At 48.5% G+C, this 70,096-nt stretch overlaps 3 protein-coding genes and 1 long non-coding RNA gene across 8 annotated transcripts; 2 read left to right on the forward strand and 2 right to left on the reverse strand.

Moving 5' to 3' along the window:
* The first annotated feature begins 5,492 nt into the window (after positions 1-5,492).
* Positions 5,493-11,406, forward strand: bcl6b (BCL6B transcription repressor). Of its 2 annotated transcripts, none has more exons than XM_048997863.1 (11): positions 5,493-5,686; positions 6,842-6,900; positions 7,108-7,330; positions 7,842-8,072; positions 8,182-8,361; positions 8,463-8,664; positions 8,845-9,053; positions 9,183-9,379; positions 9,534-9,664; positions 9,752-9,889; positions 10,000-11,406. In XM_048997863.1, the coding sequence occupies exons 1-11, from the start codon at positions 5,493-5,495 to the stop codon at positions 10,138-10,140; spliced, it is 1,905 nt and encodes a 634-aa protein (XP_048853820.1). In that variant the 3' UTR covers positions 10,141-11,406. The 2 variants fall into 2 exon arrangements, with proteins under 2 accessions (XP_048853820.1, XP_048853821.1); XM_048997864.1 differs by having other exon boundaries at positions 5,561-5,686; positions 6,768-6,900.
* Positions 11,407-15,502: 4,096 nt separating this feature from the next.
* On the forward strand, positions 15,503-36,813 carry si:ch211-284e13.4 (insulin receptor substrate 1-B). Its single transcript, XM_048997854.1, has 3 exons — positions 15,503-16,316; positions 25,042-28,290; positions 35,017-36,813. Exons 1-3 carry the CDS (start codon positions 15,968-15,970, stop codon positions 35,022-35,024), a joined length of 3,606 nt encoding a protein of 1,201 aa, XP_048853811.1. The 5' UTR covers positions 15,503-15,967; the 3' UTR covers positions 35,025-36,813.
* Positions 36,814-42,527: 5,714 nt separating this feature from the next.
* Positions 42,528-58,681, reverse strand: LOC125721878 (uncharacterized). 3 transcript variants are annotated; one of them, XM_048998024.1, is made up of 7 exons: positions 58,340-58,681; positions 55,846-55,944; positions 55,630-55,707; positions 55,104-55,228; positions 54,809-54,892; positions 53,485-53,576; positions 51,747-51,976 (listed from the first exon to the last, which is right to left on the reverse strand). In XM_048998024.1, exons 1-6 carry the CDS (start codon positions 58,449-58,451, stop codon positions 53,490-53,492), a joined length of 585 nt encoding a protein of 194 aa, XP_048853981.1. In that variant the 5' UTR covers positions 58,452-58,681; the 3' UTR covers positions 51,747-51,976; positions 53,485-53,489. The 3 variants fall into 3 exon arrangements, with proteins under 3 accessions (XP_048853980.1, XP_048853979.1, XP_048853981.1); XM_048998023.1 differs by lacking the exons at positions 51,747-51,976; positions 53,485-53,576; positions 54,809-54,892; ... (1 more) ...; positions 55,630-55,707; positions 55,846-55,944 and adding exons at positions 42,528-42,730; positions 43,126-43,218; positions 44,047-44,171; positions 44,690-44,767; positions 44,906-45,004 and having other exon boundaries at positions 58,340-58,656; XM_048998022.1 differs by lacking the exons at positions 51,747-51,976; positions 53,485-53,576; positions 54,809-54,892; ... (2 more) ...; positions 55,846-55,944; positions 58,340-58,681 and adding exons at positions 42,528-42,730; positions 43,126-43,218; positions 44,047-44,171; ... (1 more) ...; positions 44,906-45,004; positions 46,370-47,125.
* A 6,059-nt stretch (positions 58,682-64,740) lies between these two features.
* LOC125721786 (uncharacterized) lies at positions 64,741-69,880 on the reverse strand. Of its 2 annotated transcripts, none has more exons than XR_007385970.1 (3): positions 69,624-69,880; positions 68,280-68,869; positions 64,741-65,224 (listed from the first exon to the last, which is right to left on the reverse strand). It is a non-coding gene; the product is annotated as an uncharacterized LOC125721786 (long non-coding RNA). The 2 variants fall into 2 exon arrangements; XR_007385971.1 differs by lacking the exon at positions 64,741-65,224 and adding an exon at positions 66,294-66,454.
* Positions 69,881-70,096: the final 216 nt, after the last annotated feature.

Below are 70,096 nucleotides of genomic sequence, written 5' to 3' on the forward strand. Positions count from 1 at the left end.
ATTCAGTATGTATGAGTTTGTGGACAGTATAGCAACATATATGACGGCACGCCATTCCCAGCATGCACTGGGATGTCGCGTCCTTGTCCTGAAGGGCATCTACAGTGAGGTGTTGCCCCAAGGAGGTTTCAGTGGTGGCGTTAAAGCAACGCTGACGTAGCTGAATAATGCCGAGCGTCTCCGTCTTCCCGGGCTTGGCATCCGGTTTTGGACAGCTCCGCATTTTCCTGCATCGCTTCCTCTCGTCGTCTTCTGCTGTCTATCAGTCCTCCTGCCGGGGTGAGATGAGACCCCAGCCTCATCCCTTCCCAGACCTGTCACCTCTGCTGGTTTGACAGCCCCCCCCCTCCCTCCCCGGACTGGACACTCATTCCATTTCTTTTTCTCCTGTGGGACACCTGGGGTGGAAGTGCGCCCCCCCCCCCCCCAACATCGGGGGTGGGGGGCTGTCTCTTGTCTCTCACACAAACACCGCAGCCCGGACACCGTCTCTAAGGAAGTGCTCTCCCTACTTCTCACTTTTGTTTTTTGTTTCTCCCTCCTACCCTTTCCTCCGTTTTCTGAGAGCTCCCTCCCTCTCTCTCTCTCTCTCTCTCTCTCTCTCTCTCTCTCCACACGGGATGCACCAGCATCCCTGCCGCTCCTTATATGTACAAAACGCGCTGTTTCCTTGTGTGTTTGTGCCGGCTGTGAGGGGTGGATCAGAGTACCTGCTTGTTTTGATGTGTCTGTAAAGGTCCAACTTGCACGACATCCCTTCCAGGCCTCCTCCTCACGGCGATAAACATCAAGCGTACGCACGTGGCGGCTTTGACCCCCGCGCCGAAAATAGGGCGCGCTTCTAAAGAGGGCGAAGCCGTCGGAAGAGCCACGCTGGGCTCGCACCCGCGGTCGCGTGTGTGTACGCATCACGCGGCGAGACTCCCTCCGGCGTCAGCTGCCGCTTTTCCGTCCCTCTTTAGAGATTAAAGGGCGAGTCGCCATTATGGCCGTTCAATTCGCGCCGATCCTCAATGGTCCCAGTAAGACGTACTGGCCTGTAAATGGACTGAGGCCGGAACGTCGGCCAGGAAGCTGGCTGTGCCCCCCCCCCCCCCACGACCCCCCTAGCTGTTTACGCGCCCGATCTGGGGATTTCCACAAATCAGGAAGCGTGCCGCTCCAGCTGTGAGAGCCGCCTGCCGACAACAGGAAGCCTTTAAGGGTTAAGTCACCTACAAATAAGGTCAAAAGTGCTATGCGCTGCCCCCCCTCCACCGGTGCCCCCCCCCTCCTAAACATGTTTAAATCATTACGCGAGCAGCCTCATTTGACACGGCGGCCTCAGTGCTGTATTCACTGAGGCTCAATGGCTTCCGCTCATTGGACGGCTTGCCCGGAGCGGGGTGGGGGGGGGGGGGGATTGATTGGGGGGGGGGGGTTGCCTGCCAGCCAGAGGAAGTGTCCCCCCCACCCTCCCCCTCGTTCCGTCATGTGTACAATGCCTGGAAGTCTCCCAGACCAATAATGGGCTCTCTCGCCTTTCTTTTGTGTTTTTGTGTTCCTTACAGCCATTGATCCGGCCCCATCCAAACAAATAAAACACGGACAGGCACGCACACACTCGCAAACAAGCAGGCGCACGCCACGCCCCTCACACAGGCAACGACTTCCGCCACTCACCGGCTCAAGGAGTGAACTTTTAATAACAAGAGTCCCCTGCCGGAATTGCTCATATATGGTTATTCTGCTGGAGCTGGAGTACGAGTGACTCTTTTAAGCCTCTGTCCAGAACAGCATGGGGTCGAGGCCCTATCTGTCACTTTCTATTTTATTTATTTACCAGATGCCTTCATCCAAAGGGTCATATATGCTGGTTGAGGGCCTTGCTCAAGTGCCCAATGGTAAAAATCAGTCCATCGACTCTGGGATTTGAGCCAACAACCTTCTGAACACAAGCACAGCCTCCTAACCCACTGTGCCACACATGAGCCCATCTGGTCTGGCACCGTTTATTTGACCGCACCTGCGTTCCGCGTGAGAGGCAGGAGCTCTGACTGAAGTAAATCTGTACCCACCGCATAGCCGCTCACGCAGGGTTTAAACTACTCAGCGCAGGAGCTTGACAGTACTGCTGTGTAACAGCTGTCAGAGGCACCGTACACAGCCTTGTGCCTTCATGGGCCGCTGGTGGTTGTTTGGCTTGTATCAGCGAGATGCAGTTCCCTTGGAGACCGACGGCAGTCGATGTTTGTGAGCCCTCATGGTGCCATTTCTCAGTATGTTGGCGAGCGTTTCGGCACTAAGGCCCTTTGGTGATGGATGCGTAACAGTGAGGAGCCTCTTCTACCTGTGCCAGCAGGGGGCGCCCCTGCCACCCTCTTCAGTGATGCTTTGGGTGGCTCGAGCGTGCCTGGGGAGGCCGGAAAGGACCCCCCCCCGGTGCCTTAGCACACCTGCTCACCTCTTCTCTCAGACCTTGTTTTTCAGCAGAGGGCAGTATCTGCCAAACGCTCTCTTGCAGTCCTTCCTTCCTCAATTACCCGCCCCCCCCTAAGAAGGTGATGCCCCCCCCCCACCCCCCCCAGGCCTGGAAGAGTGGGCAGCGTCTCCCTGGACTGCTTTGGGTTGGGGTCTCTGCCCTTCACTTTGCAGCTACTTTGATGACAGCCGACTGGCCCCCAGACCAGAAGCCCAAACACTCCCCCCCCCCTCCCCCAACATGGAAAAACAAGCAGAACGCGTGGGCATTCCAGTTGCCATGGTAACTGTGTGCCATCACGCCTGGATAAAAATCAAGCCCCAATAAAACCAAGATATTCAACAAAAGTTGCACAGCAACAAAGGTGGGCATGAAAAGCACAATGCGGGCATGGCACACCCTAAGGTGGGCGGGGTTTACCCAGTGGGATCCGATGAAACACCCAACCGGAATGATGGATAGCACAGGAGACTCCCACTGCAGCGGCTGGTAGGGTGCCCCGCCCTCGCATCGCCGTTTGTGTGAAGCTTAACGTCCCCCAAACATTGCGGCCCAAACTTATTTTTCCACCGTTCCAGGTTCTGTACTTTAAATCCCGTTTTAATCCTTTTCCCATTTATTTCCAGTCTGGTACCAGTATCTAAAGTACCAAGCAAGGTGGGAAACATTTTCTGTACTTTGGGGCGGCACCTTTGATTGTGTTTTTTTGTCGATTGGTTATGCAAATAACCTTCCTCACAAACAAGAACTGCATCTGCCACCCTGAAAAAGCATCGTTCCGGACTCAGCGACGCAATGTTTCTTGTGGCAGTAAATATTGGGGTAAAAAAATGAATTGAAAATAAGGAAAATTCTCACAAACCCATCTAGGAAAGATTAAAACGGCAAGGATGAAGATGATTTTGATCGTCTCAGAGAATGGATGCAAAAGCAGCGGGGTGTGACTAAATTTAAACATATTCCCTAGAATATACTACAACCCCAAAGTTGGGACGGTATGGAAAATGCAAATAAAAAAGAAATCGGTGATTTCTAAATTTACTTTGACTTGTATTTCATTGCAGACAATATGAACACAAAATATTTCATGTTTTGTCTGGTCAACTTCATGTTATTTGTAAATATACATCCTTTCCTGTCATGCAGACCTGCAACACATTCCAAAAAAGGTCGGGACATAAGCAATTTAGGGCCAGTAGTGAGGTAAATTGGTTAAATAATGATGTGATTTGAAACAGGTGATGTCAACAGGTGATTGTAATTATGATTCGGTACAAAAGCAGCATCCAAGAAAGGTCTAGTCCTTCAGGAGCAAAGATGGGCCGAGGATCGCCAGTTTGCCCACAAATACGCGAGAAATTATTGAAATGTTTAAAAACGATGTTCCTCAAAGAAAGATAGGAAGAGATTTGGATATTTCACCTTCAGCAGCGCATAACATAATCAAAAGATTGAAGGAATCTGGAGGAATTTCAGTGCGTAAAGTACAAGGACGCAAGCCTAAGCTGAACAGCCGTGATCTCCGATCCCTCAGGCGGCACTGCAGCGATATCACCACATGGGCTCAGGACTACTTTGGCAAACCTTTGTCAAGTACCACAATACGTAGTTACATCCACTAATGCCAGTTAAAACTGTACTGTGCCAAAAGGAAGCCCTATGTTAACAGCGTCCAGAAGCGCTGTCGACTTCTCTGGGTTCGGAGGCATCTGGGATGGACCATCACACGGTGGAAACGTGTACTGTGGTCAGATGGATCAGTATTTCAGGTATTTTTTGTGAGAAATGGATGCCGTGTGCTCCAGACCAAAGAAGAAAAGGATCACCCAGACTGTTACCAGCAACAAGTCCAAAAGCCAGGGTCTGTCATGGTATGGGGTTGTGTCAGTGCCCTTGGCAAAGGTACCTTGCAGTTCTGTGATGGCACCATAGAGTAGAGATTTTGGAGCACAAAATACTGCCTTCAAGAAGACATCTTTTCCTGGGACGCCCATGCATATTTCAACAAGACAATGCAAAACCACATTCTGCACACATTACAAAGTCCTGGCTGCGGAGGAAGAGGGTACGGGTACTTCACTGGCCTCACCTGACTTGTCTCCAGTAGAGAATATGTGGAGCATTCTGAAGCACAAAATGCGTCAACGAAGGCTCCGTACTGTTGCCCACCTTAAGACAGGAAGTTTGCAGGAAGAATGGGACAAAATTACACCTGAAACACTTTATCACTTCGTGTCTTCAGTCCCTAAACGTCTTTTAAGTGCCGTGAAAAGGAATGGCGACATTACAAAGTGGTAAATGCTTTACTGTCCCAACTGTTTTTGAAATGTGTTGCAAGAAACAAAATGGGAATGCGTGTTCATTTTGAGAAAAACAATAAAATTCACTAACACATGTGCGTGTTAGCTGGCTTGGCGCCTCACAGTTACACCGGACGCATGGAAAACATTCTGTAACATCAGCAGGAGCCTGGAGTTTGCGGACGGGAAGTATGTCGCCCCTGATTCTACACGCCCCCGTAGCCATACAGTAACTCTATTATCACGAGTGTACGCTGCTCACATGAAAGCACATGGCCTTCAGTGGGGCTCATCTTCACCTGGGGGTGGGGGATAAAGGACGCCGTCGAGTTTCCCTCCAAAAACATGAACTGAAAAAAACACGTCCAGCCATCAGTGGTTGTTGACACAAGGACTTCTACATCCTCTGGAGTGTCACCTGGGTAGTTTCCTTTGTCCTGGATGGAGGTCGGGGGTGAGGAGGCCAGCAGGCCGGGGGGGGGCAGGGCGCGGTGGGGCCGGGTTTGGGCAGGCAGCGCCACTTTTCCTGCCTCCTGCAGCCACACACTTATTCTTCGTGAAAAACACAAACTCATTTTCCTGCCATTAACTGTACAGAGGAAGACATGAGCCCCTAAAAATACCCAGAGCTCTGTGCGAGGAGTCTTTCCGGAGGGGGCTTCCTGGCTGCCTGCAGGCCTGGGGGGGGCGGGCGGAGATGGGGGGAGGGGGGGGCACGGAAGCAAGGGCCCATGGCGGAACAGGGCTTCCTGCGCAATACTATAAAGGGTCCCCCCTGGCTGGGTCCGCCGTCACAAGCGCTGGCAGCACCGGGGGGGGGGCAGTGGTCAGGTCTCCGTCTCTGTCTCTCCGCTACCAGGGTCTGCAGCACGTGGCCGGTGGGGTCCGGACGCCCCGTGCGGATTTCCATCCCCTGCTGGCTGGGGTAAGAACTGCGTCCACTCCCCACCGCAGCACCGCTCCCCTGGGTGTGACGGCCGTCTCCGGATTTATCATGTTAGCCGCAGACAGTTAGGGCCGCGGAGAAGAGTTCAGCGATTTCGTAGCGTTTCTGCATCCGCAGATGGATGGGTCTGTGTCTGGAGGATTGTTGCTGTTGTCTATGTAGAGGATGAAGAGTTATTTGGGATGGGGCCACATGGGATAGCACTGGCATCTCAGCTCTGCTGCGCTGGAGGCGTGAGTCTATTCATGTGGGGGTTGCATGCTATTCTGTGCGTGTGTGTTTTGTCTGGGTTTGTCAGGTTTCAAAATTGCCTGTAGTGAGTGTGTGTGCACCCTGCAATGGCTTGGTGTGCCACCTTGTCTTCTGTTCTCTGCTGCCTTGGATGGGCTCCAGCCCTACCGAGACCCTGACGAGGATGAATGGATGGATGAAAAGGCTATTTGAGTTTTCATCCGACAAACTTTCTTCTTTTCCTTTAACATCAAAGCCAGCTGTTGACAGTATCATGATACATCCTGAGGCTGAAAAACACTAGATCAGTGTTTCCCAATCCGGTCCTCGGGGACCCACAGCCGCTCCACGTTTTTGCTCCCTCCCGGCTCCCGAGAACTGGGTGCGAGCAGAAACGCCGACTGTCTGTGGGTCCCGGCGATTGAGAGAGTCTGAACTAGATGGCTGAAACTGCTGGGACGATGATCTCACGCTCAGTGTGTGTGGAGAAGTGCATGACTCAGGAGAGCATTCCTGTCAGAGGAACAACAGGAAAATAAAGCGACTGTTTTGCTGGATAGAAAACGGGAGGATGTGTTTCCAAGAACAGAGTATGGGAGGCATGACCGTGTGTGTGTGTGTGTGTGTGTGTGTCAAGGTTAGGGTCTCTCTCCATTTCAGCTGTATTCATCGTTTCTGACTGTGTAATTTCTTCCTCACAAAATTATCAGTAAAGTTTAAATTCCAGCATCCTATTACAGAAATTCTCTTAATAGATCAGCCAATTTGTGCTTCCAGTGCTACTAATGGCCCTTTCCAACAGTTTCTAATGACATTTTCTTTCTCCCAGCATCCCCCTCGTAACAGACACCCCCCCCCCCACCACCACCCATCCTGAATATACATCTATCGCTGCTTCTGCAGGAGCGAAGGGGGAGCTGGACTCACCTGTCTGCGGCTGGAGCTGACGGCGCCACACGCTGGTGTGTAAGACTTCGTGCGTTTGCCTTTAGCTTTGCAGAACTTTTTGCCAGCTTACATCACGTTGCACATTGGATGCCGCCGTGCATGTAAATTACACGCACTTGCAGATATTATAGCGCAGGAAGGAATCTTGGGAATTGTAGTAGTACCAGCGCAGTTAGAAGGCGGCGCTCTTAACCGATACTCCACCCGCTGGCTCCTTGCAGAGACCATGAGCAAAGTGCTTGTGGTGGAGGGGTACAGAGTGCTGGGGGGTCCTGAGAGGGCAGCCCGGGCGGCGGAGGGATACGTGAAAGAGTTCACGCGTCACCCCAGCGACGTCCTGGTGAACCTGAACGAGCTGCGGCAGCGGGACATCTCCACAGACACCACCCTGCTGGTGGGCACAGTCCGGCTGCGGGCCCACTGTGCCATCCTCATCGCCTGCAGGTAGGCGTATGTCTTTCTCTGTTGGCATGCTCGCTTCTCTGTGCATTGGATAAGTGTGTGTGGCCATGTGACTGGGCAGAGCGCTGTGTGTGGTCATGTGACTGGGAGTAGTGCCTTGTGTAGTCATGTGACGTGGTGTAACGCCATGTGACTGCGCTGTGTGTGGTCATGTGACTGGGAGTAGTGCCATGCGTAGTCATGTGACGTGGTGTAAAGCCATGTGTGGCCATGTGACTGGGCAGAGCGCTATGTGTGGTCATGTGACGTGGTGTAATGCCATGTGTGGTCATGTGACTGCAAATAGCTCCATGTGTGATCATGTGACTGGGCATAGTGCCATGTATGGTCATGTGACTCGATGTATACTTCTGACCCTAATGTTGGGCAGCCCCGTTAATACTGGCAGACATCTACCGCCCCCCCCACGTCCTCTCCTCCCCCTCACTCCTTCATACCTCTCTCTCAGCCTTCTATGCGACTCACCTTACACCTCCTGCCTCCCTGTGTGCAGCGGCTTCTTCTACTCTGCCTTGGCGCGTCGTGTGCCCCAGTGGGCCGACCGGCCCGTGATGCTCTCCCTGCCCCCCTGGCTGGATGCGGCCAGCGTCTCCCTTCTCCTGGACTTCATGTACACGTCCCGCCTGCCCTTATCTCCACACACTGCCCCCGGCGTGCTCGCCGCTGCCACCTACCTGCGGATGGACCACGTGGCGGATGCCTGTCGGGAATTCATGTTGCACAGGTTCGGAGGGGGGTCAGGGAGTGGGTGGGGCTTAGAGGGAGCAGGAGGGGATTCTTTGGCTCCCGTATTAGATGTGGCATGAATGCTAATGCTGTTGTGCGCCCGACAGCGGGGAGGCGGCTGTGAGCCCCTGTCACATGGAGCTGGTCTCCTCGCCGTCTGCCATTCTGCTGGCTCCTCCCAGTGGGGGGTGTCCCAGCGTCACAACGAGTGGTGCTCAGCTGCTGCGTGCTGCCATGGCCTTTCCAGCAGGGGGCGCTGATGGGCACTTGCATCAGGAGTCTGACAGGTACGAATCAGACATGAGTAGCTCAGGCGGGATCTGACAGACCAATGATACAGAACGGATCACCTGAGTTGTGTGTGTGTATGTGTGTCCTCTTTCTGTAGGGTTCTCAAAGACAGCCTGGCCCCCCTTCACCTCGTCACCTGTCAGGGCCGTGAGGCCAGTCCAGGGGGGCCAAAGCTGGAGGCCCCCCATCTTCCCCTCACAGGGTCCCCTCCTCGACCCCCGGACACCCCCCTGCCATCTGCCTGTCACCCAAACTCCCCCACAGAGTCCAGCAGCTGTAGCCAGACTCCGGCCACGCCTGTAAGCCCCCGCCCCCAAATTACACCACCTCAACCCCCCAGGGTCTCTGCAAATCCATCCTCATGGCTGAATTATAAATGATTCAGTTTTCTTGCTACTGTACTTGAATGTATAACTACCGGCCTCATGCCCGGCCAATCCCGCGACAGTGACAGTAACAATCATCTCTGCTGTCCTCAGGGGAGTCCTCAGCCCAAGCTGCCCCCAGATCCGAAGGCCTGCAACTGGAAGAAGTACAAATTCATCGTGCTCAACCCTCTGTGTGCCGCCGAGGTTAAGAAGGAAGGCACCGATGAAAATGGGGGGCGGGGCCAGTGTGGCCACGCCCCCAACGGCCCTGGCGAGAAGTCCTCTGAGACCCGGACGGAGATTTCAGATCATAAAGACAGGTAGATGGACGAAAATGTTCTTTTAAACATTCCAAGGTGTTAGGCGAAGAAAGTAAGGCTTTGTGCAGAATTCCAGTGGGAATTGCCGGGTACATTTAGCTAGTTTGGTCAATGTTTCCCTTCCTCCAGAGCAGAGCGGAGTGCCCCGTGCCAAGATTCCCACCAGAGATGCCCAGAGGTAGCCCATGGCTCCCCACCATCCTGCACTGACCCTGGAGTCACCCCTCAGAGGCACTGCGGTGACGAAGCCCAGGAGAAGCAGCCAATGGAGTGCGAGAGCTGCCTTATGGGGTCACGCTGCAGGGGGGCCAAATCTGCCAACACAGGTACGGAGGTGACCCTGAAAACTCCCGGCTTCATTCTGCCAGAGCTGTAAAGAAAGTGTGCGAACAGCAATAATCAGTATAGGGGGCGTAAGATTAACCGATTGATCTTCGTGAAGCCTGACTTTTGGGGTGAATGCTCTGCTGCCCCCTACAGGTGAGAAGCCATATCGCTGCAACGTGTGTGGAGCTCAGTTCAACCGGCCCGCCAACCTGAAGACTCACTCCCGCATTCACTCCGGGGAAAAGCCCTACCACTGCGACACATGCGGAGCCAGATTTGTCCAGGTGGGGGGGGGGGGGGGCGCACTTCTGGGTTCTGTAAATTCCGGTTGGTCAATTCTGGCGCTCTGATGCATCGCCGTCTTCCTCTAGGTGGCGCACCTGCGGGCTCACGTGCTGATCCACACGGGCGAGAAGCCCTACCCCTGCCACACCTGCGGCACTCGCTTCCGCCACCTGCAGACGCTGAAGAGCCACCTGCGCATTCACACGGGGGAGAAGCCTTACGCGGTGAGCCAGCATGCGCGCACACACACACACACACGCGCATGAGCGCCCCCTACAGACCTGTCGGAGGCTGGCACTGAAGCTGCTCTCTCCCCCCTCCCCCTCTCGCCCAGTGCCACCAGTGCGACCTGCGTTTCCGCCACAAGAGCCAGCTGCGGCTGCACCTGCGCCAGAAGCACGGCGCCATCACCAACAACAAGGTCCGCTACAAGGTGCTGGTGGAGCCGTACCGGCCCACCCTGCAAGCCTGCTGACCCCCCGAAGCCCGCCAGGCCGCTGTGACATCACTTCCTGTAGGGGAGAGCCGAGGATTCTGGGGCAGGCTGGTCCTACCTCTCGCTGTCCGCTCGTGCCGGCCGCCCCCTGTTGGCCTGCTTTCTCCAAGACGTCCCTCGTGCAGCATGCCTCAGGCTGCTGCTCCCCCGCGTGCTCGCTACAGAAATGTAAAGTGTGCCGTTTGTAATGAGGTCTGTCCAGCCCATGTGGCTGCTGGCTGCTTTCAGGCTGCATGTAGGTGCAGGTGGAGGTGCAGGTGGAGCTGCAGGTCATCCTCTGGGTTCCCACTTCGCAGGATGTGGCTGAAAGGTCTCATAGGGTGTGCGTGGGGCATCTTCAGCATCTTCACCAGGTCTTTGAACTGTCTTATCAGCCCACAGGAGCGATGACTAGACTCTGTCTTGCCCTCGCCATCCACCGAGGTATTTAAATGTGTGTTTAAAGTGCAGGTGCCGCTGGTGATGTACGCAAATGCAGTCAGCCGAGAGTGTTAACAGAGACACCCCGACGTAAACGAGAGCGCCGGCGTCGAGCCCGGCGCCGGCCTTATTTTTAGAAGGGGCTTTCCGGCTCGGCTGCTGCGGGGAGAGGGTTTCGTGGAGGGAGACGCTGAGCTCTGAAAAGAAATGGCGTCGTGCCAGAAAAGGGAAGGAATCGCGGGAAAACGTAAAGTCGTGGATCTTCAGGGATTTACTGAAAGGTGAAAGATGGATCGTGCGTGTTGGAGCAGCAGTCAGAACGGTTTCGACCGGCCGAAAGCGACCGGCGGTCACCTGAAGTCGATGCAGGACGTCGGATTTTGCGCTGGTCTCCAGAGGAAGGAGAATCCACAGTGATGTCATCACACGCTTGCGGCTGCATGGGCACAGACCTCGCCTCTCTCTGCACCCGCATGTTTTCCTCTGAAATGTAAATACACCTCTCCTGTTACGGACACATTCCCCACTGTGTCTGTAGGATCTCTATTGAGGTCCCAGCCAGTGTTAAATGCTGTATTTCTTGTTTAGACTTCATAAGAGCCCCTCTTTCTGCTTATGAAAGCAGGCCAGTCAGCTTTAGTATAGCGGAAAAACTGATGACAAGGATAACGATGGATTCAGTAATATATTCTGTTTTAATGAGCTCTTGCTGGCCAAAGACTAAAATAATGCAGGCGTAATGTTGCATTTGTTTTATATAGCGATGTATGAATTTTGAAGGTCATGTTTTGATTTTGCAAATAAATTCTATGCGGCTGTTTTGGATCCTGAAGTCTTTTCTGGTCAGTAAACAATTATAGTGATGTGACACGTCAAATGCGGTGATTTACACTGCATGTAATGCCCGCGTTCCAGCCTGTTTGTTGAAAGTGATTGATAATAATTGACCTTATTTTAACTGTTATTGAATTTCCACTAAAAATGAACAATTCAGCGGTGACTGAATCCACAGTGGGCGGGACTTACCACGCCGTGTCAATCACGATCCCTTCCAACCTAATAATGCAAATTATTGGAGGATACCCTGTTGTTGAAGGGCAGCGCACAGTAGCCCCGCCCACAGCTCATCATTTCTCCCTCGGCTTTATAACTAGGGGATGTGAATGAGTATGTCACTATGCCATGTTCTGGGGGACGCCGATGCCAGCGCGCCGCGCTCAGGGATGTAGGCGGTGGATGTTGACCCAGTGGAAAAAAACGAGAAGCACAGTCTGTTCTGAAACCTTCCTCTCATACCTCCTCCGTTGCTGACAGGTCCCCTCAAAACCCGCTGGAGGAGGACAGCCAGAGAACAACAGCAGCAGCAGATCAGACCTAATAGTCCAGCTGCTGCTATAGATCGCATGTCGAAAAGCGGTGACAGTTTCCCGAAAATCCTCGCAAGTGCCTCAGTAAACTATACGCTCCTAAAAGAGGCGAAAAATCAAACATCACTGAGCTGCTCTGGAGAGCACTAATAGCCCCAGTTCGGTGCCTCAGTGTAGGGCTGGGTGGGTGAGTACGGGGGTCTCCGTGCTAGCGGCTGTTAAGCATAGCCCTTTAGGGAGTACAGACGGATTTCACGGAGTCTGCAATTAAACCGGGGAGAGCAGCCCCCCATTTTCGCCGCCCTATCAGGCTCCACTCCGGCGGTACTGCTGGGAGGGGGGGTTGACGAGGCTTCCTGCTTTTTGGTGCCGCAGAAGTGTAATCTCCCCCGGATAATGATCACTTTGCTCGGGGCGAATAACAGATTTTCAGTCGCTCGCATTTACCCCAGTTTCCTGCAGTGGGAAACCGCAAAAAATGCAGAGTAACAAACTCCCGTTTTGCAAAATGGGTGAATATTTCTGTTCACAGCGTGAGCCACACATCTCACGCTGTTCTGCTTTTTTATGATTTACTTTAATTAACAGACTTCTGAGAAGCCTTTAATTTTTAGGTCATAAAATGGCTGCTTTTTTATTAATCAAACCTAAGAAAACGCACACTACAACCGTTAATAAATTCTATCACTTCACAAAACACAGAACAAAAGTCTTCAATCACAAGCAAAGTCGCCGTTATCAAATCATCAAAGAATGACATCTGCTGTATTCTGAATAAGTATTACAGCAGAATATCTTAAAATTAAACTTGTGTTGTCTTATCGGTTTAAAGAGTAGCACGGATTACGCTGGTTAAGTCAGTGAAAATCATATTTGATTCACCTGTTAGTGCTTTACGTTTTCAAGTGGGTTTCTTAGCTGCTATTCCAGTTAAGGAAACAATAAATAACATACAATTATTTAAACAAAACGCAACATGCGCCGTTAGAAAGCTGACGGCAAACACACTTAAAGTCGAATCCATAGACAATCACTTTGCATTAAATGCATTGGCAATTATTTCGAGACTGAAATCTAAACATTGACTGATACAAGTTGATTATCAGAATGATGGTGAAAGAAAGTAGAAATGTACTAGAACTGGAATAGGGTACATGACGGTTCGTTAGTGAAAAGAGAGCAATTAAAAGACGCTCCACCAGCAGCCCATGAGAGGAACTGCAACTGCTGTTTAAAATCTATTCATCATTCTCCGCTTATTCTGGTCAGCATTACGGGGCGACCCGAAGCTTATCACAGGCAGCACATGGTACAAGGTCACAAGGGTACATCTTCGACAGGGTGCCAGTCGAACATATATACGTACACACTCACTCAAGTTATACATAATAGGCAATTTATAGACCAATGTTTTATTTCTCTGCGTCGTCTCTATTGGTACTTGATTAAGCGAGATAGGTCATTTTTAATACTGTCCGTAGATATTTTCCTATATAAACGCCTAACATTTTCATTTGTTTGTAATATCCATGTCTGGCAAGCATATAAAATGTGCGATTCTGACGAGAAGCAGAAATAAAATGTTATTTCACAGGTCGAATTAACAGGAAATACCTTGTTAAGTGTGACTTACTCCACATTAACGAATTAAAAACGCGCCATTATCCTAAAGCTCCACGGACAGACGCGTCCTCTGTTACCTGCGTGTCAACTGCGCACCCTGGTGGTAAAGCTCGGTATTGCGCTGAGCATAAGCACGGCACTTAGACCACGTGCTCTGGCCTTGCTCTCGTGTGGCAGGCGGCATGGTAGCCCAGATTTGACCTGTAGTCTATAACGTTTTTAAAAATAATCGTCCATTTACCCGTTTCCCAACCATGTATCCAGTACAGTGTCATGTTGAGCCCCGAAGCAAATACCGCGGACAACGCAGGGACTCTGCGGAAGGGATTACCGGCTGTCCCAAATCACATATACGCACAGAGGCAATGCAGACACACCAAGCAGTGTAACAGCAGCGCTGATCACAACCACTGAACCACACCGAGCAAGCAGCCATTGGAAACGAATTAATTAAGAGTTCTGCTGGAACAAAGCAACAACACACAGCCATCCCACTAGACCAATGTATAAAGCAATATATACCCAAAAGCACTTTGATATTAAATGCAAGAGTACGATATCACAATAGCACGTTTATTAAACGTTATTCTTATTATGCTTTGTACTGAACAGGGAATTCAATTCATTGAAACCCACAGAAAACAGAAATCTGCACAGTAAACATAGAGACAGACTGCTAAAAAGTATTTCACTTTGAAATAAGATTTAATTTAAGTATGTTCCGGGATCCGACGTGCTATAAACTTAGTTATTATCGAATCATTAACTAAAAGGTGCCTTTAAAGGCTGACGAAGCAGGACAGGACATTCCGGATAAGTTATACTCGTTTGGGAAATGTAGCATTATACACATTACAGGGAGGCTTCGTTCCTTAAATTATATGCGTTGTAAAATATCATTTTCCTTTGATGATCAACGATTGTATGGGTTATCTTGGGATACATCTTTAAGCGGCGAGTGTTCCCTTTTTAGCGTGCTTTTCCTCGTAATTCCACAGGGAAGAGGCAGCATGATGTTAACCGGTAGAGCTTAAAAACACAGATAGCTGGTTGTCAAATCTATACACTGCATTTGTACTTACCTCCAAGACGCGTTTCGTTCTCCTTTTTATAAACCGAAAAAGCGAAAGTTTCGAAACTACATTGGATCTCCCTGCTTCTCCCGTATCTCCATGTCTTCCCCAAGGGCCAAGGTGCGAAAACAGAGCCGGTCACCCGCGTCAACCCTGGGTGTAATGGCGTCAAACGACCGACAGGAGCCGCAGAGGCGCTAATTTTATTATTTATTTAAAATAGATGAATCGACCGTCAATTCTTGTTGACATTGATTGGTCATAAGATGGCGCAACATTTAATCATTCTATTTTCTTTACTTAATTATCCCAAATCGTCTTATTTAGTCTAAGTCAAGTGGCATTTCCTATTAATGACATTAGTGTTTCATATGCTAAAATATATTTAAATACATCCAACTTACTGTTAGTCGCCCGTGAGATAACGTGTACTTTACTTATGATTATACGTAAAAATAACAATTTGATGAGGACTCATCTTCCTATGACAACATTAACAATATTGTCCCTGCTAAGGAGGGGTGTCGTTTTGTGAGGAAAAAAACAGTTAGGCCTGTCTGATGCTACATATTTCTCAGCTATAGAAAGGTTATTCGGTTATAAATAAATATCGTCATACATAGAATATTGACCTACTAACTACTTGCTCTTTGTAATTAACAATTAATGTACACTTTGCAAAATACTAAATTCCCCATGTTTTATGGTGTGTTTCCATTTTCCATCTCGGATTTCCCAAATGGCTGGCTGATCGCACCGCAACTGATGTACGTGAGTTCATGCGAGTCGCTCGACTTGCGCCGCTTCGAGAGAAAAGCCGCATTTGACAGACCGTGTGCCCAATGTCCATGCGCCGCTCCTCGCAGTCACTCACACATGGACAGGCGCTGACTGACAGGGTAGCGGCGCAGGGGGAGAGAGTGATGGGGGCTGTCAGCCGGAGTCTGCACCAGTGCAACGCAGCCGACGGGATTAAACTGCCAAAGCAACTAAGCGATTAGCAGCGGCCAGTTTTGGGTAGACGTCGCTCGCCGCATGTGCACGCCTGTCGGTGCCTGTGTGCCTGTTTGTGTGCTTGCGTGTGTGCGTGTGTGTGTGTGTGCGCAGACGGGGGCTCTCTACGCAAAACACCTAGCCGCAAAGACAACATAAATTTAATACTAATTGCAGGCACATCCAAGCTCTCCGCTCTTCTGTAGGCGCGTTTCTTGAAGGAGGGAGTGGGAGAGGAGAGGGAGACGTGGTCGGCTATGATGAAAGAAATCAGATCGCACAGCGCAAGAATTTAAAAGCACCCAAGAAAAACAAGAAGCGTGCCGAGCAATGGAGAGCCAGGCAGCGGAGCAGCAGAGCTACCAGGACGTGCGGATGTGCGGGTACCTCCGCAAACCGAAATCGACGCACCGGCGGTACTTCGTGCTGCGGGCCGCCTCGGAACGCGGTCCGGCTCGGCTCGAGTACTACGAGAACGAGAAGAAATTCCGCAGCAAGGCGCCCGTCCCGAAGAAGACAGTGAGCCTGGAGACGTGCTTCAACATCAACCGACGGGCGGACTCCAAGAACAGGCACATGATCGTGCTGTACACCCGCGGCGAGAGCTTCGCGATCGCGGCGGAGAGCGAGGAGGTCCAGAACGAGTGGTACCAGGCCATGTTGGACCTTCAGTGCAAAAGTAAGCCAGTCAGACGACAAGGACTGCAGTCCGAGACTCATGCCCTTTCCCTCAACGTGCGGTCTGTCGATACGTGGCAGCAACATGTAAACGTGTTATTATCTAACTATTACTGTGACATGTGCCGAGTCAGTGCGGTTGCAAATTAACTGGGCTCAGCAAATTTATGATCTTGTAGTTTTGAAGCGGGATGATGTTTAAATGCTATTTCAAACAGCTTTAGGGGAGGGGGGAGTCGCTTAACATATAACACCGCTGGCGCGTCGCTTGCAGTTGTTTTGGATGATAACATGATGGACAGCGTAGAAATAAGTGGTTACCGGTGATCAGGAAAGTGTGCGTGTATATGCGATGCATTGAGTTGATGACTTTGTTGAAGCGGTTATTTGACAGCACCTGCTTTTAAATATACGCATGTTGTGCGCCTAACCTACATCCCCGCACACCAGCGCTGCTGTTAGGGAGGAAAGGGGTAGGCTACTTTCCCCCGTGCGGTGGTCGAGAAATGATGCTCGGTCCTCCTCGTGTTTACGTCGCCGTGCCCTTGGATCCACCCCGTTTCGTGTCTGCTGATGCCCAGGGTAAATCACGGAGTTAACGAGCGACGAAGCGGCGCTGGGAGCCGCGGGCGTGTCCGATTAGTACGCGAATAATCGGGCAAATAATCGTCAAAAGCCGCATCCGTGCACTTGGGCTGTGTGGCTTGTTGGGACTCGCGTGGATCGTAGCGTAAATGCTGAATTAATGCAAACAGGGAAAGGCAACGCCGCTTGTTTTTATCGTAAAGCATCTGTGTAGATTCATGCTGGTGCGGTACTGGGAGGAGGAGGAAGAGGAGGAGGAATGGTGGGTGGTGTGGTGTGGGGCGGCATGCAGACCTTGCAGTTGGCGTCCCTCAGACGCAGCAGGCTTGGTTAACCGAATAAGCAGCTGTATTCCGGTTTTTCCATATAGGTTCTGAGAATGTAAAAACACGAGTGTTTTTTTCCTCTCTCCTCCATTCATTTCACGTGTCAGTTTGTGAAGGATGGGGCTGCCGCTAATTGGGCTCCAGTAAGGCGCACTCTGCATGTTTTCCTCGTTATTTTCCCGGAGCCTCATGGTTGTAGTTTTGGGAGGTGCCCTTCACTGTATCCTTTCGCCCAAAATCTGGAAGTAGCAGAATACAGGAGGAGTGGAAACGGCACAGATCCAGGCGTGGGGCTGTCAAGGGCAGTGCCGCCGAAGGTATATAGACGGCGCTGACAGAAAGCGAGCGTGTTCTGAAATAACTCCTTTTGCAACTCGCAAAAAAAAATGATTAGACATTTAATCTTGCTCACATCCAGCTGTCAGGCTATAGTCAAGCTTAGAGTTTTATGGTGTGTGATGGATACGACATTCAGGGGTTTGTGACCTTTGTAATTAGAAGGCAGTCGATTCAACCTTGACTGGAAATCGCGTGGAAAATGTTTACTTACAATGCGACTTGGATGGCCCGTTTCTGCAGTTTGTTTAATTAAAAAATAACAGCTGGATGGTGGTACTGAGGTATTACAGGTTACTCAAGGGCACATTCATCCCTGGATCTGTTCTGGTGAATTTTTGGGCAGTGCTCGGACCTCTATACATGCTTGCTTTGGACAGAGCAGCGGTACTGGCAGAACTCTTCTGGTACTGGACGATCCTGTTGGGCACCTCGCATTTGATCTTTCGCCCGTGATCCAGGTGTCGGGAACGTCGTCGCCTGTGTGAGAAAACACCCCAGTATCTTTGCAGCAATGCCCCCCCCCCCCCCCCCACTTCAGCCACCAACCAGGGAAATCCAGAACAGCTGGATGGTTTGTGCTTATGTTTACACAGCTGGAATGGAATGCAGCTCAGTGACACGGTACCTACAAAAGCACAGGTATTGGATGGCCGTGCCCCACGGTGCCCCTCTGCGAACCGTGTTTGTGCTCCGGTCCGTAACACGGTCGCCTAGCTGGACGGGCTTCTCGTGTTCTTCGGCCTGCTGAAGTCCCACGGTCCCTCCCTAACGGCCGAGATTAATTATCAAAGAGGACGTGTAAAAGATACGCCAGGCTGAATACTGAGGAGATATTTTGTTTTATTTATCTTGGCTTGATGTAAGGAATTGGGGACCCCTTTGTCCTCTGTAATGAGGCGCCTGGCGGTTTTACGTTTTCATTTTGTTATTTAATTGCTTGGGGGAAACATGGGTGCTTCGCAGATGGAAATTCACTGTGGCGGTCTTGCGTTGAGCACCGCGTATGCCTGCAGTGACCCCGTGTGGGTCTGAACATGCAGCCGTGTGGTTGTAGGTCAACTTCCTTAACCATGTACATGGCCAGATGGCGCCTGAATAAGGGCGTGTCCATCCCACCCGTCCGCTGTACATACAAAGCACCAGGCTGCAAAAAGCATTTGGGGTCGGTACCCGTCAGCACAGATGTGCATTTTTTCCTGACCTGATGCCCTGATTTACATGCTGACGGGTCTCAGCGGCATCAGCGGACAGTCATGTGGCGCAGAGGAGGAGGGACGAAGCGCATGGAGTGCAGTTGGTGCAGAGGAGTGGAAAGGAGAAATGACCATTTCAGAATTCCAGCTTCAGGGAAAATGAATGCAGAGGTCCGGAGTGGCTGTTAGGTGGAGGCGGGGCCATAGGGGCACTGCTGAAAGCTGATTGGTCCCAGGGGTACCCCCTCCCCATCACTCACTGATTAAAAACATATCATTGGCTAATGATAAGGTCGGCCCCTCTGTATGAATTGTACTGCCTCTTATGCACCCTACCTTAAGAAAATCCTATAATTGTCCCTGCTGTTAAGTCACCGGGGGCTGCAACCGCATTCTTGGCTGGACGTTTTGGGCTTGGATCCCAGGAGTGAGAGGAAGCGAATGTCAGACTGATATAATGTCTGGGAAGAAGCTCAGCCGAAATGAATGGATGTCTTCATCATTTTCCCCAACCTACGGTGACCACGCCCCCCCAGACACATCGTATTCTACATTATTTATGTTCCACACAATTACGTCGTTTGTAAACTCGTAAACAAGATTAATTTATAAACCCCATAAATCCCTAAATGCCTGGAGTCACTGCCTCGGGCAGCCAGAGGTGGCGTAAGTGATGCATTTCTGAGATGAATATTTCCCAAGCAAACTGCAAAGTGCATTCTGAGGTTGACGGGGAGAAGGTTTTGATGACGACCATCTGCCCATTTTATAGCAGAAAAAAAAGTGCTGATTATGGCCTGAACCTGCCTTCATGTGTAACTGGCTCTGAAATAGGCGAAAGTGTGACACTGCATCACTGGAGCCACGTAAGGCGCCTTACGGCTTCCAGTTGCTTATTTCACTGGGTTATACCAGGCAGTGATTGGCAGCAGAGGGTAGATCCCCTTTGCTCTGGGTCGGAGAGCCTTGCTTCTCCTGCGATTAGTGAGCTCTGGACGATGCCTGAGTAAGGGTGTGACAGTGAAGATGATCGTGAGCGGATCAGAACACGGAGGGCTGGGTCCCAGTCCCGGTTCTGGCTCTGGCTTTGGCCTTGGTGGCATCCGCCACTCTAGGTTCCCAATCCAAGATATCCTGCACGATTATGCTTATATTTCTCAGTAAATATTCTGCCAAGTGACCTTGGGAGACTCTGTCCTTCAGTAGGGCACGTGGCTGCCTGATTTTCACGGACGAACAGCTGGGGAAATGTGGCCGGTCGCTTTGGTTAAAGGTGTCAACTGATCACAACAGGACCCTTTATAGTACAGCTGTACAGTAGCGTAAAACTTTGGTTGGAAAATGGGACACAGACATCTTAACAGAATTGGGAGGGGTGTTTACGGTTTCTCTGCACCCCCCCTCCCCCCCATCGCTGTCCCTGAGCACAGGAGATTCTCAGAGCTTCTCTAGCTGCATGGAGGCCCATCACGGATAGTTGTGACCCACTAACATGGAGAGATTGCATAGCGGCAGTCGGCGCTGGTCTCCCGGGGCTGGGAAACCCTGTTCCTGGAGCCCCGCAGTCCCACCCGCCTCTCTGTGCCTTCTGTTCCTGGACAGCGGGGCGGATTAATGCAACCCGGGTGGTTTGAACAAAAAAAAAAAAAAAAAAAATCCACCTAGTTTTTACAGTGCTGCTTACAATGGTCGCTCTTCCATCCTCGGTTTTGAGACATACAGTGTTTTCCGCCGGTGCATAAAAGAGCACGAATAGGAGTTTAACGTGTAACGTGACTCTTGAACGCATCTGATTGGGCTGGAAAGAAAACCAGTGAATATTCCCACTTTAGGAGCTCCGTGTGAGGTGTAGAGTAACTGGGTCACATGCTCGCTGGTCATCCATTAATTCAAAGTGGAAGCATTTCCGGCAATCAGGACTAGAGTCGTCTACATCTTATTAAAAATATGGCTTAAAAATACCATGAGATTTCTGGAAATGTAGACCACACCACCTTCTTTTGGTCCTCTGGAGGTTTGCAATTCGTTCAGCCTGTACTACTGGCAGGGATGGCTCTACCTTTTCGGGGGCCAATGGTAAAGCTTGGTTTGGGAGGCCCACCTACCGAGATAATTGATGATTACTTCACTTTCTCCGCGACGCAGGTAATTTGGGGACCCGAGGCGGCTGCATACTCGGCCTATAGCTTGAGCAGGCGCTAACTGCATGTAGTCGGAGAAGGCATTGCTGAAATCATGGTAGTCTATCCTGCGGCTTGTCATTGCGCTACAAGGTTCACCCAGCGCCTCCTCGAACCTTGAGAGCCGCCTTTAGAAAGAGCTAACTGGTGCGTAGCTTTTGCGCGATGAATTACGCCGGATTGAAAAGGCCTGTTAGCGCGTTAGCATCTCAGCGGCGTGGTAACGCTTTGGCCTGGGACTGAATGCTCTTCATTAGTGTGCCACTGATGGATGTCAGGAGGCCTCCTCTGGAAGATCAGACTGATTCCTCGCTTGAGCAACGGATTATACCTTTGAATCCCCATGAGTGTACATCAGGTCCATATGAATAGCCTGTTAATTAAGCAATGCTAAAAAAAAATAGCTTGCTTTATAGCAATGCTAAAAAAAACCCAGAAAGATTTGACTTGTGCAGTGAATTTGGTTCTTCTCATAAATCTACATTTATTTATGATAATATATTGTTTATAGACTGATACGGCGTAAAGGATCGCTTGGGCTTAAAGCATCCTGGGAAGGACTGTAGGCCTCTCAGCAGGGCTGCCAGCTCTCCCTGCGTCTGGCGTGACGCTCACGCTTTCAGACTCTCACGCTCATGCAGGAAATCTTATAGCAAATCTAAATTATTGCATTATAAGCCTAAAATTAGCTGCATGAAAAGCCTCGAGGCAGTTTGCAAACCCTACAGACTATTTACGAGGTAATAAAACTGTTACACGCATGTAAATGCGTGTGCATGAGTGTGCAGATTTGTCTTGAATTGAAAATCTCACTCCAGCCAGCTGACCAGAGTTGGCAGCACTGTGTCAGCAACCCTGTGCTGGAATAGAGGTCAGATGATGGATGGATGGGTGGATGGTTGGATGGATGGATGGGTATTGCTTATAATGAGTGTTCCTCTTTTAGTCTCCCTGGGTCACGCTCTGCAACCTGATTCACACAGTTATTGTTCTGATTGGCCTGATTCTGTCTTCTCTCCTGTGTGTGTGAAGGTTGTTGACTAAAGTACATGGGACCAGACATCCTTCTGGTGCTATGGCCTCCTCAGCAGGGGTGTTCCATGCCCCCATGCAGAAGGTATCTCATGTCGACCTCAAGTTCACACTCAGGGGGCCGTGTGTGGCTCAGTGGGTTGTTGTGCTTGTGATTGAGAGGTGGCCCCCTACCTTAAAAAAATCCTAGAATTGCCCCTGCTGCCAGGTCACCGGGGGCTGCAACCGCATTTTTGGCTGGACGTCGGGGTTTGGGCTCAGATCCCGGGAGTGTGAGGAAGCGAATGTCAGACTGATATAATATCTGGGAAGAAGTTCAGCCGAAATGAATGGATGTCCTCCTCATTTTCCCCAACCTACGGTGACCACGCCCCCCAGACACATCCTATTGTACATTATTTATGTTCCACACAATTACGTCGTTCGTAAACTCGTACACAAAACTGTAAACTCCATAAATCCCCAAATGCCTTGAGTCATTGCTTCAGGCGGCCAGAGGTGGCGTAAGTGATGCATTTCGGAGGGGAAAATTTCCCAAGCAAACTACAAAGTGCATTCTGAGGTTGACGGGGAGAAGGTTTTGATGACAACCATCTGCTCATTTTATAGCAGAAAAAAAGTGCTGATTATGGCCTGAACCTGCCTTCATGTGTAACTGGCTCTGAAATAGGCGAAAGTGTGACACTGCATCACTGGAGCCACGTTAGGCGCCTTACGGCTTCCAGTTGCTTATTTCACTGGGTTATACCAGGCAGTGATTGGCAGCTGAGGGTAAGAAATTGGGGGGTCGCCAGTTCAGATCCCACTGTCAGCTGGGCTTTTGAGCAAGACCCCCTAACCCCCAATTGCTCGAGGAACTGTCTGACCCTGCAATCAGTTGTACCGTGATTTTGGATAAAAGTGTTTGCGAAATAAAATATCGTAAGAAATGTGAGGAGGCTTCAGCGTCGGCCCGTTCCTAAGAGTGTGGAAGTCGCTTGAGGGAAGGTGACACTGTGATGTTGGCTTTGGTTTGTTCACTGCCTCAGACCTTCAGACAGCTGCAACCGTCTGTCCGTGCTGCAGAAACGTAAACAAGGAGTAGCCATGCATGATGGGATTAGGGAGATGCTGGAGAGAGAGTGCGATTGCTGGCATACAAGGTGTCGCTCATTCTTCAGGGGTGGCGTAACATTTCGATTCTCTTCCTGTGTCGCGTGTCTGTGGTTTCGAATGATCTGCCTGTCATTCAAGGGAGGATTGTTCTGGAGTAATTTTAACCACAGATCGCGTGACGCTCGCAAGCTAGTACTACACTGCGATAAAATTACCATAGGAAATTTAAGACGAGTACTCTTCCGTGATAAATTCATCGCTGAATGCTCAGACCTACCCAGTAACGCATTTGCATAATTCAGACAACACCGAAAATGGAATTCATGCAATTTCACTTGTAAATGAAACCTGTCGACTGGACAGGAGTGGAATCGAAAGTGAAAGTCCGCCGACGCTGAAGTCTGGATCCCTCGCGGTCCATGACGAGACTGGACTGAGTCACCCAGACTGTGAACAGTGAGCCTTTAGTGGTATTGGCATAGAAAACAGTGCAGCCTGATCTGATACGGGCGCAAGGGCTGCTGTGTTTACACTTTGCTTACTTGTTTTTGCTTTTTGTTTTACCATTTCAATAATTTCTTAATAAAAGACAACTGTTCTTAAACTCATAACAATAAAACTTGAAGAATAGATAAAACAAAGAAATACACGAAAAATTCAAATAACCGCGTCTGTTACAATGATTAGAACCTTAAATGCAAGCAGTTAAAGAGATGAAAACCTTTAAAAGAGTGACGGAGCCCGAGAACGGCTTCCTCTGCACAAGGGTCGGGCTAAAACAGGGACACGCACACTGACATGGAAAATCAGCAATTTCAAGAATAATACAAGATTCTTCATACACGATGGGGGGGGTGGCATGGTGGTGCAGTGGTTAGCACTGTATGGGGCGGCATGATGGTGCAGTGGTTAGCACTGTTGCCTCACACCTCTGGGACCCGGGTTAGAGTCTCCGCCTGGGTCACATGTGTGTGGAGTTTGCATGTTCTCCCCTTGTTGTCGTGGGGTTTCCTCCGGGTACTCCGGTTTCCCCTCACAGTCCAAAAACATGCTGAGGCTAATTGGAGTTACTAAATTACCCATAGGTGTGCCTGTGTGAGTGACTGGTGTGTGAGTGTGCTCTGCGATGGGCTGGCCCCCCATCCTGGGTTGTTCCCTGCCTTGTGCCCATTACTTCCGGGATAGGCTCTGGACCCCCCGCGACCTAGTAGGATAAGGATGACCGGTTTGGAAAGTGGATGGATGGATGGATCATACACAATGCAAAACACACCAAATACAGAATAACATCGTTAATAAATTAAGGTTAAAGGAATGCTACAAGTGATCTGTTTAGACGTAGGGAGGAACAGCACCAGGACAATTTTTAGAATGCGCGGAATTGAAGGCAGGTGTGCCAGTGTCAGGCTCAGGAGGGAGCCTTGATACTCGACACCGCGGGATCTTCAGTGCCACGTTGGAAGCTGCGTCATGTGTTTTGGATGAAGTATAATAAACAAATAACTTCGTTCATCCATCGTCACGACCTCAACCCTTGGAAGTCCCAGGGATGATGTCCAGCAGAAGCATGAGGTCTAAGGTCAGGTTATGTTCCCAGAATGCATTGCACTGCAGTGTTACAGGATTCTGCCGGGAACTTGGTCACACTGAGGGAAGCTGAACGCTGATGTGCCCCCCCCCCCCCCGGGAGCAAAACCATCCCACGGCTTTGTAAACCTGCTACCGATGCCACTTCCGTCTGAGTTATGTCTGAAGGAGGTGATTTTTCAGCTCTTGAGCCAAAAACGACTCATCAGTCACAGTCCGTCTGCTGACGGTTGGCCGCTTCCTCACAGATACTCGCCAGGCTGATATTTCCACTGTATCTCTGTGTTTGTTGCTGTCTGTGTATCTGTCTGTTGTGCTCAGTCTGTGTCTGGTTTATTTGGTTGTTTTTTTTTTTAAAAAAAATCTGTGCTTTTTTAATCATTTCCCAGGCAGGACTCCCAGCGAGGGCAGCGGCGGTGACATGCCATCTCCAGGCCCCCCCTTCAAAGAGGTGTGGCAGGTGAAGGTGTGGCCCAAGGGCCTGGGACAGGCTCGGAACCTGGTGGGCGTCTACCGGCTGTGCCTCACGGACAAGACGGTGAGCTTTGTGAAGCTGAACTCTGATGCCGCCGCCGTGGTGCTGCAGCTGATGAACGTGCGCCGCTGCGGACACTCCGAGAATTTCTTCTTCGTGGAGGTGGGCCGCTCGGCGGTGACCGGCCCCGGCGAGTTCTGGATGCAGGTGGATGACTCGGTGGTGGCCCAAAACATGCACGAGACACTGCTGGAGGCCATGAAGGCACTGAGTGAGGAGTTTTGCCAGCGGACTAAGTCCCAGTCAGTGGGGGCTCTTGCCGGTGGCGGCAACGCCTCCAACCCCATCAGCGTCCCCTCCCGACGCCACTACCCCAATCCACCTCCGAGCCAGGTGGGCTTTACACGGCGGCCTCGCACTGAAACCCCCGGGACTGGAGGGGGCAGCAGCACCAACACCTCCCCCACTTCTCGCCACAGTTTCCCCAGAGCACGCACAGCAAGCATTGGGGCTGGGACGGAGGAGGGTGGGGCATCAGCAGGAGGGTTAGGGTCTGGGTACAGCCTGAGCGGCTCCTGCTCCACCACTCCAAACATGAGGCTGAAGTCCCGTGCCCCAACTCCAGCCAAAATCCCACTGAGTTTAGCTTGTTACTCCTCAAACCCTGTCACCTCCCCGGCACCAAGCCTGTCCTCCAGCTCAGGCCATGGGTCCGAATGTGGGATAACTGGGGCAGGGTTAGGAGTGGCAGGGATCTATGCCTATAGCCGCTATGTTCCTCAGGGGGTTTCTGGTTCCCCTAGTGACTATGGCTCATCAGATGAGGGTGGCTGCAGCCCTGGCGAGAACTCCTTGCTCACTCCAGACCTCCCGGGGGCTTCAGCTGGAGGTCTGGGCTGCCACTCCCCATTGGAGGAGCCGTCAAACTACATTGCGATGGGCCAGAGGGTCGTTGGCCCCTCCCGCAGGCTGCTGCGGCGCTCCTCCAGCCGAGAATGCGAAGCGGAGCGACGGTTACATAGCAAGAGGGCTTCTCTGCCCCCTTCGGCTCTGGAGCGGCCCTTGGCTAGCGAGGCCAGGGACGAAGATGGCAAGGCCGAGGACTATGCCGTCATGTCCCGTAGTCACAGCAGGGAGTCCTTCACTTCATGTAGAGACTCTGCCACAGGTGCTACCGGCAGTGGAGGGTATCTGGACATAGCAGGGGAGGTTACGGCTAAGGATGAGGGCCAGGGTGGAGTGGGAGGAGGACGGGCAGGAGGAGAACGGATGGTGGATAATGGGTACATGACGATGTTGCCGGGGGTGACCTCTCCTCCCGTTTCCTTGTCACTTTCCCTTTCGCCCGCGGTCTCAGCCCCAAAGGCTGCTGGCAGTGAAGAGTACATGGCCATGACCCCCAACAACAGCGTGTCCCCTCCTCGTCACATCCGGCCCTCAGGCTCTGAGGGGTACATGGTGATGTCCCCAAATAGCAGCTGCTCCCCAGACCAGCATGGGATGGGTTTGTTAGGCAGCGGCTGGGGAAGCAGGAGATCGATGGACGGTAGAGCGGGAAGTGACTACATGAACATGTCTCCCATCAGCCCACGCTCCGCCAGCAGCACACCCCCACAATACCATGGGCAGCACCTGCAGCAGCCGCCCCCGAAGATGGTCTTTTCCTACTGCTCACTGCCTCGATCTTACAAACACACACTATCTACCCCATTCCAGGATGAGCTTGGGCAAGGCACAAGGCCAGGATGCCGTGGGAACAATGACCCGGAGTGCCGGAGCAAGGGGGCAGACCACCCGAGCAGACCGGAAGCTTCCACAGGCCCTAAGGAAGGCCACCACCTGTCCCTCTCTTCCTCCTCGTACTCCTCCAGCTCCGCCAGCAGCGAAAGCCTTGAAGAGAGACACGCTCAACTCGTTGAAGCCATAACGGGAAAAGGAAGACTTGGATCTTTTGGAAACCTTGGTGAGAGCTTTAAGGATGGAGCACTGCAGCAGAGGCGTGTGCCAGTGGGGCAGAAGCAATGCAACTTGCAGCCAATAAGAGGCCGGCCGTCCAGCCTCTTTGTCCATGTCTCCAAAGCCAGCACCCTCCCTCGGGTGCGGGAACACCCTCTCCTCCCTGCAAATCAGAGTCCTGGGGAGTATGTCAGCATTGAGTTCAAAGGAAACATGGCAGGGACACAGGGGGGCCTGGCACGCGGACCATTGCACAACACCCCTGGACACTTCCGGCGACCTACTGCCTGTCTGGCTGGCTCATTGACACTCCCCCGAAGTGTGTCTGCTCCCCTCGCCCCACTTGCTGCCTCTGAGTATGTCAACATGGAACTGGGTACTTCTCCTGCTTCTTCGCCTCATTCTCTGATGCCTCTTGGCTTCCGTTCAGGGAAGAGCCCTCCCAGCCAACTTGCTGTCGTGCCGAAGGCTCGCCGCGAGCGCCAGGTGGGTCCTCGGGAGGGCGAGTTGCCGGATTCTGGCCAGGGGAAGAATGGCGTACCTGTGGCCATCACACCGGAGATGGCGTCATCTTGTGACTACACTGAGATGGGCTTCACATTTGGGGCCGCTGTGCCATCTGAGTGTGCCAATCCAGGGCCTCCCAAGACTGCCGTTGGCCATACATCTTCCATGGAGCTAGGGATAGACTACCTGCCAACGGAGATCAACACTGGCCCAGAGCAAGGCCACAAAACAATTCGGGTGAACTCCCAGGCTCGGCGACGCCACTGCTCGGAAACCTTCCTCGCTCTCTCCTCCCCTTCCTCCTCCACGTCTCCTCCTTCGCTGTTTCCCAAGCACGGCCAATCAGCGACTCGGAGGCAAGCGATGGACGGCATACTATGGGCCAATGCCGTGGCCTCTCCATATGTCAACCCCAGGCCTCCCTCACTGCCTGCCGCCCAGCCTTCTTCCATGGAGCAGGGCCTCAACTACATCGACCTGGACCTCGTTAGTAAGGAGGGTCCTCATTCGGCACTTGAAGGTTCATCTCCTAACCAGCCTCTTCCAGGTCGACTCTTCGCCTCCGTCCTTGGTGGTGGACTCGGCGGGTGCGTCGGAGGGGGAAGCAGCGGCGGAATAAGCCTCAACACTTACGCCAGCATTGACTTCTACAAGTCTGAGGAGCTTCGGACCCACCAGAACGGCAGCAAGGATGGTACAGGTAAGACTACCTGGAACATCATGGGGAGACAGCAATAGACATGTTAATTTCTAATGAGCATGAGTGTAGCATCGGTGGGGAAGTCTGCCTCTTAGGATCAATTCAGGATGCAGAAGCTAGTGCTCAATGTTCAGTCTGGGAACTGAAGCGGGAGGCTGGATTGATTCAGTTTTTGTAGCTTGTAGTAGAATATCAGTTTTTTCTCATCTGTTTTTTTCTGTTATTCTCATTTCCCTCCCCCGGATTTCTGTGTCAAACAGGGAAAAAAAGATATTTACACAACACCATTTTGCCTCGGCTCGAGCCAATCTGGCAACAATTTGGTGTTTTTTTTTTTATAGCTAACTTTATCCAGCACAGATAAATGAGTCAAAGGTTGGTGATGAATGTTAAGGGGTAAATGAGCTGGAGACTCCAGGAGTTGGTGGTGAGTTGTGAGGTAATTGAGCTGTAGACTTGGTCTCCAGGGGTTGGTTGTGAAGCAGCTGAAGTGGAGACTACATGACGATTCCTCAAAGTTATGTTTTTGCCCTGAGAATACAGAGAATCTCGGTTTGGTCACAAAGCCTTTACCGATCACCGGGCTGATGCTTAACGCCCTAATATTTTATATTAATTACATAATTTTTCTGGACCTTAGAAACTGTCGAAAATGCATTTGTGCAAAGGGATATTTAGACCATAGGATTACGAGATGTAACAAGCCGGTTTATATAGTTTCACCTGCAGATTACAGGTATTCCCCAGATCCCCCGGATATGGAATTCGGCATGAAAGATTTAGGAAATAGGCTATGTGCGCAAACTTGGAATTCGTGACAGGAAATGACTCTTACATGCTAAAGCAGGAATGCGTTACACGTAACATACTTAGGTAGCGGGCTTTCTTAGCCGGAATGGCTAATGTAAGTCTCAATTTTAAACCTTGTCGTTTTGTACGACTGGATGTGTTTACTGAAGCAGGGCGGCTCCCTTTCAGCATCAAACCAAAACCAAAGCATTAAGCTACCTGATAGTGTGTAAATTCCTGCGAAGGTGAGTGACGCCTGGGTTTGTCATGTGGCACTTTGGCACTGTAAGGTGTGATACTTCTTTCTGTATTTTATTATATAAAGCTGTGGAAAAAATGAAGAGACCGCTCTGTATTTTTAGACAAATCTGCTTTTTTTAAATCCTGGTTTAATCCTGGTTCTGCAGACAGAGGCTACACTGTGAGTCAGGCTGCTTCCAAGCTCAGGGTTTCTAAGACAGCAGTATATAAGAATAAGGTGAAGCAGGAGACTCTGGGAACGATCAGAAACCAGCCAGGTGAAGGGCGGAAGTGACGTTCTAATGCCAGAGATGAATGTCAACTTATCTGTGTGATAAATCAGAGGGTGACCTTCAAAAAGAATGGGAAACATTAAGTGCAGATGTGAAGTGCACTGCTGGGACAGTTCGTATCAGGCTGCTAGAAGCAGGACATGAAGTCCCGTATAGCAACGAAGAAGCCCTTCATTAATGAGAAGCAGGGAACGACCAAGCTGCATTTTGCAAAAAAAATTAAAAATTATTCACAGACGCACACCCATACATGAGTGAAACAAAAAATTGTGCTGTGGTCTCTTCATTTTTTAATTACACTAAGTACACCGGATCGTGTCCTGTCCAGGGCGTCCCCTGCTTTGTGCCTGGTGTTTTCTGGAATAGACTCCAAGCTCCACACAGTTTTCGCAGTATGGAAAAATGAATGGACGAGAATATGGATGGATGGATGGATTAATGCCACCTTCTGTGCGGTCTCTGCATTTTCAGATTTGCTTTTTATTTCTAGAAGAATACAGGACAGAAGGTTAAAGACCTGCCGGTAGACAGTCACAGGTTTGGGCGCGGGATCCTTCTGGAGAACTCAGACTTCCTTAGTCTCCCTGCAGCATCGTAAGGAGAAGCGTGTAACATCCGGCTGGCCATAACTCCTGAGGAGGAGGCGGAGTCTGCGTTCTGTGTGCCAAAGCGCCAGGCAGTGCCCGCGTCCGTTCGCGTGACACCAACACCTGCGGCTTATCGCTGCTGGTAGTAAGTCAACACCGAACGCTGCAAAACAGCGTTCTTTCCGATAAGGTTTTTAATCTAACGTACAGAAAGAAATTAGCAGATAATGTAATCAGCGTAGGGGTGGGAGACAGAGAGCCCGAGATCGCCACGGAAACTGGAGTCTGACCCTCAGATCGATCTAGTTTGTTTTAGTTTATTTTGGGCGATAAATCCAATGAAGGTGGTGATGGGGGCCTTTGTCGTCGCTCAAGCCTCCCCCCCCCCCCCCCTTGTGACATCCGCAGCTAATTGATTTAGTATCAATGTACCCCATATGTATTAAATGCGTAACGAGCGGGACGGCTCCCCCCCTGCCTGCGTGGCTGGACTGCGGCCGCAGACGCGACCGCGCAGCCGGTCGATAAGTATTGGGCGAGAGGGAGCGGTATTTTTGGACTTTGATTTTGCTCCCCGCCGCCGCTGCTGCCTCCGGCTCCCCTGTTTCCCTGGCGATGGTGATGAGGAGCCCGTCACCCCCCCGCCGGCGTCATGGCGCTGCAGCGATGAGGCAGGAAAACCGAAGTCCTCAGCCAGTGATGATGATTCTCTTTGAAGGATGCCATCCTGATAATAGTAATTCAATATTATCGACGATCTCCGTCTGCCTTGCCCACCCCCACTCCCACCCCCGCTGTCTGCTTTTGTCAGGGCCGCCTGTGTTCCCCCCCCCCCCCCCCCCCGCCTCTTTGTTAAGCTGAGCTCCTAAGACCTTTACGTATTTGAAAACGGGGTCATGACGTTCAGGACTCCTTAAAGGTCAGCCGGCCTCTGAACGCAGAGTCAGTGGCCGCTGAGGGGAAAGTGACAATGCGGGGGGGGGGGGGGAGGGGGGGGGGTAGGGAGTGGGGTGGGGTTTTGAGGCCAAAATGGTGCAGTTCACTTTGATTATTTTTCTCTTTTCATTTTTCCACTGCAGAGTGCCGCAGGGCCATCCATAAGAAAGGGGAACACTTTCCAAGGTGACAGACACTAGGGGGCGCCAATGAGTCTGTGATCATGTATAATGGTAGCGTTGGTTGGGGGGGGGGGGCGGCACCCCCACTCCTGGCACATTCTCACCATCCGCCTCTCATATTCCCTCAACACTCCCTCACACATGTCAGCTCAGCTGACAAGTGACGTGTCGAGATGTTACAAGTGCATCTGAGAGGGGACCCAGTGAGGTTTCATTCAGGTGCTTGGGATGGTGTTTCAATGAGCCCTTTTCGGGATGTTCTCACGAGTCACGCCTATTACTGCAGGCTGCGTTCTCACTGGGAGCTGGACGTCAATAGGTGGCGCGGCGTGGGAGACTGGCAACTTGCAGGCCCCTGACGGGCCACTAGAGGGCTCTCTTGTAACATAAAGCCCCACCCCCCCCCATGTCCCTGGCTGGTACCTTGTCAGTCATTTCCTGTCACCAGGGAACTGCCAGTCACAACTGGCATGATTCATGAGTCGGCCTGTGGCTTTAGCTTCTGGACACCGGACAAGCCTTTTGAGAGCACCGCGCTGACCATGCTGGCTGAGCACTTACAAGGAAGGGGGTCACTTTTTTTAACATTATTTTGCATTTTCACGTGGTTTTTACAAAAAGAAAACTGAGTGGAAGTTCGGGAGAGAGCTGTGAGTCAGCTAGCGCGCTTCTGGAATTGTGGCCCTCCGTTTTCGGAGTAGCCCCAGCGCTACTTCTTTAGCTGAATAAGTACAGCAAGGTATCAGTGCTCATTATGGATGTGGGTGCGTTCCCCTTTTGGGTGGGATGTCCATACAGTCACTCCCTGTATAGTTAGTACGCCATCTGCTGTCTAAAAGTACGGCTAAAATGTTTGTTTTCAGGTCTGGGGTCCTCTTGGTGTTTCGTCCCTCCTGGCGATTAGCTTCCAAGCCGCATGTCCTCTGATCCCCATGCTGCGGTCAGACCAGCTACCCGTTCCCCCGGACACCCTCCCATGCCAACCGGCGACGCGCGACTTATCGCCATAGCGATTTTGGAGGGAAACGCAGATTTAGCATCCGCCGCTAATTGTCCGTCGCTTCCTGCGAGTGAGTGAGACTGCGTGTCTCTGGACAGGTGTGTTTATGTGGGACTGGTGGGGGGGCAAAACACGGAGGCAAGATGCTGGGGAGAGATGTGATTTATGGCACCGGTGATTCGGGACCCTATTTGGGTCGTCCTCCCTCCTGATTTCAGGGGCAGGCATTCGGACCCGCTCTCAGCGCCGCATGAATCATGTGGTGTGCATGGTCGCCGTGCCTTTGAGCCCTAGAAACACCCCCCCTCACCACCCCATACCGCCAGGGAGCCTGCCGCTGTGCCAGCAGACGGAGCAGAACCAGGATAGAGGAACAGGGAGGATTTGAGTGGTGAAGGTGACTGAGATCAGAAGCAGCTGGACTGGGAGAAGATAGCAGTAGAGGGTGGGGCATCAGGCACGAAAAGCGGCCTGCCTGCAGGCGCGAGGCCTACCGCCCCCGCGGCATGACCTCAGGCCGCCCCTGACGATTTTACCGGCCGCCATTGTTCCGGAAGGTGCCGTTAAGGCGCGGCTCTTGCGCACGCCACACGTCAAAGCCTCCTCCGCAATCGGACACAATCGGATTTATTATTCCGCTGCGGAACACGCCGGAGCGACAGCAGAGCGCCGTGTGAGCGTATAGCGCATTTAAAAGCGCCGGCCTGCCTTTCGGTTCACCTCTGCCACATTACTGTTACACGGCTAATGTTAAGAGCCCCTCATGGAAGCGGCCAATCAGAAACGACTGCAGGTTATAAGAGGACAGCGGAAGATCAGAGAAGCTCCAAGGATATATATGGTTACCTGGGAGATGAATGAGACAAAGCTGTAGTCAGCAGATACTGGATAAAATACACTGTTATTAAAGGAAGGGGTTTTTAGGAAGCTATGGGCCGCTATGGCAACAGCTGGACCAGAATGTTCTACGTAGTATCATAATTTACTCAGAAGAAATGTTTTCCATGTTAGAAGAATACTGCCACTCTGGATACAAAAAGGTATATTCTTAGGAATTTAAATTCAGCATTAATAAAAAATGCCACAAGATAGAATACCATTAAATACGTTATTGTTTGAACCACAGAAATGCACATAATGCAACACTGTTTTGTAAATTTGCGTTATGGTAAATGGGCTTGGTTATAAATCAGCAGTAGGCTTGTTTTCAGTAGGGTGGGGGGTCGCGACCCAATCCTTCCTGGTGCAGGCAAAGGTTGCAGTGGGAAGGGACCCTGTGTCTGTTTCTGTAGCGCTGTGTGAGCAGGGCGGTGGGCTCCGACGTCGCCGACAGCGATGTACACTATGGGGTGCTTGGTTAGGGGATGGCGCCCCCTGCTGGGGTAACGGGGATGTGGCATCTCGTGGTATTTATAGCGGTGCATTTTGAATGCCTCTTAGCAGCCGTTTTGCAGGCATTGCGTTGGGGTGGCTCAGCTGACACCTTTTTCTCAGGTTTTTAGCAGCTCTGCAGTCTCACAGCTGGATGGTGCTACCGGAGCAGCACAGGGCCACCGGCACCAGCTTCAGCCGTCTATTTATGAGCAGTGAAAGTTCGCAGACAGACACAAAGGGCAGGAGGAGGGGGTCAGAGGTAGGGCTCGAGTGTGGACACGTGACAGGATGGGTGTTTACCTGACCAATACCGGGCCACATAAAAAGGGGTGGGGCCCGGAGGCATACGTACCCATTGGCCGGCTCCTCACATATAAAGGAAGCACATGCACCCACTGACACACTCTAGCTGCTAGCCTTCCTTGTCCTCATTGACCTGGGCATGTCGCTCGTTCAGCCAGCACGGCTTAGCTCCCGTTTAATGCCCTGTCAGTTTTTTTATATTCTTGAATACAAGCCAACAGTGAAAATCCTGTGCTGCGCAATTTGTGTGTGTTTATTTCCTGGTCAGAAAAAAGGCCAATTCAGACCCGCCCCCCACCATGCACCCGTCGCCTGGGTGATGCTTGTGGTATACACAGGGGGGGTGACGGGGCCCCCACCCTGATGACGAGGACGGTAACAACGGCTGGAGTGAGCAACTCCCTCTCATGGAGTGCCTCCCAGCGTGATGTCCAGTCGGCGTCCACACCGCAATCCATTCCTGTGCCTTTCGGGCTCGTCGCGCTTTAAAAGCAGAATTCGAAATCCACACTAACGCAGGACACGGGCGATGTAGCCAGAGACCTCTAGAGAGCGTCAGAGAGCACCTCGGCATTGGCAGACCTTTCCGCGGTGGGGGATGCTAGGGGCCACCCACGGAGCTGTCCTCACTGGCATGGCGTTCCTGTCCCATTAACGCCGCCTCCTGCGGTCCCCACAGGCCGCCTGAGCGATGGCATGTGACACCTGACACTGGGGGGCACTGTGACGAGGTGTTTTTAGTAGATATATAACGTATGGAGGGGAACATGCAGGGGATTCACAAGCCAGACGGTAGCAGCAGAGCGTGACAGTGTGACGAGTGTGAGCAGGACGCCGTTTTCCCCGATGGGCGTTTCCCCGTCATCTGGGACTGCCATGATTATATATTTATTTTGTGTGTGATTGGTCATTAAATCTAGTTCAGATGTGGTGGCACTATCATAATGCTTCGAGCTCCTGCAGAGCAGTTACAGCTGCTAGTTTTTCAAATTTGTTTACAGTTTTTTTCCCTCCTTTTGTAGAATGCTAATGGCGCCGCGCCCCTGCCCACACTGCGACTCGCCTGTGACTGGAGCTCCCTGCCAATCAAAAGCAGCGACACCTGTGAGGGTCTCCAATCAGGATTATGAGGGCGGTCCTGCATTGCTGGACACGCCCCTGGAGTGCTTTTAATATGCTGTCTTTTGTTAATTTATTTTTAAGTCGACTGCAACCGACAAAAAAAAAATTATAATAAAAAATCATGTGCCAAAAGACTCTGAAAGTGAGGAACGCCAATGAACTCTATGGATCTCTGGTAAACACAGAGAATCCAAGGAACCATAAAGAACTCCAAGGATCCCTAATGAACCCTGCAGAACCCTGAGGAATCCCAAGGATCCCTAAGGAACCCTACAGAGCCCTGAGGAATCCCAAGGATCCTAAGGAGCCCAGTGGAACCCTGAGGAATCCCAAGGATCCCTACCTAGCTCAGCGGAACCCTGAGGAATCCCAAGGATCCCTACCTAGCTCAGCGGAACCCTGAAGAATCCCAAGGATCCCTAAGGAACCCAGAAGAGCCCCGAGGACCCCAACTTGTAGAAAATCATAAAATTATATAGACCCTAAATGCCAAGCAGGAACCAATTAAATTTATTCTCTGTTCTATTAATAATATTAATAATAACAATACTAATAATTGTAATTAACATGTTATATAATCCAAAACTTATAATGAAATATAGTGATTATATGATTACTGAACACGTGTATCACTTTTTAAAAGTGCCTTTTAATTTGATTGTAGCCATTTTACTAAGATAATCATGAATAGGTCAAACAGAGTAAAAGGTTCTTCATTTGTCCATTTTTGTAGTATCCACTGGAAGACAGAGGTAAGTCTCTGTCTGTAGGACTGCAGCGTTTCTCAGTCACGCCGCAAGGCTGGTCGACCAGGCGCCCCACCCCCACCCCCCACAGAATCCGCCACAGGAGATTTCTGTACTTTGTGGGAACTCACATGTGTAGCCAGGAATCACGCGTGCGCGAACACACGCCGTGCACGTGCTGCGGGACCTCCGAGCGTATTCATACACGCACACTCGACCTTGACGTCCGCCTGATCATTGGCTGAGGACCGTGAGCGCCCCCTGGAGCCGACGGGGTGCAAGGTGCCCTTCCTAGGAGCAGCAGTGGAACTGAGTGGGTGTGTCCAGTGCACAGGGTATTTCCCCGCGTGTCCCGGCATCCTCCATCTGCTGGGCGCCAGGGTTACTTACATTTAGCAGCAAACTTGGGATGCGACTGTAGTGTCACGTTCTGACTGTGATCCTTGCACACTCATTCCTCCTTTCTTTCTTTCATTCCTCCTTTCTTTCTCCTTTTCCTCTTCATCTTCGTCATCCTTTCCACTGATTTTTGTGTGCTTCTCTTCCTTTTCTCTAACTTTCCCTTCTCTCTTCCTTTTCTCATTTCTCTTTCTATCCCTCTCATCTTCCTCTCCATCTTCCACTCCTCTCCCCTGTACGCTCCCTTTTCTCTCTCTCGTTCTCCTTTCTCTTCCCTCCCTCTCCCTCTCCTCCCCCTCTATAGACACACCTACCCCTAGCTCCAGAAACACTGAAGTGCCTGCAGTCCTTCACCTGGGTTCAGAGACAATGCCCCGCCCTCTTGACCCTGCCCCCAGATCCTGGCCCCGCCCACTTACACATACAACCAGCCAATACAGATATAATGTCAGTGTTCCAAAGGATCTGGCTCTTATTGTGCAAAAGATAATGTCATGTGACATCACACCACAGTCAAACGTTTGAAATGTTCCTTCTGCACCAGACCCCCCTCCCCCCCCCTCCCCCCCACCTCCCCTGGATTTTCTTTCTGACTCTGATTGACGTGTGCGTGTGAGCTTACGCCTGTGACGGACTTTAACGTTAAGCTACCTATCCTCCAGCGGAGTGCACGGTGTCGTGCTTTTGTACCATACTTCTGTTCACTCTAGCTCTAGTGCTCACGCATTTCCGCCTCACTATTTCTGCACCAGCTGCAAACCGCTGTGGTTAATTCATCAGAAACTGAACTTTTGCTTTATAACCACGGACCAGGATGCTGCTGCTGTTTTTACCGGACCTCAGCTGCCGGTCGGCGGCAGAGGACGTACGTAATCCCCCTGCATGTGGATCGCTGCACACGTAAATGAAAAGCTGATTTCATATTCTCACGCTGTCTGTCCCGCCCTGGGACTCACCACAGTGGACTCATGTGCTTTAACGCTGTAGATTTTCGTCTTGACTTTTTGCAAGTTTTGTTAAAAAACAAACAAACAAAAAAAGATTATCTTAAGCAAGCCTGCATCTGGATTTCAGTCTCTGAAATAAGTCGAAGAAGGTTTTTACATTTCTTTATAAAAGGGTAATTCCTGCTTTTTCATTCAAGTTTACAGGTTTATGATTTTTACATGATAGATATTTTATATCATTGTTTCCCTTTTATTTAAGACTGATTTATACTGAAAACATTGAGGAAACTGAGGAAGTAAAGATTTCAGGAATGTTTGCATGTATGTCTGGCTGTAGTCTGTCTGTGTGTTAATTTCCCCATGAACTCTACTGCCTTAAAAGCTGCTGATAACTAATTCTTTATATGACAAGAGCATTTTGAAACCAAGGCAGTTTGGTAGGAGTTTAACTTCGAAAACGCTAAACATTTAAGGTTTAGACCAATGTCTGCCAATCCGATCCTCGGGTACCGGGAGCTAGGAGGGAGCAAAAATGTTGACTGTCTGGCAGGGAGGGAGCAAAAATGTTGACTGTCTGGCAGGGAGGGAGCAAAAATGTGGGCTGTCTGGCAGGGAGGGAGCAAAAATGTGGGCTGTCTGGCAGGGAGGGAGCAAAAATGTGGGCTGTCTGGCAGGGAGCAAGGAGGGTGCACAAATGTGGATCGGGTTGGGAAACACTGCTTTAGACCAAGTTAAACCCAAGAAGCCAAGCTTCAGCTTTTTTAAAAAAAATATTTAAAGTCCTTTAACGGGGAAAGACCCTTGGAGGAGTGTTACTGCAGAGTTCAGTATAATTGAAATTACACTGGTGATGAAGGCTGTATTATGTTAATAAGATAATGATGCTTTGTGGAACGGAATGAGCAGCACATGTCTTTTACTGTAGGATTTACGCATTGTTTTCTGTATATTGAGGAGTAGAATTTGAGGGATGCGGGGATACAGGGTTAATTAAATGACTGTGCTTTTTTTTTCTCTCCTCTTAATGGCAAACTTGCAAAATGGCAGACCATAGCGATTCTTGCCTGTGATGTAGCCAATGTCATTTTGTTGCTTGAACAACAAAAAAAGCAAAAGAAAACAAGTGTCTGTCATTATTTTGGAACCACGATCAAGCGTGCATGCTCCGCGCTGGCTGCAGGGATTTAGGAACTGTAGCAGCTTGGATCGAAAACTGGTTAACGGGCAGGAAGCGGCGGGTAGTTATTAGAAGCACAATGTCACAGTGGGCCTGCGTTCATAGTGGGTACTGCAGGGTTCAATTTTGGACCACTATTGTTCCTAATTTACATTAATGATATTGACAGCAATACATACAGTAAACTACTTAAATTTGCAGAAGACACCAAGATAGATGGTGTAGCAGATACTGATCTAGCAGCGGAGGGGCTACAATGGGATCTGGATTTAATTAGCAACTGGGCTGATACCTGACAGATTAAATTTAACATAGATAAATGTAAGGTAATCCATGCAGGGAGCAGAAATATACATATATTTTATATATTCCACTGGAATGAAGGTAGCTGATTATGAGAAAGACCTCGGTGTGTATGTTGATGCTTCCATGTCCCACTCTCACCAGTGCGGGGAAGCAATTAAAAAGGCCAGTAGGATGTTGGGTTACATCTCTAGGTGTGTGGAGTTTCAGTCAAGTGAGGTGATACGATTATACAATTCCTTGGTAAAACCCCACCTAGAATATTGTGTGCAGGTTTGGTCACCATACTTAAGAAGGACATTGCTGCCTTGGAAAAGGTGCAACGCAGGGTTACGAGAATGATTCCTAGTCTTAGAGGAGTGTCTTATGAGGAGAGGTTAGCTGAGCTGAATCTGTTTAGCCTCGAGCAAAGGAGACTAAGGGGGGACATGATCCAGGTTTATAAGATTCTAACAGGTCTGGATGCTTTTCAGCCAAATGGCTATTTCAGTATTAGTTTAAATACTAGAACTCGTGGCCATAAGTGGAAATTAGCAGGTGAACATTTTAAAACGAATTTGAGGAAGCACTTTTTTACACAGCATGTAGTTAGAATATGGAATAGTCTTCCTGCTAGTGTAGCACAAGCTAAAACCCCCCAGCGGCCTCTGGTTCCTTTAAATCAGAGCTGGTTAAGATTTTAATAACTCTGACCTATTAGTTAAGTTCTCCTCAAACGAGCTTGATGGGCCGAACGGCCTCCACTCGTTTGTAAATCTCTTATGTTCTTATGATTCCTTCAGGCAGGACGCTCACACAGACGGGTGCGTGTGGGTTTGTGTGTGTCATATATGTATAACATTGTGGAGACCAAATACCCCCCCCCCCCCACATTTGCGATTGAGTCCAGATATTTTGACATTGTGGGGACATTTCTTTCGTACCCACAAGGGGAAACAGAATTTATTATAAAAAAATCTATGAATGCAATCAAAAAAACTAAACATGCCAAATGTCTTGTATTTTGTTTGGTTATTTAAGGTTACGGTTGTTATAGGGTTATGCTCATTGAAAAGAATGGACGGTCCTCACAATTTACAAATGTGTGTGTGTGTGTGTGTATGAACAAATGACATAATTAATGTGCATGTCTTATTTCAGATTTTCTCGGCAGATGTGAAATTCTCTCCGCGTCTTCGTCACTCCCTCCTCGAATGCCAGGCTTCTATCACACTAATCGGCCCCTGCAGCCAGGAAAGTCGGTGAAGTAATATTTGCTTTGCTGCCTGTTTCGCACACACGTGTGACGCGTTCATTCTCTGTGGAAACGCTGCTTTTACGCAACGCAAGCAGCAGGGCCAGTTGGAGCTATTGTGTCACCCATGATTGGCTTTACCGCTGGTGCCCCCCCCCCCCCCCCCCCCATCTGAAACAAAGTGAACTTGGGTGGCTTAAGTCAGCGTCCCTTCAGAAAATGGGCTGACCTTCCCTGACAAACACAAAGAAAGTTACATTCCAGTTTGTTTAATTTCTTTGTTCTGGAAACACCGTCCATTACCTGCTTCTGGGGTGAAACAGAAGCTCTGTAACAGGGCGTGTGGCTGCACAGGTGCCGAGATCTTGGGTTTGCCGACAGCGTGACAGGAGGGCTGTGTGAGGGACTGATTTCACGGCTGGTAAATGCAGGTAAGAAGGCCTTAAACTTCCCATTTGAACATGCACACTCAAACAAACACACCGGCATTCTGATGTTTGATGATGATACACTGGCCCCCCCAAAGGGAAGGAGAGTTCTTACGGCTCTACAATACTGCCCTACGTGTTCCTAAGATTCGATCTTTTGAGTACGTGTATATTTGGAAAAGCTGAAGGGTACATTACACTGCTGCTGTAAACGCTTTTACTTATTACTAAAAAGCCTCGCATAGTAACATTGTTATTGTTGCAGAGCCTGGGTTACTGATATTTAATGACTGATTTTAATGTGTCTCTTCGGAGAATCCCTGGGTATCGCTGGTGTGACTCTGCGTAGAACGAGGGGTTGCTCAGGGAGTCCTGAATGAGGCACGTTACCTACTTTGTGAGGGAGTGTCGGGTATGGCGCTACGGTCATGTGGCACGTTTCCCTGAGGGTGTGTCTGCCTGGGGAGGGAGGGGGGGGTCGCCTGCCGGGATTCTGAGGCATCTCGCCATGTGGTGGGTGCGGCAACGCGCTGCATCAGCGCTGCTCCCCAACCTCACCTGACCTAGAAAAATTTGACGGCCACTGGGAACAGTTAAAGACAGTTAATCTGAAAATAATCTGAAATATGTTTTCTCACCCCCCCTCCCATACAAGTTAACCCTAAACTTCACATCTCTGTAAGGCAGGATCATCACTTCCGGCTCTTTCCGCCGCTCGCCTCCCGTCGAGGCGACAGCCTGCGTTTGTGACCGTTACTCTTTCTGCGACTCTGTTGCTGAAAATTGGCTCTGGTAACAGCTGCTGCCACGCGAAGGCTGATTGTTACGGGATTATATCGTAAGAAAAGCGGCCTCCTACTGGGATGTCAGTAGTGCCTGTGTGAGCGTCATCCGCGGCTATTTTCTGCTGACCGCGGAGCGGCAAAGCATTCGTTAAGCAGCTGTGTTGATCCAAAGTGATGTACAGTTGAGGAGACATTGTTAGTCACTCCCTAGATCAACTGGATGACATCGTGACATCGCTCTACCAATTCTGGTGTGATTTTTATGGTGGCAGGCAAAGTGTACTAACCCACAGAGCCACACACTTTCCGCCCAAATGTTTAGGAACCTTAAAAATGTAATTTAAACAGGGAGCCACCAGTAATTGTGAAAATCATTTTTATGGCTCCCCCGTAATTTAGGTTTTGTGTTTTTTTTCCCCTGTATTTTTACCTAAATTATCGTGCTAATTTTATGTTTACGCATTTTGCCCAAAATATCTCCCCCCCCCCACCCCACGCTAACCTCAGTACAATACTCACTGTCACCCCTGTGGAAAGACTGCAGACATCCCCCTGTTTTACAGAACATTCCGGAATTATTGTATTAACATGAATCTGAATAGGGGCGGCATGGTGGTGCAGTGGTTAGCACTCACACCTCTGGGACCCGGGTTCGAGTCGCCGCCTGGTTCACATGTGTGTGGAGTTTGCATGTTCTCCCCATGCCGTCGTGGGGTTTCTTCCGGGTACTCTGGTTTTCCCCCACAGTCCAAAAACAAGTTACTAAATTGCCCATAGGTGTGCGTGTGAGAGTGAATGGTGTGTGAGTGTGCCCTGCGATGGGCTGGCCCCCCATCCTGGGTTGTTCCCTGCCTCGTGCCCATTGCTTCTGGGATAGGCTCCGGACCCCCCGCGACCCAGTAGGATAAGCGGTTTGTAAAATGGATGGATGAATCTGAATATTTGTGAAAATGATTTGTGGCTGTTTTCAGGTGCCGTTGCCAAACTCATAAACGCACTGAAAACTGCATTCTGGCTTGTCTGTCCATTCTCTAGCCATATTATGCGGTTACTAAGAAAGTCTTTTAATAACGAGTACCGCCTTTCCTTTGAAAAATGGAGGTGGTTCTTTAGAAGCACATACACATGCTTCCTGTTTACAGTTGCAGCTACATGGAGGAGCCGGCCGTGTCTGACTGCATGGTGCGCTCATTACCGACATTCGTACGAATCGCATCTGCTGTCCAGGAGGAGAGTGACTCCCCCAGCGGCCTCTGGCTCCGCCCCCTCAGGCTCGAGGTGGACCAGGGCCAGTACTACCAGGGGCCAATCATCCATGAAGACGATTAATACCATGCTTGTGTTCACAGAAGCCCACAGACCCGCCCCCTGGTAACAAACACTGATGGAGAGTTGGTGACGACAGGTTAATTTATTTATTCTCTAACCCCATTGGCTGCTCTCAGACTTTCAGGTGCCAAGCGGAGGCCCCCCTTCTGTTACGCCCTCTGACACATCCAGTCGGCAGGGCCGTGACATCCAGAGGCTGTTGTGCAGCTGGGGAAGACGTCACACTGTAGATCTTCATACCCCGGCGTGATCATATCGTCAAAGTCCTGTAGGGGGCGTGACGTCAGATAAGGCAACCCACAGGAGAGACGCTTCTTGCCAGTGTCATTTTCAGAAAATCTTAAGTCAAGATACAATCCCTCATCCCCCCCCCCCCCCCCGCCACATGAGCTTACTGTTCATAGATGTTGAGGAGGGGGGTGTATAAAAGGGGTCAGAAGTTTGCCAAAGAGCCCACCCCCCCCGACATCTGCAATATCACTGGGTAGTAGGAGCAGCAGTTATTGTATCATCTTCATTATCATGCATTAAAATGGAGATCAATGAGAATGAAATGTTACCATGTTTCCATATTGTTGTTTATGTGTCTGCCTGCCTGTGTGTCCGTCTGTCTGTATGTCTGCCTGTCCATTTGCCTGTGTCCCCAGTGCTGCTGTCTTACCTTGTAGATTATGTGCCACATTTCTCCAGACCCAGCAGAGGGAAATCCTTGCACCCACACCTGCCTTCCACTGATCACTGACTTCACCCAGGCCTAAAGAGGGACCCACACTCTTATCAGACTACAGTAACTTATAGTGGCAAATATACAAAGAGTGGCCACTTTATTAGATACACGTAGCTAGTAATGGGTAGGACCAACTATACAAGGTATATCTGACTGGGGTAGTACCCATTTTATTAAGGACACCCAGACAGTACCAAGTAGGACCCACTTTATTAGGGACATCAAGATAGTACCGGGTAAAACCCACTTTATTAGGGACACGCAAATAGTACCGGGTAGGACCCACTTTATTAGGGACACGCAAATAGTACCGGGTGGTCCTACCCGGTAGTATCTGCATGTCCCTAATAAAGTCTTTATCAGGGACTTTATCAGGGACACCCAGATAGTACCGGGTAGGACACACTTTCTTAAGGACACCCAGCTAGTACCAGGTAGGACCCATTTTATTAGGGACACCCAGATGATATCAGGGGGGACCCAATTTTGCCTCCAGAACAACTCCTAGTGTAGACAATGGCGAGCCATGTGTTCAGAAATGCTTTTCTGCAGACCACTGCTGCACTGGGCTGTTATTTTTGGACTTCCTGTTAGCTTTAAGCAGTCCGACCTCTGACTTCTCTCCACTCACTGAACTGCCTCTGACTGGACGCTTTTTCGTGTTTCGCAGGTTCTCTGTACCCACGAGATACGACAGAGCATGAAAACCTCAAGAGCTCCCTGACTGTCTGCTGTATGCATTAGGTTGCAGCCACAAGATTCACCATTTGCAGTAGCAGATGTTTCCATTAGCAGTAAGGCATACCTAATAAACTGACCACTGCATGTATTTCCAGTAGCCAGTGCACAACCTACCTCATTCCTACTATCCACAGTGAGCAGCTGGGCTCCTCTCTGGGTACAGAAGCCCTTTGCTTCCTCACAGCTGCCCTGGCCGCTCCAGAACAGGTAGAACGTGTCTTCATGGAGATACCACTCTTCTGCATGTTCAGGAGAATCAACTCACTGATGTCTGATAACTGGGCTTCCGAACTCAACTAGTGCAACGTGGATCATTTACTGATTGTTAGAGGAAGCAAATGACACAGAGGAAGATCTCAAAAGAGATTAACTTTCATCTGGCTGAATGAGGAGTGAATGTTTCTGTGTCATGCAGTGTGGCACATGCAGTGTGGCACATGCAGTGTGACACATGCAGTGTGGCACATGCAGTGTGGCACATGCAGTGTGGCACATGCAGTGTGACACATGCAGTGTGGCACATGCAGTGTGGCACATGCAGTGTGGCACATGCAGTGTGGCACATGCAGTGTGGCACATGCAGTGTATTCTAACACTCACATATCCTGCAGCTTTAGTCTAACCCAGGCATGGAGGTTTTTCATATCTTGTTTTTAAGTGTCGTTGAGGAAATAATTCAATGTCTTCCTCATCAGCCTTGAGAGGTCACTGAAACCTCGCATGTTTACTGCACTGTCTGGGGACAGGGGTTCCTCACCGTTGTTGGGGGGAAACGGAGGCGGCTGGGAGACGCGGTGATCTGTCGGAGGAGCAATCGACCAAGCTGATTTATCCACTGCAGTGAACAAAGGCCACATGGTATCATGATGCATTTAATCAAAGCTTGAGGATGTATGTTTGCAGTAAACAGTCAATGCCGGCCAGCTGGACCTGAGGAAACATTTAAGCTTCCAACGTGGAGATCATGACTTACAGTGAACGGCCACCATCACCAGTATGGTAACCAGCAGGAGCGTGTTGGCAGTCAGAAGGATGAAGACCAGCTTCTTTCTGTCAGGACTTTGTTGGACCCCTGATACACAACGAAGAAACTATTCTAAAGAATTTAAGAACATAAGAAATTTACAAACGAGAGGAGGCCGTTCGGCCCATCAAGCTCATTTGAGGAGAACTTAACTAATACCTCAGAGTTGTTAAAATCTTATCTAGCTCTGATTTAAAGGAACCCAGGGTTTCAGCTTGTGCTGCACTAGCAGGAAGACTATTCCATACTCTAACTACACGCTGTGTAAAGAAGTGCTTCTTCAAATTCGTTTTAAAATGTTCTCCCGCTAATTTCCATTTATGGCCACGAGTTCTAGTATTTAAACTAATATTGAAATAGCCATGAATGGCTGAACAGCATCCAGACCTGTTAGAATCTTATATACCTGGATCATGTCCCCCCTTAGTCTCAGTTGCTCAAAGCTGAACAGATTCAGCTCAGCTAACCTCTCCTCATAAGACATTCCTCTAAGAGCAGGAATCATTCTCGTCGTCCTACTCTTTCCTAGTTACCACAGAATACCACAGAATTGCGAAATGCATTTAGACACATCCGTGAACGTTAGTTGTGTTTTGCTCTTTACGCTTCATGGTTTGTGTTAGATCGTCAAAATCGGGCGCAAGTGTGTATGAGTATGTGCAGCTGTGCTGGGTGTGTTTTAGTTTTTGTACATCATTCTCCATGTTTTTTTAGCCCCCTCTGTTCATTCTGTGTTGTAGAAAGTGTTGTAACTTTACTTAGCACTCATTAGCACTCCCTTTATTTTGTGGTTATCCCTCTTGTGTTCAGTTTCTGTGAATAGACCCCTGGCTGTTTGGGGCTGTTCCGTGGATCGGCTCTCCTCCCTGTCTGCGCCGTGCCCCGCCGTAACAAGTTGGTGAACGAATAAGAACAGTTTGTTCTTTTAGGCGAACTGAATCAAACGAACTGTATCCCAAAAAGAGTAATTTCTCTAGTAGGCCTACAGACCTGGAAAAATTGCTTTAAATCAGCACCTAGTAGACAGTGTTTAGCGTTTGCAAGTATACAAAAGACTGTAGTACAAGAGAGTGGAGCACAGTACTAGATAGGACTTACAAATGCTAAACATTGTACTATGCACCTTATCATTCTACTATTGTATCTTACGGTTTACTACTTGTTTTATTTTACTGCAGTAAAAAAAAACTACATGACAGTAAAGTTCAAACTTGAAACTAACGAATATAAGATGTCTTGAAATGTATGTTGAAATATCCTTTTACGTCTTTTAAGAGTTTATTCTCTTCTGATCATGTTCGGGAGTGTGTGTGTGTGTGTGGGGGGGGGGGGGGGGGGGAGACACCCTAGACAGGATGCAAAATATCAGAGGTAAAGTAAAAAGCAGTAAATAAACCGACAGTAAGCACTCACCCACAGATGTGTAGCGAGTCTCTGCCGGCTTGTAGTGCAGAGTCTCGTAGACGTCTTGAGCTGGAAGGGTGCTTTCATACTGGTTCATCTCGATGGTCTCTTGGTGATTCATCTCCTCTGCATCAGTCCAGCTACACTTGCCACTTACGTCCTGATAATCTGAATGTGTCGTTTTGTTCCTTAGTTGTTAGACCTCTTGATTTTTTTTATCTGTTTACTTCTTCTTTTATGGTGCTGCACGATAAGCTAACTGTAAATAGGAGTTAGCAAGTCACCTCCGCCAGATATTATCAGGGCAAAGAGCTGTAATGTAAAGTGAAGTGAAATGTAAAGTTGAAATGTAAAGTGAATTTCTTTACAGTATGATCAAACTTTTGAGCACGAACGCAGTGTCAGCTTCAACCATTAAATAACTATGTGACTATCTTAATCCACAATGTAGCAACATCGCAGTTGTTAGGCAAGAGTAAAACTAAAACAACGCCCAACATCCTGTAGATCCCATGTAGATGTAGGTCCCATCCTGTAGATGTAGGTCTGCCCCTGCATCGAGACTGAAATTTCAACCCCTGTATTAGCTTAAATTATATAATCTTGTTTTGTTTGACTCTTCTGCCGGCCCCTGGAGGATGGGCCCCCCCTTTGGGTCTGGTTCCTCCCAAGGTTTCTTCCTCTTAGGGAGTTTTTCCTTGCCACCGTTGCCTTTGGCTTACTCACTGGGGGGTCTTTACGTGGCAGAAATGTAAAGCGCATTGAGACAATGTAATGTTGTGATAATGCGCTATATAAATAAAATTGCATTGCATTGCATTACAGTTTGCAGATTTCCCTGCTCAAACACACCTTAATCAGCTAATTACCAGGTTTAGTCCTCCTGGTACGGTACCTAAGGCTTCCACTAGTGTGGGACCTAAAGCTTCTGCTGGTGTGGGACCTAAGGCTCAAAGATGGGGTGAAAACTGTGGCAGAGCAGGGGGGAACAGGGTCCGGTTGGAGGTTCTTGAGGGCACCGGCAGCCTTAGATCCCGCACCAGCAGGACACCCAGATATTACCAGGTAGGACCCGCTTTATTAGGAACACTCAGTCAGTACCAGGTAGGACCCACTTTATTAGGGACACCCAGATAGTACCGGGCAGGACTCACTTTATTAGGGAGACTCAGATAGTACCAGGTAGGACCCACTTTATTAGGGACACCCAGATAGTACCGGGCAGGACCCACTTTATTAGGGAGACTCAGATAGTACCAGGTAGGACCCACTTTATTAGGGACACCCAGATGGTACCAAATAGAACCCGCTTTATTAGGGACACCCAGATAGTACCGGGCAGGACCCACTTTATTAGGGACACCCAGAGAGTACTGGCTAGGATCCATTTTCTTGGGGACACCCAGATAGTACCAGGAAGGACCCATTTTATTAGGGACACCCAGATAGTACCAGCTAGGACCCACTTTATTAGAGACACCCAGATAGTACCAGGTAGGACCCACTTTATTAGGGACACTCAGTTAGTACCAGGTAGGACCCACTTTATTAGGGACACTCAGTTAGTACCAGGTAGGACCCAATTTTGCCTCCAAAACAACTGCTAATGTAGGAGTAGACTAGACTAGGAAGTCCAAGTTCAGAGAAGCTTTTCTGCACACCACTGCTGCCCTGAGATGTTTTTTTACACTTCCTGTCAGCTGCAAGCAGTCTGGCCTCTGGCCTCTTTTCAACCACTGAACCGCCCTGAAGGGAAGTTTTTTTGTGTATCACAGTTTCTCTGTAACCTCGAGACCACAGAGCGTGAAAACTTAAGCAGAATCCACATGATTCACCATTTGCAGTAGCGGATGTTTGCATTAGCAAGAAGGCATACTTAATGAACTGTGTGTATTTCCAGTAGCTAGTGCACAACCTACATTATTCCTACTATCCACAGTGAGCAGCTGGGCTTTTGCTTCCTCACACCTGCCCTGGTCGCTCCAGAACAGGTAGAACGTGTCTTCATGGAGATACCACTCTTCTGCATGTTCAAGGGAATCAACAGAGACCCATTTAATCATATATTAGCTGGTGCGGCTCACTGATGTCGGATAACTGGGCTGCCAAACTCGACTAGTGTGACGTGGATCATTTAGTGATTGTTATAGGAAGCAAATGACACAGAGGAAGATCTCAAAGGAGATAAACTTTCATCTGGCTGAATGAGGAGTGAATGTTTCTGTGTCATGCAGTGTGGCACATGCAGTGTGGCACATGCAGTGTGGCACATGCAGTGTGGCACATGCAGTGTGGCACATGCAGTGTATTCTAACACTCACTTATCCGGGAGGGAGTGGAGCAGATAGCACATGGCTGGACACCCTGGATAAGATGCAAAATACCAGAGTTTTACCGACAGTAAGCACTCACCTGCAGATTTGCAGTGAGTCTCCACCGGCTTGGAGTGCAGAGTCTCATAGACATTTTGAGACGGAGGGTGGCTTTCATAGTGGTTCATCTCCGCCGGGTCGGTCCAGCTACACCTGCATCCTGCTGTTCTGGAAGGTCCTCTAGTTTCTTTTAGGGGTCTTATTGTATTTCTTAGGATTTTCCTTCTTCTGCACAATGTGCAAAATCTACCTTTTCGAACTCCTAGATCAGCGGTCGGCGACCTTTTTAAAGCAAAGAGCCATTTTATCATAAACATCTGACTCAAGATTTAGAAAGAGCTGCTGGGTAGAGGAGGGGGTCTGACATACGAACTTTCAGCAGGTTATAATTACCCTTGTATACGACAGAGAATCATGAAATTCGCTGTTATCGTGCAACATTCCCGCCACTGTTCAGGGCTGTAAAGAGACACTGGTCAGCCTAATGGTGGCGCTATAGTGCAATGTTTTATGTTTTGGCTCATATTTGCTGAACCGTTATTACATTTGTTGACTCTAGACAGTCATAATTGCTAATAGGATTATCAACCTCCATCCTTTAGGTCTTTAATGAACTTGCAAAATGTGTAATACCTACATTTACAAGTAATTGTATTCTCAGAGATACAAACTTGTTCTTTTTTCTGACAGTGTATTGGTCAGATGAGGATGCTCTTTAAACATGAAGTTACATAAAAATTAAATTGTACTGTAAAGTAATATTTGAAATTCTGCCTTGTATTAATCATATCAATGTGTAAGAAAATATATCATGAATGTTATTATCTATTTTATTTTTTAGAAATTTACAGGCGTAGCTTAGTTTCGCGTGGCCAGCAATTAATGACTGGTTGGGCTCTCTCACCTTGCGCCCCCTTGCTATAAAGCCTAGAATCGTCTGTGGAACTTCCTAATTCTGGGTGCAATCTGCTCTGAGGAGAATAACTTCATTCCACCTCTGGAGGGCGACAGAGCTCCAGAAATAAACTTAGGTTAAACTTGGGATAAAGCGGTCAGTTTGAAGTACTTTTTAGTTTTAAGCTTGTTTTAATGTCTAGAGCTATTTATCTAGATAGAAAGTGAATATTTGCAGTGAAACACAACAAAGAAGGATGTCCTCTCTTCTCCAAAAGCCACTGATGTCTCGATGAACACCGCTTCAGTTCCCAAACCAGTTCTGAGTGGCACCTCAGCATTTCCATATAAGCTATGCGATACATTTCATCACCAGCTCACTTAATTAATTAAGTAAATTAGTTCCAAAAATAAATGCAGTGTTTAATGGTCACACAAGGACAAGGCTGCAAAGAAAAAATTTAATTATTACTTTAGGAAATGTTTTGAAATAGGTAACGCACTCTGACAGATAAAATATCAAAGTTTCACACCAACATGAAAATCATTTAAGCGTGTTTTTCTTTGACTGCCTGAGACTCTTGCACAGTACTGTATGCTATTTTTAGATAGATAAGATTACCCCTGACCACCCTAGATTGTTTATCTAACATGAATGCTCATGTACCCTTATGATAAGCACTGGTGTACACAGAGAGCTGTCTAGGGTAGTCAGGGTAATCCCGTCTATCTCAAAGTGACGCTTTAAGGCTTTACTTGGGGAAATTTAATTCTAAATTTAAAAAGACATCGCTTGTGTTCTCCGTTCCAAAGCGAGTTTCAGTTCCCTTAAGCGCTTCAGACCTTTGAGAGGCTGGTGCTGAGGCAGCACTGACCCCTGGTAACAGACACCAGGGGGCGCTATCCTGAAGCCCATTTAGCCACTGGTTCATTTCACCACTGTGCACTAAAAACATTAGGGGGATCATTCCTGCCTGCTACCGTCAGACACCTCTCCGCTGTCCTGCCCCCCACCCTCAGCCATAACACGCCAGGAAATGTCATCTTTGCCGACGTACAAATCTGCTGCTATTTGTATTACCATCACTAGTATATTATCCTTATTGTTACCTGTAAATATTAATTTCTATAATACTATGTTTCCAGCATATTTTGTGTACTTTTAATTTTGTGAGCCATATTCACTTGTACCGAGGTTCGAGTCTCTGCCTGTGTATGGAGTTTGCATGTTCTCCCCATGTCGTCGTGGGGTTTCTTCGAGGTACTCCGGTTTCCCCCCACAGTCCAAAAACATGCTGAGGCTAATTGGAGTTGCTAAAATTACCCGTAGGTGTGCATGTGTGAGTGAATGGTGTGTGAGTGTGCCCTGCGATGGGCTGGCCCCCCATCCTGGGTTGCTCCCTGCCTCGTGCCCATTGCTTCCGGGATAGGCTCCAAACCCCTCGCGACCCAGTAGGATAAGCGGTTTGGAAAATGGATGGATGGATGGATATTTACTTGTTTACACTATGTGTGTACTCTCTCTGCGTCATGTCTGTTTAGCACCATACACATGTCTGTCTGTGTACTATATTCATACTGCTGTACTTAATCTTAATCCAAATAATTCCTGGTTACATTCAGTTGCTCTGTACCCTTGAAACCAGATTTCGAAAGTCTTTAAAAGTGGTATATAATGTTCGACCGTGTATGAACTGTTGATGGTTCACTGAAAAGCAGAAAATACCAGTGCAAGTGCTGGTTCCAGTGGTACAGAGCTTGCATGTTCCCCCCATGTCATATAGACTTCCTGCCACAGTCCACAAACACGCAGTTAAGGGAACCGGTGTGTGTTGGTGTATGAGGTGATGCTTTACCAGACAGGGCACAGGCTATCAGAAATAGAATCGGTAGACAAGAATCAGAGTTTGGGGTCCAGAGAAGTCAGAAGCTGGGGAGATGAGCGCTATGAAGGCTCAGGAGACAAAGAGCGGGAACATGAGTCAGAGCAGGCGGGGGGGGGGGGGGGGGCGGGGGGGGTGGGCAGGGAGGGGGCAGGACGAGAAAAGCACAACGCAAGACAGGGCAGTGAGAACACTCTGTACTCTCGGTAAACACTCGGTAAAATTCTGAACCAAATTTTTATTTTTTTTTAATTGAGCAGTACTAATAAACAGAACATAGTGCTGTAAGAGTGCCGCAAAGAAACAGCAACTAATGTCACTACCTGCATGTTACTACCCACATTAAACCTTTTACAGCTAAAAAATGATTGAAAACAAGCCTTCTGACTCTCCTCTCTTTCTTCTTTCAGTCCCGGTGGCTCCTCATTCCGCCCCCCATTTTGCTTTATGAATCAGGTAATTGTTACCTGTCGAGGGAGGCGTAAGACAGGGTGTTAAACAATGTTTGGCAGGGAAGCGTGGAAGCCTTTTCTAACAATCTGAGTCAAATTCATTCGACTAGAGCCAACTAGGTACCATGGAGCCCGGAGCAGGCTGTCGACCCCAAGCTTCTCGTCCGTAAGATCCCACTTGGCCAATCACAGATTGAGAATTATCAACCAGTCTGTCTCCTCTCATTCATCTTAAAATCTCTTGAACTGCTCTCCTTTGTCTCTGACTTGTTCTAACAGAACAATTTCCTGCACCATCTCCAGTCTGGCTTCAGACTGGCTTCAAACCTAGACATTCGACTGAGACATTCGCCTCGTCCTTATGGATCATCTGAAATCCACAAGAGCTGCATCCTAGCTGTCCGTCCCGATCATGCTTAACCTCTGTATGGCTCTTGACGCAGTTAATCACCAAAATCCTCCAGGCCACCTTCTCTCAGCCTATCACAAAGTCTGCTCCGAGCTGGATTGACTTGCACCTATCAGACAGATCATTCCAAGTGTCTTGCAGCTGCAGTACAGCAGCTAAAAAATGCTGCCTTTCGGAAAGTGTGCCAAGGCAGAAAAAGGGCTGGGAAACACTTGTCTAAATCACATCATGTAATAACCAAGGCTCTGTTCTGGGTCCTTTCACTTCCCCTCTTTTCTTCTGTACAGCTTGGTTCTATCACACTGTCCCCATGAAGGTCTGTTAGGAACCTTGGGGTTCTGAGCGACACCCAGCTGCCCTTTGCTGAGCACATACCAGCGCTCTCCCAGTCTTGTAGATATACCCTGTATAACACCAGGAAGATCAGACCTTTTCTGTCTCAGAATGCAGCTCAGCTTCTAGTCCATGCACTTGTTACCTCGCAATTAGACTAGTGTGACTGATATCTGGCAGATCTACCTGCTGGTGCTGTTAGAGTGTCGCAGCTGATTAAAAATGCGGCAGCCGGTCTGGTATTCAATCAGCTCTCATGTCCCACTGCGCCTTGTCTATTTTCACTGGGTCCCTATTCATGCTCACATAAGTTCGAAGTCCTTGGTCCAGGCTATCAGAGTCAGCAGAATCCCAGTCCACCTCCAAGAAACCTCTTATTCTCTGTTCCAGGAATTCCACTACTAGCCTGATACCACTCAGGCTTCCCTGAATGATCTCAATAATGTATTTGCTACTGATTTGAATAATAGTCTTATTAGGTTCTTGTGTTGTGGGAACAACTGCTCACACTTCTACCAGAGCATTCACTGGAAGTTCAGCCCAGCTGCACTTTTGCCTGGTTAACTCCTTGATAGCTGTAGGTTTGTATCTACCTCACTTGTATGCCACTTTGGACAAAAGTTTTTGCTAAATAAAAATATTTATGTAAAAAATGCTCTAGGAAATTCGGAGTCTGGAAGGGGGGGCACTTTTTTAGGTCAAGAGCTCATCTAAGTGAACGTCCTCTATTCACATCTGCTTGTAACATGCGTGAAACACAGATCGTGTGAAATTCACTTACATAAATCATGTCGGTTTCTGACACACCCAGCCGGCAAGGCCATGACTTCCAGAGACGGTTGGGCCGCTGGGGAAGACGTCACATACACCGTCCTGTAGGGGTGTGAGACGTATTAATGGTGCTTTTCCACAGGCATACAGGAACTGAACCGTACCTGAGCCTCACCACAAAGAGAGACTAGTTACAGCCCGGTTCCAGTTCACTTCAGTTTTCCACTGCAGAAGGATCGGCTCGGTAAAGGCTTTGCCGAGAGAGAGAGACAGTGATGTAAAATCAAAAAGATGCTTATTTACTCTTCACACTGTGTACATCATGATTTACTATGTGCTAATTTCCTAATTTTCTAACAATTCTGTGAGGATTGCTGTGTTATGTTACCTATCAAAAATTAGTGGAATTAGCATTTGCTTAAACAAATTAGCATTACTAATTCATTCCTTTAAGCTGTTCTGTAGTACTTTTTTAAGTAGGCGGTTGGGAATTTTCAGTTTCCAAGTTATCGGGAATGATATGTCTGCCTGTGTGTCTCTCTCCCTGAATGTCTGTCTGCCTGCATGTCTCTCTCCCTGAATGTCTGTCTGCGTGTCTCTCTCTCTGAATGTCTGTCCGTCTGCGTGTCTCACTCCCTGAATGTCTGTCTGCCTGCGTGTCTCTCTCCCTGAATGTCTGTCTGCCTGCGTGTCTCTCTCCTTGAATGTTTGTCTGCCTGCGTGTCTCTCTCCCTGAATGTCTGTCTGGCTGCGTGTCTCTCTCCCTGAATGTCTGTCTGCCTGTGTGTCTCTCTCCCTGAATGTCTGTCTGCCTGCGTGTCTCTCTCCCTGAACGTCTGTCTGCCTGCGTGTCTCTCTCCTTGAATGTCTGTCTGTCTGCGTGTCTCTCTCCTTGAATGTCTGTCTGTCTGCGTGTCTCTCTCCCTGAATGTCTGTCTGCTTGCGTGTCTCTCTCCCTGAATGTCTGTCTGTCTGCGTGTCTCTCTCCTTTAATGTCTGTCTGTCTGCGTGTCTCTCTCCCTGAATGTCTGTCTGTCTGCGTGTCTCTCTCCCTGAATGTCTGTCTGCCTGCGTGTCTCTCTCCTTGAATGTCTGTCTGCCTGCGTGTCTCTCTCCCTGAATGTCTGTCTGTCTGCGTGTCTCTCTCCCTGAATGTCTGTCTGCCTGCGTGTCTCACTCCCTGAATGTCTGTCTGCCTGTGTGTCTCTCTCCCTGAATGTCTGTCTGCCTGCGTGTCTCTCTCCCTGAATGTCTGTCTGCCTGCGTGTCTCACTCCCTGAATGTCTGTCTGCCTGCGTGTCTCTCTACTTGTGACCCCAGTGCTGCTCTCTTACCTCATCATCGCTGATTCCAGAACCAGCAGAAGGCGATTCTTCCACAAACACCTGCCTTCCCCTGACCACTGACTTCACCCAGTCCTTAAAAGGGACCCACACTCTTATCAGACTGCAGTAACTTCATACAGTGGCAAATATGTTATAGATTATATCATGCAACTTAACCATTCGAGTTCTCAGCTGCACAGTAACTGCAGGGTGAAGCCATACGATTCACTGTTTGCATTAGCAAGAAGGCATACCTAATAAACTGGGCACTGCATGTATTTCCAGTAGCCAGTGCACAACCTACCTTATTCCCACTATCCACAGTGAGCAGCTGGGCTCCTCTCTTGGTACAGAAGCCCTTTGCTTCCTCACAGCTGCCCTGGCTGCTCCAGAACAGGTAGAACGTGTCTTCATGGAGATACCACTCTTCTGCGTGTTCAAAAGAATCAACAGAGACCCATTTAATCATAGATTAGCTGGTGCGGCTCACTGATGTCGGATAACTGGGCTGCCAAACTCGACTAGTGTGACGTGGATCATTTAGTGATTGTTAGAGGAAGCAAATGACACAGAGGAAGATCTCAAAGGAGATAAACTTTCATCTGGTTGAATGAGGAGTGAATGTTTCTGTGTCACATGCAGTGTGGCACATGCAGTGTATTCTAACACTCACATATCCTGCAGCTTTAGTCTAACCCAGGCATGGAGATTTTTCATAACTTGTTTTTAAGTGTCAATGAGGAAATAATTCAATGTCTTCCTCATCAGCCTTGGGAGGTCACTGAAACCTCGCATGTTTACTGCACTGTCTGGGGACAGGGGTTCCTCACCGTTGTTGGGGGGAAACGGAGGCGGCTGGGAGACGCGGTGATCTGTCGGAGGAGCAATCGACCAAGCTGATTTATCCACTGCAGTGAACAAAGGCCACATGGTATCATGATGCATTTAATCAAAGCTTGAGGATGTATGTTTGCAGTAAACAGTCAATGCCGGCCAGCTGGACCTGAGGAAACATTTAAGTTTCCAACGTGGAGATCATGACTTACAGTGAACGGCCACCATCACCAGTATGGTAACCAGCAGGAGCGTGTTGGCAGTCAGAAGGATGAAGACCAGCTTCTTTCTGTCAGGACTTTGTTGGACCCCTGAAACACAAAGAAGAAAGTAGTCTTTTCTAGTTACCCCTGAATTATTCCATCAACATTGTTCATATTTAAATTCTAAATACAGATCTTAAGCAGAAATGCTCTATCATTAAGTAAAAAGGGAACAGTGGACACTCTGAAGGCACCAGCATACACCCAGGGTTGTAGGAATGGGGGGCATTTCTGTCGCTCTCATCATCGAGTGCTTTTTATCATTTATGTTTGAGTGTTTCATGAGTTGCTTCTGCAAGTTTCACAGGTGTAGCTACGATACAACCACATTAAGCAGGGGATTTGATACCTGGCAGCATCATCTCATTGCTTGAAAAGCGTGGAGATACCGGGCGCTTAAAGAATGAAATTCTTTAATTCACAAAAATTTCCATGACAATTGTTTCAGTTCTGGCTCCTGCCCTGCAGGCTCCTCTGGGCCCTCCAGTCCCCACAAGCCCCTCTGGGCCCTCCTGTCCCCACAAGCCCCTCTGGGCCCTCCAGTCCCCACAAACCCCTCTGGGCCCTCCTGTCCCCACAAGCCCCTCTGGGCCCTCCTGTCCCCACAAGCCCCTCTGGGCCCTCCAGTCCCCACAAACCCCTCTGGACCCTCCTGTCCCCACAAGCCCCTCTGGGCCCTCCTGTCCCCACAAGCCCCTCTGGGCCCTCCAGTCCCCACAAACCCCTCTGGACCCTCTTGTCCCCACAAGCCCCTCTGGGCCCTCCAGTCCCCACAAACCCCTCTGGACCCTCTTGTCCCCACAAGCCCCTCTGGGCCCTCCAGTCCCCACAAACCCCTCTGGACCATCTTGTCCCCACAAGCCCCACTGGGCCCTCCTGTCCCCACAAGCCCCACTGGGCCCTCCAGTCCCCACAAGCCCTTCTGGGCCCTCTTGTCCCCACAAGCCCCTCTGGGCCCTCCAGTCCCCACAAACCCCTCTGGACCCTCTTGTCCCCACAAGCCCCTCTGGGCCCTCCTGTCCCTGCTCCTGCCCCCTTACTTACTCTCGCCCTGCAGATCCCACATCACTCTCAGGTCCCGGTCCTGCAGTTCCAGTGGTGTCCCCCAGCTTGGCAGTCCCCTGGGTGCCATCCAACTCCACTGACCCCTCGATGCTGCCCCGCTCCCAAGACCCCTCAGCACTCCCTAGTGTTGCCCACACCCACATTTGTTTAGTTCCTGTAATTGTGTCTCATGTCTGGTCTTGTGCTGTGTTTGGTCCTCCCTTGTCAGTCTGTCTCTCTGGTTCTTGTCAAAGTCAAAGTGAGTTTGGCACAAACTTGCTGAGCGAACCAGTGAGCAATCATTGTCAAATTTTGATCTCTAAGTTGGAAAGCTGAGGACATCCGTTATCCAATCCGTTGAAGTTATCTTTCACAGTAAGCCAGCACTTTAGTTTCTCCTGTCGAGCAGTTTAACATGTAATTTAGTTAATGGTGTAAAATATTTTTTATATTTTTAAATGTTATTAAATGTTTTTAAACTTATTTTAACTGCTCCTTTTAACATCCCTGTCCAGATAAGTCTTATAGTCACAAAGAGCATTGCTAATCACTGCGGTTCTAACTGTTGATAAAACCGTGAAATACTAGCCAATCGTCGCCCTCTTATCTGATGTTCTTACAGCCTATGACGTGACAGCAGGCGGAAGTCAATGCGCTCATAAGAGGGTCTGGCTCTCAGCTATTTGCACGCTCTGCCGCAACAGGAAACGTGACAGTGGAATAGCTTCCTGATTGGGACAAATGATGAAATTATTAATTATGTTAACACATGACCACAATTAAAATGCTGCTAAATAAATTGCAACCTACAGATGACACTTTTATACCATACCATTTACTTGTATTTGTACTTTCTGGACCTGAAATCTCCACCTCTGGACCTACCGCTAGTTAGCTCCGCTGTTCAGCATTCACGTCATAAACCAGGGAAACCGGTATAGTCATGAGAAATGTTTCATCCCCAAGAAGACCATAATTACTAATTAAATGCTACTGTGTTAGAAGATGAGCAGGGGGTTATAGAATGAGGGGAGGCAAATGTAATAATACACTGTTAATCGTAATGGGGGGGGGGGGGTTGTCATAATTTACCATTTAACCGATAACTGATAACTTTATCGATTAATTAAAAAACCGTCAGTTTTTTAATTTAGGTTATTTAAAAAACAGTTAGGCGGTTAATAAAGAAAAACGGTTCCGAAATTTGCAGTGTGGTAATCACATAGAACGGAGAGAATAAAAGAAATATACGCTTGGTTACATAGCCTATCAACTTATAAGGGTGTTTCATTGGTTGTTTAAAAGTAGTAAAACAGTCACAAATGTACTGCATGTCTAATATCAGGATGCAAAATATCAGAGGTAAAAAGCAGTAAATAAACCGACAGTAAGCACTCACCCGCCGATCTGAAGCGAGTCTCTGCCGGCTTGGAGTGCAGAGTCTCGTAGACGTCTTGTGACGGAGGGTCACTTTCATAGTGGTTCATCTCAATGGTCTCTGGGTGATTCATCTCCTCCGGGTCGGTCCAGCTACACCTGTCGCCTGCGTGCTGCTCATCTGAAAGGTGCCGTTTCACTCCTTGGTTGCTGGTCGTCTTTTATGTTTTCTTTTTATTTTTTTGGTGATGATGCACAATGAGCTGAATGTGGCTGAAAGAAGAAGTCAGTATGAAGATGTCAGTTGCGCCTATTCAAAGTAAAGTTGATGATAGGGCGAAAACTAAAGTGAGAGTTTAATTTAAGAACCTGGGGACAGCATGTAGCTCTGCTGGTTAGGAAGCTGTGGCTGTGGTTAGAGTGATCTCACCACTGAAGTCTTCAGCAAGGCCCTTAACAGCCTATTTCTCCACTACAGTTTCAAAACAAAAAAATAAATAAATGTACACTGGTAGGGCTGTTGCGATTAGGGTTGCAACGGGGCGGAAGATTTACAGAATCTTTCCATGTGTCATGGTCGCAGACCAGGGGAGTCGAGGCCAGGTGTGAGGGAGGTGTGGGGGGGTGTGAGGGGGGTGTGGGGGGGTGTGAGGGGGGTGTGAGGCTTTATTTACAGCAGAGCAGGGAAAAGCAAAGCGACCGTAAAATGAGATCTCTTTCAAAATTAAAAATGACATTATTTGGTACAGTTCTGGAATGGCAGTTTTACATTTTCTTTAGCAATTTATACTGCTTGTTGAAAGTTTGCAGCATAATTTTAAATGCTAGTTTTTAGGAGTTTTTAAGTTAGTTGTGGGGGTGGCATGGTAGTGCAGCGGTTAGCACTGTTGCCTCACACCTCTGGGACCCAGGTTCGAGTCTCCGCCTGGGTTACATGTGTGCGGAGTTCGCATGTTCTCCCCATGTCGGCGTGGGGTTTCCTCCGGGTACTCCGGTTTCCCCCCACAGTCCAAAAACATGCTGAGGCGAATCTGAGTTGCTAAATTGCCCATAGGTGTGCCTGTGTGAGTGAATGGTGTGTGAGTGTGCCCTGCGATGGGCTGGCCCCCCATCCTGGGTTGTTCCCTGCCTCGTGCCCATTGAACATAAGAACATAAGAACTATACAAATGAGAGGACGCCATTCGGCCCATCAAGCTCGCTTGGGGAGAACTAAACTAATAGCTCAGAGTCATTAAAATCTTATCTAGCTCTGATTTAAAGGAACCCAAGGATTCAGCTTGCACTACATTATCAGGAAGGCTATTCCATACTCTGACTACACGCTGTGTAAAGAAGTGCTTCCTTAAATCCAGCTTGAAATGTTCTCCCGCTAATTTCCACCTATGGCCACGAGTTCGTGTATTTAAACTAATGCTGAAGTAACTATTTGGTTGAACAGCATCCAAACCTGTTAGAATCTTATATACCTGGATCATGTCCCCCCTCAGTCTCCTTTGCTTGAGACTGAACAGATTTAGCTCAAGTAACTGTTCCTCGTATGACATTCCTCTAAGACCAGGAATCATTTTTGTGGCCCTACGCTGCACCTTTTCTAAGGCCACAATGTCCTTTTTAAGATATGGTGACCAAACCTGCACACAATATTCTAGGTGAGGTCTCACCAAGGAATTGTATAATCTTAGCATTACCTCCCTTGACTTAAACTCCACACACCTGGAGATATACCCCAACATCCTATTGGCCTTTTTTATTGCTTCCCCGCACTGGTGAGAGTGGGACATGGAAGCATCAACATACACACCAAGGTCTTTCTCATGATCAGCTACCTTTATTTCAGTGGAACCCATAAAATATCTGTACTTTATATTTCTGCTCCCTAGATGGAGTACCTTACATTTATCGATGTTAAATTTCATCTGCCAGGTATCGTCCCAGTCACTAATTAAATCAAGATCCCGCTGTAGCTGCTGAGCCACTAATTCAGTATCTGCTACACCACCCACCTTGGTGTCATCTGCAAATTTCACCAGTTTACTGTATATATTGGTATCCATATCATTTGTGTAAATTAGGAACAATAGTGGTCCTAAAATCGAACCCTGCGGTACCCCACTATGAACGCAAGCCCACTGTGACATTGTGCCTCTTATAACTACTCGCTGTTTCCTATCTGTTAACCAGTTATCAATCCAGGTCGCTACGGTACCTAAAATACCTGTCGCTTTGAGTTTAAGTAGGAGCCTCTTGTGGGGGACAACATCAAAAGCCTTTTGGAAATCTAAGTAGATGACATCATAGGCCTTCTTATCATCAACTTATCATTGCTTCTGGGATAGGCTCCGGACCCCCCACGACCCAGTAGGATAAATGGATGGATGGACGGATGAAGTTAGTTGTATCGCCGCTGCTTTTAAACAAAGTCGACATCACCGTCATAAAAGAGGCCTGTTTCCGACAGGAAGTGATGTTTTTCGTCCATTTTCATCCAAGTTCCGACTCGGAGAGAGATAATCAAACACAGGACAGAACATGGCATGAGATACATTTTCACTTTTGAAATGCAAATGACTCACAGCATCCAGCAAAAAGAATTTCAATAATTCAGTATAATTTTTATTTCAGTTTATTTTTTGTTATTTAACTAAACTTATGAACGTACTTGCGCCCCGATCTCTCCGATCCTCCAGCACTGCTAGACTGGTCCTACCACCCCTCAAGGCACAAGGAAGACACACATCTCGGCTCTTCTCTGTCCTGGCACCTAGTTGGTGGAATGAACTCCCCCTTGATGTCCGAACAGCGGAAACCTTGGCTACCTTCAAGCGACAACTCAAAACTTTCCTTTTTCAGAAATACTTGAAGTAGTACTCTATTCTTACTCAGCTCTTTTCCGTGTGTGTGTATGTAAAAAAAAAAATTTTTTGCACTTTCTCAACAGTATTCAGATAGATGGTATTCATAGCTTGGGTCCTTATTGAGCTAGTATTGGAAAAATTAATCGCAGCGTCTTAAAGCACTTATGTAAGTCGCTCTGGCTAAGGGCGTCTGCCAAATACTGTAAATGTAATGTAAATGTAACTAGACCCTGAGATACGTAAACTCTTCTGCTTGAGGCAGCAACTCATCCCCCCACCAGGAGGGGGCGATCCATTTCTGGTCGAGAACCATGGTCTCAGACTTGGAGGTGTTGATCCTCATTCTGCAAACCGTCGCAGCGCACGCTGCAGCTCACAGTTCGACGATGCCAACCGGACAACATCATGAAAACACTGACAGTATGAATCAGTGTTCGTGCCGTTTGCAAATCGGACAAATCCAAACATTTTAAGGCGGGATTCAGCAGCACTCTGTTTGTTGTTCTATAAGAATTTATGTGGGCCTACGTCATTGTCTTTTTGCTTTGTTTTGCCAAGTTTATGTAGTGATTCAACTTACCCGACTGAAATACATAATACACTTAATAAGTTTAACTGATAAAAAAAAATCTCAAATAAACTGATATATTTGAAATAGTTAACAAATCGTTGATATTATATTTTGTCATCGGTGTTACTGAATGATTTTCTTTGTGTCAACAAATATAATGTCACATTTGATGTTCTAGTGTTGCTTAAACTGCAAAAAAAAATCAGTTTGATTTGAGCAACCATTTTATACGGTTACCCAGATTCAGATTTGATTATTGAATGTCAATAATTTGTCATTTCATAATCATTTCAGATGTAATAGGATAAATTATCAAATGTAGACTAGCTAAATACGCTAAAAAAAAGCGCTTTACAGAAGGAATGGGGAGCCACTTCAGCCACCACCACTGTGTAGCCCCCCCACCTGGATGATGACAGCAGCCATTCTGCCCCAGTACTCTCACCACACAGTATCTAAGGTGGTGAAGGGGCAGGAGAGAATTCACCTGTTAGATACAGGGGATGATCAGAAGGCCAGATTTGAAAGCACCACAGTGGGCAATTTAGCAGGACATCGGGGCACCACCCCTATTCTTTCGAGAGATGCCCAGGGATCTTTGATGACCTCGGTTTTACATGTCATTTTTACAGCACAGTATCCCTGTCACTGCACTGGGGCACTGGGATCCACACTGACCACAGGATGGGCTACCCTGTTGGCCCAATCAACACCTCCTCCAGCAGGAACCCAGCTTTCCTAGTCGGTCTCCTATCCAGCTCCTGACCAGGCCCAAACCTGCTTAGCTTGCGATGGATTACCTAGCCTGAACTGCAGGTGGTGCAGGCAGCAAAGAGATGGTTGCTGACTTCATCAAGAACCCTGCTGCTCACTCAGTGTTAAACATCAGCAGCTCAGCAGTGTGACGTTCCTGGGAGTGCACAAGGCAGACAGGCTCTCCTGGGCTTTGCATACCACCTCCATCACCAGGAAAGCCCAGCAGCGTCTCCACTTCCTACAGAAGCTGCAGAAGACCAGCCTCTCTCCCCCTGTCCTTGCCGCGTTCTACCGAGGAAACATTGAGAGCTCCCTCTGCTGCTGTATCACCATCTGGTTTGTGAACTGCAACGTGAAGTCCCTGCGGCAGATAGCGGGGACGGCAGAGGGGATCATGGGGGCTCCTCTCCCACCCGTCACTGAACCGCAGTGTCGCTGACTGTAAATCCCTGCGGCAGGTAGCAGGGACAGCAGAGAGGATCATGGGGGCTCCTCTCCCACCCGTCACTGAACCGCAGTGTCGCTGACTGTAAGTCCCTGCGGCAGGTAGCAGGGACAGCAGAGAGGATCATGGGGGCTCCTCTCCCACCCTCCCATCCTCAAAGACTGCCACTTCCCCTATCGAAGCCCCCCACAACTTCCCCCTAATGATGCTGATATTTATCTCTTTACTTGTTCTTTTATTATTTCCTGCAATCTTTCATCTCACTGCTCCTGCACATTTTCCCTATACTGCACACACGCACAGAATTAAATCAATTACATATCGTATTGTATCGTGTTAGAAAGGCCTCTTGTCTGTCCATTTTTAAATATCTTTTATCATCTCTTCAATTTCAAACTCATCTCTTCTCCTTGGCCTTTGACACATTGTGAGATGTTGATTTTAATGATAAATTTTATCTTTATCTTTCTTTATTAATTTATTTTATTGATGGCCTTTTAGTCACATTTAATTTTATGGTTTTTATTTAGCTTATTTTACTTTGTATTTTTAAGCGTGTGAATGTTTTAATGTCTTGTACTTATTATGCAACTTTTCTCTTTTATCTATTCCTCTGTGCAGCATTTTGGTCCATAAGGTTGTTTAAAGTGCTTTGTACCCTTATGATAAGCACTGGTGTACACAGAGAGCTGTCTAGGGTAGTCAGGGTAATCCCGTCTATCTCAAAGTGACGCTTTAAGGCCTAATAATATTTTAGATAGTTTCTTGTTACTTTTGCATGTCTGGGAAAAACATACAGAAACTTCGTACCTTATAAACTGAAGTCTTCGATTGATCTCGGTAGCTGAAGTTTCCAAAGCCTTTAAAAGAGAGTTTTGTAGGTGGCGACAGACTATGTATGAACTGCTAGAAGTTCAGTGAAAAAATGGCTGGATGAAGTCATCACAGAACACTAGCCGGACAATATTTTTGAGCCCCCTCCCATTAACAAACTGTCACAGTAAAGGGGGGGGGGGATGGAATTAGGATTATTTCAAGGGCCTATGAAATGGGCTCTAAAATATTTGGAAGATAATTGGATAGGTCAGCGTTGGGGGCCCAAAGATGATTGGATATGCCTTCCTGAGGTGGTGTTTCAGGCATGTCCTACTGGGAGGAGGCCCGGGGGCAGACCCACATCACCCCGGGGGGATTATATCTCTCAGATGGCCGGGGAACGCCTTGGTATTCCACAGAAGGAGCTGGAGGAGCTCACTGGGGGGAGAGGGAGATCTGGGCATCTCTGCTTAAACTGTTGGCCCCACAACCCGACCCTGGATGAATGGCAGATAATGGATGGATGGATAGATGGTGTCGTGACCATTGAAGGAGCAGGAATTTGGGTCGGGAAGCCGGAGAATCAGGAAACGGGACTTACTGAGCAAAACAGCAGGACGAGGTACAAACGGTGAGGCCGTCAATGACAGGACTGGGGAAACAAATCCAAACGCAGACTGAAATACGAAGGACTTAAAGGAACTAACACGAAAAGCTGGTAACAAACGGGATTTTACGCGAGGTTAATGAGGGGGCGTGGCATACAGGAGGATCGGACGAGCAGGGCGTGACAGATGGATGGATGGAGGAAAAGATAGATAGATAGATAGATAGATAGATAGATAGATAGATAGATAGATAGATAGATAGATAGATAGATAGATAGATAGATAGATAGAACTTTATTAATCCCTCGGGAAGGTTCCTCTGGGAAAAAGAATTCTCTTACTCTGGGAAAAGAAACATAATTGAAAAATATAGGTACAGACTGGCATTATGTTTACTGGTGCCACTGACAGGCAATGCACTTACATGCACGATAAACAGATTAAAAAAAGAAAATCTAAAAATCAAACATTACGTAATGTTAATTCATGAACAAAATGATTTTTAAAATCTTGAAAAAGCTGAACTTAAGAGCACAGAGGAAACATTTGCTCCTGAATATTAACTACGTGTACGAGTTCAAACATAATTGATAAAATACACATGGCGCCAGTTGAAGTTTAAGTCTTAAACGTTTCAGACTTCACGACGGATACGTCAGACATTCAAGGTCAGCCTGGGGCAGAAAAGACAGCAGGTCACCAGCAAAGGCATTTGAGATTAGAGGACCGGATGCTTTATTTCAGCTCTGGGGATGAAACGGTGGTGTCACAGGCTTCTGACAAATCCACCCAACTATGTGCAGAGGTTTCAAGCAAGGGGACGAAGTTGGTCCGAGGGGTGGGAGACATCTACCCTGAAAGGGGACAGAGACAAACCTCAGTCCATCCCTATAAACACAAATGATTTGTATAAACAAATCGCAGATCACAAAGACACAAAACTAACCCCCGCTCTATTTCATCATTTGCCAAATCATGTTAAAGAATTAAATATACAAAGAAAATAAAGCTTAAACAGTCTTGCCACAGTGCGATTTAAATGTTTATACTCTTTCCAAGGGTATCGGGGCAGGGGGGTGGCCCAGCACTTCACAGAGAATTAGAATTAAGTGATCAATTGTCGACACACCACAGCACACAACAACTAAATCTGTCCTCTGCATTTAACCCATATGTGACATAGCAGGCGGTAAGTAATTCAGCGCCTGGGGAGCAGTGCTTGGGGGCGGTGCCTTGCTCGGGGTTCCTCAGTGGTGCCTTGCGGGTCTGGGATTCGAACCTAGTGTGCTTCCCTAACCATTAAGCCACCACTGCATGAATATGTATACTAAAGGGCCCACAATTTCTAGGTACCCCCACGGGGACCACGTAAAGATGTCCCAAATCAAAGTGAGACTATGAGACGACCTCCTGTATATTTCTGTCTCGCGACACAAAAACTGCAGCTCCAGTTCTCATTAGCCGGAGAGCGAAGCTCTCGATTTACCAGTCGATCTACATTCCTGCCCTCACCTATGCTCATGAGCTCTGGGTAGTGACTGCAAGAATGAGATTGTGGATACAAGCGGCCAACATGAGTTTCCTCCATAGGGTGTCTGGGCTCAGCCTTAGAGGATCTCAGACATTCCGGAGGGGTTCAAAGTAGAGCTGCTGCTCCTCCAGCATCGAAAGGAGCCAGTTGAGGTGGTTTGGGCACCTATGTAGGATGCCTCCTGGACGGCTCCCTGGGGAGGTGTTTCGGGTATGTCCTACAGGGAGGAGACCCCAGGGCAGACCCAGGACATGCTGGAGAGATTGTATCTCTCGGCCGGCCTGGGAACGCCTTGGTATCCCCCGGAGGAGTTGGAGGAGGTGGCTGATGAGAGGGAGGTCTCACAACAACAGTGGGATGACGGTACTTAAATTCTGCACTGTACCGCATTCCGTGGCGTCGCTATGGCCAGTTCAGCGCCTCTTGCAAGGCAGAATCTTGCAGCTTCTGGACAGGGTGCCGTATCCATTCCAGAGCAAGCAGAAGTCGGCATCATGGGGATGTCGGAACTCTGTGTTCGGTTTCACAGTTGGTTTGGAAGTGCGCTGTTGTCCTGTTTAGTGCAACAGGATGGATCACACTTATATACACAGACTAATAGGTCAGAAAAAGTCCTTCACTCTAGGAGCCAAACAAAAGTGACTAGAAGGAAGATGCAGCACTGCGTTGGACTGCATGCAGTGTTTTGGTTAGAGTGCAGCATTGCTGGGTCTTACAGCAAAACCGAAAAAGCGTACTTAGCCAAAAACCATTCTGTTGATTGTGGTGCAGTGGTTAGCACTGCTGCCTCACACCTCTAGGACCCGGGTTCGAGTCTCCGCCTGGGTCACATGTGTGCGGAGTTTGCATGTTCTCCCCATGTCGTCGTGGGCCGTTTCCTCTGGGTACTCCGGTTTCCCCCCACAGTCCAAAAACATGCTGAGGCTAATTGGAGTTGGTAAATTGCACGTAGGTGTGCATGTGGGTGTGAGTGAGCCCTGTGATGGGCTGGCCCCCCCATCCTGGGTTGGTCCCTGCCTCATGCCCATTGGTTCTGGGATAGGCTCAAGACCCCCCGCGACCCAGTAGGATAAGCGGTTTGGAAAATGGATGGATGGTACTAATGGAGAGCAGTGTGGCAGCCAGAAAAACCCTCTCATTTCTCAGCTGAGCTAAATGGTCCAGCTCATTGAAAAGTGCCGGAATTCCCATCACTAAACTGCTGAAATCTGCGTGTCACTAGGGGATTTGAGTTAACCATGGATGTGAGTTGTACACTGTTGTTGAAAGACAAATACAGAGGTAGCTGAAAATGAATTAAAAATAATTAAAAAAATAACTAAACCTGAAAATGTCCCATTCTTTCGTGTCCCTTTCCTGTTTGGCCAGCAGGTGTCGCTGGGCATTTCTTGTTGAGCATGCGGCTACTTGCAAACTCCTTTGTCATGTGTTCAAGCTCTGCCTCCTCAGCTGTTTGTAGATTTTGTTCCCTTATGTTTCAGTTGTATCCGTTTTCTAGTCCCTGTGTTTTGATTTGTATTCTGTTTTTTTTTGCCTTTGTGCCCTTGATTGTGTTTTTACTGGTCTGCCATTGCCAGTGTTAGATTCTCTTTCCTTGTTTCTGCCAGTGTCTTAGTTTTCCCCTCCCAGTCCCTTGATTTAACTATTAGTTTCATCTGTGGCCTGTTTTCCCAACCCTTGTTAATTTTTTTCACATGCCCTGTGTTAGTCTTGTTACCCCTCAATATTTAAGTCCCTGCCTCGGTTCAGTTCAGGTTCATCGTATGTATATTGTTGTTCGTCAGCGTAATATATCATGTCTTAGTGGTTACTCTGGTGTTTTGTTACTTCCTTCCTGCCTGCCTACTCCTGGTTGCCCCTACCATTTGTAGTTAGTCATTGTTATTCCTTTGTTGTTTTTTTTAAGTTTTGACCCCTCGTTGTCCTTTTTGTTTTGTAGTATTCCCCGTGTTTTCAGTTTGTGAATAAACCCCCGTGTTCCCTGAGCCGCCAGTGGTTCATCCGCCTTTTTCCCAGCCTGCACCATGCCATGCCCTCATGCCAATCCCGTCCGGATCGCTGACAGAAAATTAACTAAAAATAAGGCGAAACTAATAAAGAAAATGCAAATGTCCAGTTCTTGTGAGGGGGGTTGCCAGTGTCAATACATACAATTAAAGGCAATCAGCCATTTCTAGAAAATATACGCGAATACATGAGATGGATGTAATTGGTAAGGGTGCGACAAAAAAAACCTTTATTACTTCAGCATTTTAATGCTCCATTTAGTTTAACATGGTTGACTGAGATCGACACCGCGTGCGTGACTCAAATCCTGTAACGACCCAGGTTTAGTTTCCAGACAATCATATGATTCCTTATAACACGGCCTTACATACCTCACTGACTCTCACTGGTCATAGTCGAGGACAGAAGCAGCATTCACGTCATATTTCAGAGGATGAGCTGAAGAACGGGAAAAACACATTTTTGAAGGGAAGTGAATGTGAAAGTACAGATCATGTAAGGGACTCGTTTCACTCGGACGAATCGCCTGCAAATGTCACACCATTAGGACATAGCAAGTTTATGTACTGAAAATTCCATTTTAGACTCACGGTTATATTTACTAACCATAGTGACGGAGCGGACAGATTTTGTCGTTTTGCATTTTAGCGGAGTAAATCTTAGATGGAAATCCCGAGTTTTACCTTATAAAGTGTGCGATCTCGATTTCAATTTATACTACAATTTAAGTCCTTTTTGGTTATTATTAGAAAGGAGCAGTGGTTATCACTGCTTCCTCACAGCGGGAAGGTTCTGGGTTCGATCCAACGTCCTTTCGGTGTGGGTCATGTGGGTTTTCGCCGGGCGCTCTGGTTTCCTCCCACAGCCCAAAAACATGCAGGATAGGTTGACTGGTGAGGCTAAATTGACCCTGTGGTTTGTTGGCGCCTGCCCAGGGTTGGTTCCTTCCTGCGCCGATTGTCTGAAAATGTAACAATAAAAAAGCAAGTTTCCTCTAGTCATTACAATATTAATAATTCATTGATTATATTTTTCCTATACATGAAATATTCTCAGTTAATGGTGCAGGGCAAGAAATGACAAAGCAAGTTAATAACAATTACAAATTGTTTAATTTTGTTTATCAGGTATGGCAGACAATGGGAGCGTTCGCTCTGCATGTACAGTTTAATCCTGTTTTGTGAAACAACTAAAGACCGGCTCTCCAGATTTACTGAGGCAGGTGCAAGCCAGGTAGATTGCAAAATAATTTTGATGTGGGCGGACGGGGGATTGCAATGGCAGCTCGACATCGCAATATCTGTTAGCATCGTCTATCAAACCTCGCCCTCCAGCTCCACTTCAGGGTTCGTCAACTAACACGCTGAAAAATAAATAAATACAGGTTCCTTATTTTTTCGCTTACTGTCCCTACTTTTGTTTCCTTAAAATTTTTCAGATTAGTCTTACTCTAAAAATTACTGTTGCGTTTAGCTACCAATGTACATGAAAAAAACTTTCCAACTGCTGGGATTTTAGCAAATATTCTATTTTCCTTTAATAGAAATGCACAATATAACAGATATCGGTAATATAAAATAATATGATAAATGTGCACAATTTCGCTAAATGTCGACTCCCTTGGAAACGCACCCAGATGTAAACATTAACAATATTAACAACATAAACATTAAACGATAGTAAATAATTTATAAATTGATTGCTGAGGAGGTTACCTCTGCTGATCTCCCGTGGGTTAGAGAGCTGCAAAGTCTGGTAAGATATTCACTGTGAGAGAACCATCCTGGTGTTTTCGCCGTTGAACTCGATCCTCCTGCATCGTCTGTACGGAGAGAATTACGTGGGAATACAAACACACACCTAACTCTTCGGCCGGCTTTCTAATATACCAGAGTTGTTACTGGTTCGAATTTGTAGTTTGGTTTAACTTCCTATTTCATTGAAAGCCTTTAAAAGATGTTGCATAATTTATCTTCTCAACTGGTTTTGGTGCTAAATTACAGTTGGGCCATTATAACTTAGCTGTAATGTGTTTAGATATGCGGTGGTGCAGTGGTTAGCACTGTTGCCTCGTGCCTCGGGAACTAGCGTTCTAGTCTTCACCATGGTTCCGTGTGTGCGGAGTTTGTATGTCCTCCCTGCGTCGTCATAGACAAGGCCATAACTTAGGGTCGAGCATTGGGGGGGC

This window comes from Brienomyrus brachyistius, unplaced genomic scaffold (genome assembly GCF_023856365.1).
Source record: "Brienomyrus brachyistius isolate T26 unplaced genomic scaffold, BBRACH_0.4 scaffold35, whole genome shotgun sequence".
Lineage (NCBI taxonomy): Eukaryota > Metazoa > Chordata > Actinopteri > Osteoglossiformes > Mormyridae > Brienomyrus > Brienomyrus brachyistius.

Coding starts and splice junctions, on each gene's coding strand:
- si:ch211-284e13.4 (XM_048997854.1), top strand. CDS start 15,968: ATGGAGAGCCAGGCAGCGGAGCAGCAGAGCTACCAGGACGTGCGGATG. Junction 16,317..25,041: donor GTTGGACCTTCAGTGCAAAA/GTAAGCCAGTCA, acceptor ATCATTTCCCAG/GCAGGACTCCCAGCGAGGGC.
- bcl6b (XM_048997863.1), top strand. CDS start 5,493: ATGGCGGAACAGGGCTTCCTGCGCAATACTATAAAGGGTCCCCCCTGG. Junction 8,073..8,181: donor CGGGAATTCATGTTGCACAG/GTTCGGAGGGGG, acceptor TGCGCCCGACAG/CGGGGAGGCGGCTGTGAGCC. Junction 9,054..9,182: donor ATTTCAGATCATAAAGACAG/GTAGATGGACGA, acceptor CCCTTCCTCCAG/AGCAGAGCGGAGTGCCCCGT.
- LOC125721878 (XM_048998023.1), bottom strand. CDS start 58,451: ATGAATCACCCAGAGACCATTGAGATGAACCACTATGAAAGTGACCCT. Junction 44,768..44,905: donor GGTGATGGTGGCCGTTCACT/GTAAGTCATGAT, acceptor TGTTCACTGCAG/TGGATAAATCAGCTTGGTCG. Junction 43,219..44,046: donor CTGTGGATAGTAGGAATGAG/GTAGGTTGTGCA, acceptor GTCCCTCTTTAG/GCCTGGGTGAAGTCAGTGAT.